At 47.5% G+C, this 70,908-nt stretch overlaps 4 protein-coding genes across 4 annotated transcripts; 2 read left to right on the top strand and 2 right to left on the bottom strand.

The window, feature by feature from the left end:
- The first annotated feature begins 15,668 nt into the window (after window positions 1-15,668).
- LOC124649943 (protein BREAST CANCER SUSCEPTIBILITY 1 homolog) lies at window positions 15,669-20,873 on the top strand. Its single transcript, XM_047189511.1, has 14 exons — window positions 15,669-15,738; window positions 15,889-15,942; window positions 16,051-16,121; window positions 16,821-16,934; window positions 17,183-17,655; window positions 17,745-17,843; window positions 17,968-18,954; window positions 19,040-19,140; window positions 19,239-19,425; window positions 19,568-19,668; window positions 19,764-19,872; window positions 19,966-20,131; window positions 20,220-20,338; window positions 20,541-20,873. The coding sequence occupies exons 1-14, from the start codon at window positions 15,683-15,685 to the stop codon at window positions 20,871-20,873; spliced, it is 2,970 nt and encodes a 989-aa protein (XP_047045467.1). The 5' UTR covers window positions 15,669-15,682.
- A 4,190-nt stretch (window positions 20,874-25,063) lies between these two features.
- Window positions 25,064-26,576, top strand: LOC124650593 (3-ketoacyl-CoA synthase 5-like). The gene has a single exon (XM_047190110.1). It carries the CDS (start codon window positions 25,064-25,066, stop codon window positions 26,501-26,503), a length of 1,440 nt encoding a protein of 479 aa, XP_047046066.1. The 3' UTR covers window positions 26,504-26,576.
- Window positions 26,577-28,050: 1,474 nt separating this feature from the next.
- On the bottom strand, window positions 28,051-31,491 carry LOC124707345 (F-box protein At5g46170-like). The gene is made up of 2 exons (XM_047239002.1): window positions 30,233-31,491; window positions 28,051-28,614 (listed from the first exon to the last, which is right to left on the bottom strand). The coding sequence occupies exon 1, from the start codon at window positions 31,487-31,489 to the stop codon at window positions 30,275-30,277; it is 1,215 nt and encodes a 404-aa protein (XP_047094958.1). The 5' UTR covers window positions 31,490-31,491; the 3' UTR covers window positions 28,051-28,614; window positions 30,233-30,274.
- A 3,588-nt stretch (window positions 31,492-35,079) lies between these two features.
- On the bottom strand, window positions 35,080-41,538 carry LOC124707344 (ubiquitin carboxyl-terminal hydrolase 25). The gene is made up of 9 exons (XM_047239001.1): window positions 41,349-41,538; window positions 40,736-41,228; window positions 40,115-40,190; window positions 39,904-39,996; window positions 38,041-38,127; window positions 37,153-37,922; window positions 36,503-36,631; window positions 35,582-35,726; window positions 35,080-35,409 (listed from the first exon to the last, which is right to left on the bottom strand). Exons 1-8 carry the CDS (start codon window positions 41,521-41,523, stop codon window positions 35,618-35,620), a joined length of 1,932 nt encoding a protein of 643 aa, XP_047094957.1. The 5' UTR covers window positions 41,524-41,538; the 3' UTR covers window positions 35,080-35,409; window positions 35,582-35,617.
- Between the last annotated feature and the right edge of the window lie 29,370 nt (window positions 41,539-70,908).

Raw genomic sequence — 70,908 nt, 5'->3', positions numbered from 1 at the left:
AGGAAGCATAAACGGCTGGCTGGATTTTGAGGAAGCTTTTGTGAGCAATTTCAGCGAGTACCTATCGGAGGCCGAACAGGCCGCAGCAACTTGCTCCGTATGCAGCGGCGCCGAACGAAACAGGACCGGGATTATCCGGCCCGGTGGAATACCATAAGGAACTCTTGCGAAGGAATAATCGAGGCGCGAGGCCATTGCTTGGTTCAGCGATGGGTGCAAAAGAGGTTCGCCGTTGTGGCAAAGGCTGCAGCGGAACATGCCGACAACGTTGGCGAGAGATGATACGTGTGGCGGATAACTATGCGTTGGGAGACCCAACGCAGCCGCACCGCAACCTGAACCGGAACAGCTACGCCAAGAGCAACACCGGGACAACCGGAACAACAAGAGGAGAGAAGATTTTCCGGATCGAAGGTACGGTCCGCAGCAAGTTGCTTGCTGTGCAGGAGGACTCTGATGCCAGTGGCAGCCAGAGGCAGAGAACCGGATCGCAGCCATGGGCGGGTCCAAAGAAACAATGGGTGGAAAAGAAACCCCGGGTCCGAAAAGAAACTGGCAAGAACCCGCAAAATACACCATGGAAGCGGCCATGGACCAACCTTGCGAGTGGCACACACCGAATCCGGCGCACCCGTCCAACCATCCGACGAAGGATTGTACCTGGACCAAGTACTTGATGGAAAAAGGGACAGTAAAAGATGCCCAGGGGCGAGGAGGCAATGCAATGATGCCACCTCCGGACATGCCGCGGCAGCAGCAGATGCCGCCACCACCGCCGCTTACCGGGCCAAACGCTCTACCGGTGCAGCCAAACCGGCAGCAGTACCAGCAAGTTAACCGGGTGGAACAAGATGGTAACCAGCTACCTCCACCGCCACCTTTAGGCCGGAATGTTTACGAAGACCCACATGTATGCTGTGTTGTTTTTGTCACTGAGCCGACAGACAGGCAAAGCCTACATCGCCGCTCCATGGAAGTAAATGCCGTGATGCCGGCAGTGCCCAGGTACATGCGATGGTCAAACCAGGAAATTACTTGGTCGATCAAGGATCACCCCAAGATTATGCCGAATCCGGTGGATATGCTCTTGTTGTGGACCCAATCATGAAAGGGCCACAAACTCGAGTGAAGTTCAGCAAAGTGCTTGATAGACAATGGCGATAGCATCAACATCATGTACAAGCATACCATGCATACGGCTGGGCATAACGAAAACATGCTTCGGCCAACGCGCACAACCTTCCATGGAATCGTTCCGGTTTGTCCTGCGCACCGGTGGGAAAGGTCCGGGTGGACGTGGCATTTGGAGGACGTGACAATTGCCGGGTGGAAAATCTGGAGTTTGAGGTGGTGGATCTAGACAGTCCCTACCATGCATTGCTGGGAAGACCGGCATTAGCAGCTTTCATGGCCTCAACCCATACGGCTTACCTCAAGATGAAGATGCCGGGACCTCGTGGACCACTAACTGTGGTGGGAAACTACAAAGTCTCGCCGGAAACAGACATCTGCCGGATCGAACCTAGCGGAATCGCTGGTGATCGCGGAGGAAAAGAAAAGGATGCAAACAGGCGGTTGCGCTGGCTCGGTCCTCACGGCTGAGCTTAGCGGCAATGAGTGCAAGTCCGAGCGCTCCGGCATTCAAGCCAACAAATGAAACGAAGGACATTGTGCTGGATCCGGCCTACCTGCACCGCACCGTTCGTATCGGTGCCGGCCTTGATCAAGCATAGGAAAGCGCGCTCGTCGGCTTCCTCCGTGAGAATCGGAATATCTTTGCCTGGTCAATCGAAGACTTGGTAGGTGTTCCGAGGGAGCTGGCTGAGCACTCCTTAAACGTTCGCAAAGATGCCAAGCCGGTGCGACAACCTTTGCGCCGGTTCGCTGAAGATAGAAGAAAGATCATAGGAGAAGAGGTAACCAAACCGCTTGTTGCCAAATTCATTGTGGAGGTCACGCACACGTAATGGCTGGCCAATCCGGTAATGGTTGAAAAGAAAAAAGATGAGAACACTGGAGGCAAAAGCTCCGAAGGTGTGGCGCATGTGCATCGACTACACTAACCTCAACAAAGCTTGCCCAAGAGACCCTTTTCCTTTGCCACGAATCGATCAAGGGATTGATTCAACTGCCGGGTGTGAGTTGTTGTCCTTCCCGGATGCCTATTCCGGCTTCCACCGATTCCCTTGAAAAAGGAAGATCAAATAAAAGCTGCGTTCATTACCCCGCACGGGGCTTATTGTTATATCACTATGCCTTTTGGTTTGCGCAACGCTGGTGCAACGTACCAACGCTGTATGCAAAAATGCCTGTTTGATCAGATCGGAAAGAATGTGCAGGTGTATGTGGACGACATCGTGATAAAAACTAAGGTAAAAGATACCCTAATCGATGACCTCCGGCAAACATTTGATAACCTAAGGAGGTTCCGGATGAAACTCAATCCGGCAAAATGTACTTTCGGCGTCCCTGCCGGCAAGCTCGCTGGGTTTCCTTGTCTCGAGCCGAGGCATTGAAGTCAATCCGGTAAAGATCCGGGCAATCGAAAGAATGACGATACCACAGGATTTGAAGGATATACAAAAGTTTACCGAAGCTTAGCATCGCCGAGCCGGTTCATAAGCAGGTTGGGAGAAAAGGCCTTGCCGTTGTATGCCTTAATGAGAAAATCCGATAAGTTCATCCGGACCCCTCAGGCAGATGCAGCGTTTAAAGAGCTGAAAACAATGTTAGCTACCGCGCCAATATTGGCTTCGCCGTTGGAAAGAGAACCCATGTTGTTGTACATAGCAGCAACCAATCGGGTCGTAAGTGTTGTTGTGGTAGTAGAAAGAGAAGAGGAAGGAAAAACCGTCCAGAGGCCGGTATACTACCTGAGCGAGGTGCTCTCCCTCTCAAAACAAAACTACCCGCACTTCCAGAAAATGACCTATGGCGTGTTTATGGCCGCCACCAAGCTCAAGCACTACTTCGAGGAACATCCTATGAAGGTGGTGAGTGAAGCACCCATCTCAGACATCATGTGCAACAAAGACGCTAGCGGCCGGATTGCGAAATGGGCAATTCGAGATATCACCATACGTACCGAGTGTACGAAAGAAGAGATGCCATAAAATCACAAGCTCGGCTGATTTCCTTGTGGATTGGGCGGAGATGCAATACAAACCGCCGGATCGAGAAGATAGAGTACTTGGAAAATGCACTTTGATGGATCCAAGCTCAAGGAGGGTCGCAGGTGCCGGTGTGGTGCTTACTTCACCAAAAGGAGATCACCTCCGGTATGTTTTGCAAGTACATTTCGGGGCATCGAACAATGTCGCTGAATATGAAGCTTTGATCCATGGGCTTAAGGTCGCAAAAGAAATCGGTGCACACCGGATCATTTGCTATGGAGATTCAGATCTTGTGGTACAGCGGTGTTCGGAGATTGGGATGCAAAAGATGCCAACATGGCCTCGTACCGGTTTCACGTGCAAAAGATTGCCGGATTCTTCGAAGGTTGTGAGTTTCACCATGTACCGCGTGCAGAAAATGAAGCTGCGGATGCTTTGTCCAAGATAGGCTCATCCCGACAAGAAATTCCTCCCGGGATAGCTCTCGCGCACCTGAGAGTACCATCAATCAAGCCAAGTCCTGAGTCGGAATCAATTTTTGTTCCGGAGTCACACATTGTGCCAATGGATATCGATGGAGCGAACCCGGGGGTTGCTCCGGCGAACCCGGGGACTATTCCGGCAAGCTCGGGGACTACCGTGCCGGAAGAGATGATGCAGGTGGATAACATGGAGATAGATGCACCTATGTTTTTGGTTCAAGAGATACCATCTTGGGTTAAACCTATTAAGGAATTCCTGACCAACGGCACCTTGCCGGCTGACGAAAATGAATCAAGGAGGATACAGAGAAGGTCCAAAGCTTACACATTCATCAATGGTGAGGTGTACAAGAGAAGCGTTACCGGTGTCCTTCAAAGATGTGTGGAACCGGAGGAAGGGAAGGAAATGCTTGAGGAAATTCACCAAGGAGAATGTGGGCACCATGCCTCGTCAAGGGCGCTGGTGGCAAAAGTGTTCCGGCATGGGTTTTATTGGCCCACTGCTTTGGCGAACGCTGAGGATTTGGTAAGGAAATGCAACGGGTGCCAGAGGTACGCCAAGCAAAATCATACCCCAGCGTCCGGTTTAAAGACAATACCGCTGACATGGCCATTTGTCTGTTTGGTGCCTGGACATGGTTGGCCCATTCAAGACTGCAAGGAGCAGACATGACTCACATCTTGGTCATGGTGGATAAGTTCACCAAATGGCTAGAAGTAAAACCTATCGCAAAGTGTGATGGGCATACAGCTGTGAAATTCTTGAAGGATATCATCTTGCGGTATGGATACCCGCACAGCATCATCACTGACAATGGAACCAACTTTGCTCAAGGGGAGTTCAAAAGATTCTGCGAGGATAAGAATATCCGGTTGGATTTGTGCTCAGTGGCACACCCGCAAGGCAATGGCCAGGTGGAAAGAATGAATGCCTTGGTATTATCCGGTATCAAACCAAGACTCATTGACGCAGTGGAGAGAGCACCGGGGTGTTGGCTTGATGAGATACCATCAGTGCTGTGGAGCATAAGGACAACCCCAAACCGGTCTACCGGGTACACTCCCTTCTTCATGGTTTATGGGGCAGAAGCGGTGATACCAACCGACATCATCCATGATTCACCAAGGGTACAGCTCTATACTGAGCAAGAGGTCAAAGAGGCCAGAGAAAATGATGTGGACTTGCTAGAAGAAGCAAGAGAGCTAGCGTTGGCAAGAACAGCCATTTATCGACAGAAACCTAAGACACTATCATGACCGGAAAGTCAATCCAAGAGTTTTCCGGGAAGGAGATCTTGTGCTTCGCCTAGTGCAGCGCATCGAAGGCCGGCATAAACTTTTGCCACCTTGGGAAGGTCCCTTCATTGTAAGCAAGGTGCTTCACAATGATGCATACTACTTGATTGATGCACAGGAGTGGAAAAAAGGAAAGGCGGACAAGTCCGGAGAGGAGAGCAAGCGTCCATGGAACGTAGCTCTGTTGCGTCCTTTCTACTCTTGAAGTGGTGGTGTAAGAAGTTCCTTTTTGTACCTTATATGCTATGAATAAAAGATGCCGGAACCATGAATGAATCTCGGGGACTACCCCAACTTAAGTTGCATGTAACTTGTCTATTTTTTCGGTTTACCGGTTGCTTATTGAATGTTTTTTCTTTCCGGTTTAGTAGTGTGCTAAATCCTACCGGAGTCTTCGACTCTGCTGTTGTCCGCAAACCGGCTTCATGGCAAGCAAGATAAACCGGTAGGAGATAAGCACATGAAGCTGCGAAAAGGGAGAGCGAGGAAAGAACAATCCGGAAAGTTTAACTAACCCCGGTTAAACCGGTTTTTGCAAAATTTCAAAGTTATTTCTAAGTTCAAGAAGATGCTTGTTTGGTGAAAGAACCTTGTGCTCATACGCCAAAGAACGCCCGGAGAAGGCAAGGCGAGCCAAGGCAAAAGAACCAAGTATGCATCAAATTGGATGCGGGAGCAATTGAGAAATCTTTGCGGTGCAGGGATAAAAACAAAACCAAAAGCAAATTATGCTAAGGCAAGCTCATAAATACTTAGCTACCGGTATAACTTACCGGCAGGAAATGTTGTAGCACAACCACAGGCAAACTTAAGTTTTACATCATAAGCCCCGGCATTCCGGGCAGAATTTAACGAGATATTGTCTCAAAGCAACGGGACCAACGAGATATAATGAGCAAACACTTCAAAGGAAATCATCATGCAGCGAGGGCTTCCGGAGGAGCATCGCCGGCACCAGCATCGCCCAGGAGCTCTTCTTCGGCTTCATCCTCCTCCTCGTCGAGATAATCCTTGACGCCGGGAGGGGGAGGGATGAAGGTGCGCATGTCGGCATACTCCGCAATGCGGTACGCGCAATCCTGCCGCTTAGCGGAAAGGATCGGGTCCAGATCGGTTTCTGCGTCTTCACGCACGCCGGTGAGGGCGTCCAGATCGAGCTCCGGGTACCAGGAGCAGGCGACGCGGAGGGCGGAGTCAGCTCCAGCGCGGGCAGCGGAGCACTTGCCACTCACGGATCCTCCGGCCAGCACCCTTCGAGCGATCGGCGATGAGGGAGAAGGTGTCCGGCACCTCCTCGCCGAGGCCATAAAGTCCTGTATAGCTGGGTAGCTACATCAGGGATGTCCGAGAGGTTGCGGTCTATGCAGCGCATATGGGACACCCGCGCGTTAAGCGCGACCAGATGGTCCTTGGGCGTCCATGGCACGGCAAGATCCGCTTGGCCTTTGTCCGTGCGCTGCGCGTCAACCTTCTTGACGGCGTACCTCTGCGAGTCCGGAAAGAGGCCTGTGTGAAGAAAGAAAAAGGTTAAGGAAAGAGTCCGGAAGAAAAAGAGACCGGAAGGAAAATAGTCCGGAAGAAAAAGATAAAAGAACTTACGATAGGCGAGGGCGTCGGTCTGCAGGATCAACTGGTCGCATTCCTTATGCTCCTCCTCCAGCCGCGCGGCCTTCTCCTCGGCAGCCTTCCGGCCCTTGGCCGCCTCCTCCGGCTCGGCCAGCGGCACCACGTTGGCGTTGCGGCATCCTCCGGGGCCTCCTCCATCTTGGCCGCTGCGTCGGCTGCGGCGGCTTCGAAGGCCTTGGCATGATCAAGCCCCAGTTGGATGAGCTGGGTCTTGAGCTCCCGGTGGCTGGTCTGGAGGGCGTCCAACTCCTCTTTGTGCTGCCGGATGAGCTGGTCCTTCTCCCCTGTAACCGGAAAAGTGTTAGCAAGGTTACACTAATAAAAATGAAAAGAAACCAAGTTCAAAGGAGAAAGGAAAAAATAGTACGTTGGGCGGTAGCCAGCTGCTCCTTGAGAGCATCGATGGAAGCTTCCGGAACCACTGTTAAGCAGAAATTGCAAATGTTAGGAGGGAAAGGTTTCCGGAAAGAAAGATGCCGGCAAAACGAAAATTTACCTTGGCACTTGTCGTGCGCCTCGGCGAGCTCCCGATGCTCCCATAGAAGCTCCTCGAAGAGGGCCTTCCGAGCGTCAGCCGTGACCTGTTCAAGAAAAGAAGTTTTAAGTAAAGTTTTGCGCTAAGAACAAAGTTCTTAACCCGAAACTCGGGGACTGGCAGTGCCGGTTTTGCGTTAAGTTTTAAGTAAAGTTTTGCGCTAAGAACAAAGTTCTTAACCCGAAACTCGGGATCGGCAGTGCCGGTTTTGCGTTAAGTTTTAAGTAAAGTTTTGCGCTAAGAACAAAGTTCTTAACCCGAAACTCGGAGAGTGGCGATGCTCGGTTTTGCGTTAAGTTTTAAGTAAAGTTTTGCGCTAAGAACAAAGTTCTTAACCCGAAACTCGGGACTGGCAGCGTTGGGTTTCGCGCTAAGTTTTAAGTTGAGTTTTGCGCTAAGAACAAAGTTCTTAACCCGAAACTCGGGATGGCTGATGCCGGTTTCGCGCTAAGTTTTAAGTTGAGTTTTGCGCTAAGAACAAAGTTCTTAACCCGAAACTCGGGGACTGGCAGATGCCGGTTTCGCGCTAAGTTTTAAGTTGAGTTTTGCGCTAAGAACAAAGTTCTTAACCCGAAACTCGGGGCAGCGGTGCTGGTTTTGCGTTAAGTTTTAAGTCAAGGTTTGCGCTAAGAACAAAGTTCTTAACCCGAGACTCGGGGATCTGGCGAGTGCCGGTTTCATGCTGAATTTTTAAGTTAAGTTTTGTACTAAGAGCTGCGCTCTCACCACAAAACTCGGGGACTCGGGAGGATAGACAAGAGAGAAACCGGCATGAAACCAAAGAAAAGATAAGACCAAGCCGGGAACAAAGAAACCGGTAAGGGCTGAGAAAAGTTAGAAAAACGTACCATCGAGGTTGTTCGTGGCATCATACCACGCGCCTGTCGAGCTCTTTCACGGCGTTGCGGAGCCGCATGAAGTGCTCCTCGGACGACCGATCCCCGGCCGGATCGGGAGCCGGTAGCCTATCCTTGCCCAAGCCGCGGGTCGCCGGACTTACGTCCGCGGCGTTCCACTTCGGGCGTAGGGCGGAAGGTGCCCCAAGTCTCGGCCTTGACGCTTGAACTCCGTAATGCGGCCAAGGAGGCCGGTGGGCTTCGCGGCGACATCTTTGGCGGCCTTGGCGACGTGCGGCACCAAGGGCTGCGGCCGCCGGAGGAAGTGCTTGGAGGCCGTCGCCTTCCCCTTGATGAGCTTGGAGCTCTTGGGCGGCGCAGCGGCGAGTGGCCCGAGGGCTTTGGCGCGAGGAGCACCGGCGGCGGCATCGGGAGGGAGCGTGGAGACGGAGGAGCGCTGGGTGCATCACCCGTTTTAGAACCTTCCGAGCGCGGAAGATTCCGGCGCGGAGGTTGTTGTTTTTCAAGGACGGGAGGAGCTGGAGGCTCCGCCGCCCCGGCGATTTCTTCACCGGCGCCGATATTGCTGGCGCCGGTGTCTTGGGTTTACGGAGGAAGGAAGAATCCTCCTCCGTGCGGTGATCCGACGGTGAAGGGGCCGCACGCCCGAATTTGTTGTGCCCCCGAAAGGGAGGCGGAGATGTTGCTCGGCACCAGGTGATGCCGGGCTTGAGCGAGGAGGAGGGGTTGAGGTCCTTGCGGATCCCTCAGAGCCCGATGGCCTTGGGCCAAGCTTGAGCGCAGGGCTGAGAAAAAGAAAGAAAAGACAGTTGGAAAATGCAAACGGAAAAAGAACTTGGCGAAAAAGAGGCAAGCCGGAAAACGAGTAACTTACCCGGAAGAGGTTGGCATCGCCTTGCGCCCGTAGCGACGCATGCCCACCTGCTTCTCCCCCAGAGGCTCGGTCCGGAAGCGCTTGGAGGGAGGGGCCTGGCTGCCGCCGGCATCAGATGTGCGCTGCTTCTTCTTTGGCCCTGGGCCATGAGTTTGTCCACAAACTCGGAGCCCGCCTCAGCACGCAGGGGCGGCACGTGCTCGTGGATCTATGGATAAGGTCCGGCTAAAAAGCGGTTCGCGAGAAAAGCAATAGCGGACGAGATAAAAGAAGCCGGAAGAGAAAATACCTCAAGCGTGACCAGGTCGTCGGCGGACCCGGTTGGTTTCGGCGGAGACCGGCCAAGGCGCGCTGCCGGGTCTTGCCCATCTTCAAGTCTTTCCGGAAGACGTAAGGATCCGGGTCGAAGGAGTCGAGGGCGCGAGGCCGGCAAGGTCCGCGTCGCTCCGCCTCGATGAGGGGAAGCGGTCCTTGGCTCCGAAACGAGAAAAAGCAAGATTAGCAAGAGCGTAAAGCTACCGGTCGAGAGACAACCCCTGTCGCGTAATCCCTTACTTCTTGGGTCGGAGGATTATCGGTGCGAGAGGGGAAGGAGGCCCCATTCCCAATCGGAGGGCATAGCAGTTTGGCAAATCCGCTAGCCTTGCGAACAACATCCCTTTTGCTAAGAGGACGGCCTGTGATCTTGGTAGGATCGCCTGGGCCGTACATCTCGCTCATCCTATGAGCGCGGCGCTGTAGAGGAAGCACACGGCGCGAAATGAAAGTGCGGATGATGTCATCCGAGCAGATCTTGGTCTCCTTCCTCAAAGAGGCCAAGAAGCGTACCACCCGGCTGGTTTCGGCATGATCGGACTTCGGGTTGTAGCTCCGGTTGGTCCTGCTGGGGGCCCGGCTCGTAGGGAGGAAGATCGATGAGATCGGCGCGGCCGGTATTCTTCACGTAGAAGAAAGTCCCTTGCCACAGCCGGCAAGATTCGAGGCCGGAAAACTTAAAAAGGGGCTCCCTTGACGGGAGCCGACAATGCAAGACCCGCACTGAACGGGGGCTTGGGTTTAGGAATATCTTTGCCCCGAACGGAGTTAATCCGAAGAGCAAAGAAGCGAGCAAACGTCTCACGAATGGGACGAATGCCGATATAGGCCTCCATGAAGGTGGCGTAGCAAGAGAGGTAGAAAATGGCGTTGCCGGGAAGGTGAGTGAGGTTGGAGTTTGTAAAAATCTAAAAAGGAGCGGAAGAAGGGAGAGGCGGGAAGGCCGAAGCCACGCTCAAAGTGAGCTAGAAAGACAACATATTCGTCATCTTCGGGATCCGGTTCGATTTCGTCATCCGGAATCCGGCAAGAAACTCCTTCCGGAATCCGTCGAGACCGGTATAACCGAGTCAATTTCGAATTGGGTGACACCGGAACCCATCCGAGCTCCGCGGGTAATTGGGGAAGGCTCCTCACCGGAAGATTGGCTGGAGCTGTCTGGAGGTTGCGCTACCGGAAGCTTGGCTAAAGCTACCGGATTCTAGGGGCCACCGGACTCTTGGTGGCTACCGGATTCCTCGCTGGTTGCCGGAATTGGTTTCCATCGGGTCGGAGGCCGTGGATTCGCCGGGGAGAGGGTCTACGGCGCTTGAGAGAAAGGGAAGAAGAAGATGCGAGAGGTGGACTCCTCGCCGGACATTGCGAAGAAGCGAAAAAACACGAATCCCGAGACTTGGACCCCGCGTGAAGATCTACGAGTAAGAAGAAAATCAAGGAAAAAGAGGAAATAAGAACACCAAACGCCCAAGATCTGGAAGGCAACCAGAGGACAAGTGAAGCAAGATTGGTACCTACCTTAAGCGGCGGAGTCGGCCGAAGGAGTCGTTCTTCGGCGGCGGAGTGGGCCTGCGGCCGCCGGAGAGCTCCGCCGGCGGCGAGGCGGAGAAGCTCGCAAAGAAACACGAATGCGGCGGGCACGACAAGGTTGCTGCAGAAGATCTCCGCACGACGAAATCCAACGGGGGAGCGGCGTGAGCTCGCCGGGCGCCTAAGCTTGAACGGGCGACGGTGAACGGAAAACGGCGGTGGCGCAAAGGCTTGGGGCTCTGTGCGCAAGGGAGGAGAATGCGAAGAAGATGAAGAGGAACGGGCGGTTGCGTTTATATAAGAGAAAGAAAGTGGGCCAGGGAACCGCTGGGCCGCGGCGGTTCGCCTCGCGGCCCACGACGGTTCGTGCCTTGGGCCGCCACGTGGCAAGGGAGTACACGCGAAGAAGCGCGGAGCCACACGGAGGCGCACACGGGACTGCGAACAGGTAGTGGGATCAGTTGCGGTGCATTAAATGAGCGCGCGAGAGTCGAAGGGAAGTGACCCACGACACCGGCGCGTCGATCCACGGTGCGCATGTCTCGTCGAGCGCGAGGCCCAAGATATTCTCGACTTCGCCGAGGAAGCAATAAAGACACATGATACCGGACAATAGAGATGCCGGAACAAGCTTTGCAAAGAAAAGAAAAAGAACAAGGGTAAAGGTGCCGGAACTAGGCTCGGGACATGAGTACTTAAACCGGTATCCGAGGAAAATGAGAACCTGGCATGGCCTGTGGGATAGAATCCTCCAGGCTATACCAGCTTCGGGGACTAATGTTGGGGGATGACCCCCGTATGCCAAAGGCATGCCAAACCGGATGGCTTGTGCCATCAGGATACCGGTTTAATGTTTATACCGGAGCCTGAGGTTAAGAGTTTAGCTAAGTGGAGCTACGCCGGAATCCCCAAGAGGGGTATACCGGAATCCGGTAAAGAAGATACCGGAAAGGAGAGCCTGTCGGCAGGACTGGTCAAAGATTCTCTCCAGAGCTAGAAGACAAGATGAGCTAAGCAAAGTGACTTTTGACGAAGGGTCGACGATAAAGAGAAGGGTGACGGTCAAAGAAGCCGGAGGACGTCGGCGCCCCGATTAAAGAGGACTCCGGTGTCATCTATGATTAAAGTAGCTTTGTAAAGTAGTTTGTCTAGTCAAAGATGCCATTAGGGTTTCTTCCAGTGTAAGCCACCCTCTCCCCTATATAAGGAGAGGGGGCAGCCCTTCTTCACGAGCGGGCAACAGGTAGCACGTAGCAAGACCATAGAGAGAGATCTGTGTACTGAGAAACTTGTAACCATGTTGAGATCAATGAAGCTAGCGATCTAGTAAAGAGTTCTTCCTCTTGTCTCTCTTCTTGCATACCGGCCTTTGGTTGTGTTCTTGAGGAAAGCATCCGGAAGTTCTTCCCATCTAATCGCAAACCCTCCCCCGAATCCTCATACGTCCATTCGGCCCCAACTTAAGCCATCCTATGGCATCTGCTCGTTCACCACGACGACATCCAGTGATTCTTGTGCCGTAATACCCGTGTTAACCATAAGATCCGGAGTGGGACGGAATAGTCAAAAGTGTTTCCACCTCTCGTTCATCAACGGATGCTCATTACTGGGTGCACTTGATCTCGAGAGACAAGATGCAGGGGGAACCCGTAGAAGTCCCCACGGTAATGAGGTCTATGATGGGTTGCAACTGCCGGCGTAGGAATGTATGGTAGATCCCTGCATTGTTGTCGTGGTCGGGGCCCATCCTTAATTGGTATAAGTGAACCGGCGTGGACCCAGGGTCGGAGTTTGCAACAAAGGGTGGATGTTCGAGGTAGCGGAGGAACATGATTGGCTAGACCTTATACCGGGCCTGACACCAAAGGAAGTGTGGACGGGTTGCGCGCCCGGTTGGCACCAAGGTTAAGATCTCTTATGGGTAAAACAACACACCTCTGCAGAGTGTAAAGAACCGTGACCTGTCACTCCCTGTTCCGGGATATGGAACTGCGAACGCTGCCGGAAAGGAACTCCATGAAGTTCTAGTAAACCGGTGAAGGCTGACGGACATAGTTCTTCTGAATAAAAGCAACCTTTTGAAGAAATGGTTATGAAAACCTGCATTGGTATTAGACTTTCTGGTCTAATGCCGTAGCTAGTGCATTAAACACATCTTTTCTATAATGAACTTGTTGAGTACGCTCGTACTCATCCCACTCTTAAATCCCCTGCTTAGATATGGAGGCATCGAAGGAGGATCTACAGTGCAACTCGAAGGTCGAGGAGTCAACAACTACTTCAAGAGACAAGACCCTGTCAGAAGAGTCAAATACACATCCAACAAGGAGAAAACCTAAATTAGCCATAGAAGGAAACTATCTTCCTAAACGTAGCTCCTATTTAGTTAGAATCTATTCTTAGCCTCTATAGCTAGTTAAATACTCTACAAATGGAGTTCGTGATAAGACTAGACTACGAGTCGTTCTTCTGGAGTTTATTTGCAGCTTTTCCTCATTGTAAAGTAGGAGGCTATGATGATCTTATGTAATAGAGTCAATATTGTAATTCTATAGACATGCCTTGGACCCGCATATGTTTCTGTTGTACCACTCTGAGCGATATAATACTAGTGGAACGGTGTTTTATTGGTGTTATATCAGACTTGCATACTACACCATGCAATGGTATGCCGGGTCACCACACATATGGTTACATGGTGTTGCGTCACTTTCAAGTTTGGGCCAGGCCCATGTAATTTTCGCAGGAATTAAGTAAGCCCTCGTTTAGAGTCCGTATTAAAGGGGGAAAAGCCTTCTAGGGTTTGGTTCGGTCACCATATGCATGGCTGGTCGAAACCCCACATTTTCCTACTTTAAATACCCCAATAGCCATCACGTTTAGACTGAGATTTTGATTAGACTAAAAGTTAGCCATTGCTGCAACTCTTCGTGTACTTCTTTTGAGGCCAACGCTCAGAACAAGACCGACTATTCGGCATCTCACCTTATTCAATGAAGTTTTCATCTATATCCGCAATATTCTGATTGCATTATTAGTTCTTACTTGTTCTCGATTTCAGGTAGGAATTAAGACCCTCGCTGGTCAGGTTGATCGTGCATCCGCAAGATCATTAACTCCCGGAGATTGTCCTAGAGATTGCATTGGCGCACGAGCTTTGCACGTGTAGTCGGATCGTCAAGCACGAACTCCACCAACAAATCGACGATATCATTCTCTCATCGAAAGATCGGACACCTTTGCCCTATCAAGTGGTATCAGATTTCAGGTTGCTCGGTGAGATTTACAGTTTTCCTAGTTTAGATTGCATCTGCCATCATACCATAAACCGACGAAAAAGCCAAAAATATATTAGATTTAGATCATCTGTCCCATAGCCCCTGCCACGCCTTGCATTGTCTTTTCAGTTTTGCATAGTTGAATTTGTGTATGCATCTTCGTGTCGAGTTGCTGGTCTTAGCGTCTAGTTCTTTAGAGTTTCGAGTTCTGGTCATAGTAGTTACGCCGCCGCCGCATACTCGCATCGCTCGCAAATCATCACCACCATATATATACTTCTGCCACTGCTATATACACATACCATATATATTTCTGCCACTGTCATATACACCACCATATATATTTACATCACTGCCATATACACCCACCAGATCGTTTCCGCCACCATCATATACATCTGCCATATACCATGTTTCCTACCGCGACACAGATTCGTGTTGTTTCTCTGCCGCGACAAAGTTCGAGTAGAATTAGGTTTTCTTGTTTTTTCTTATTAGTTGTTGCCTTCTAATATTGTTCGTGTTGTAGAAAAAATTTCCGTGAGATAAGTTTCGGCCGTCAGTAAGGAATTGTGAAGGAGAGAAAAAAAAGTCTGGAAACGCCTCCAAATTTTTTTTTTGCCTACACCAGTTTTTTTTAGAATGTATCGAAGCTTTCTAGTACTCCCTCTCTTCTTGTATATAAGGCCACTATCTCAATTCCCAAATACAAAGAAAATAAAATAAAATAATAAATAGCATGACTAATTATGTTGGAGACTTTTCGTGTTTAGAGCTAATTAAACTTGTTGCATGTGGTGTTCTATATCTCTATGGCTACATGCGGCTTTCATACTACTAAGACCATTGTACGAGGGAGAAATCTAATCGGTTCTTCTCGAGAAAAAAATAGTTATCTTGAAAATTGTATTTTTAATAATGGCCTTGTATTTAAGAGAAGGGAGGTAGTATCATATATCAGATCTGAAATGCTTTGTCAAAAGAAGGTTATCTCTGTAATTTTGTCTCAAATCCGCCCCAATTAATCCTCCTTTCCCGTGTGCACTATGATGAAACTCTTAAACCGTAGTGACTTAGTTTAGCTAAGAACATCTCCACTCGTCCTTTCCATGGGCCAAATAGCCAAAATGGAGACGCCAGAGAGAGAGAACGTAGCCAACCGCGTTCTCTACAAATATTTTTTGCGATGATATAAAATTTTCTTTATCCAGCACCCCGGGGCAGCTCCAACCTACAGGGGGCAACTAGCGGCTAACACCACGTCCAACGAAAACAAGCCACACATCCTACGCGACCACAAAAAAGATAAAATAGAGGCTATAACTGGTTCCATACTCTTCCCTATAATTAAAAAATCACCGTGGTCGCGTAGAATGTGTGGCTTGTTTTTCAGTGGATGTGGTGTTAGCCGATTTTTTCCCACGTAAGAGCAAACGCCGTGTGAGGGTTTCGAGTTTGAGAGCGGAGAAGCTCTAAGATTTATTTTTTCCAAAGTAAGCGGTAGAGAGAAAACAAATCCAGTTAGGCAAGGCCACATGAGGCACACGTGGCACCAAGGCGAGTCTGTCGGCGGCGCGAAGCCGCTGGTTCGGCTCCTTCCGGGCGAAGATACGCACGAAACCAAATTGAAAAGAAACCTTGGAGGGAAAACTCCCGCCAACATAAATAAATCTCCTCCGAAATCCCCTCCTCACATTCGTGATTCGTCCTCACAAATCCGGACCCCTCCATCCCTGCACAAACTCCACAGTCCAGACCCGAGGAGACCGAGCGATCGGAATGGCGGACATGGGCAGCCTCGAGAAGATGGGACGGGAGCTCAAGTGTCCGATCTGGTACGCCGCCCGCCCCCTTTCTTCCCTCGTTTCACCGGCGCTCTATACCTGGATCTGTCCCCATCAGTTCTTCGATCCATCCATTTTCTTGTCCATCTTGACTGATTTTTCCCTTGTGAATTAACTGGTATATCTGTTTTGTATTGGCAGTCTGAGCCTGCTCAAATCCGCGGTATCCGTCAGCTGCAATCACATTTTCTGCAAGTGAGTCCCTTCTCCCTGCCCTCATCCGTCTCGATCTCGCTGTAAAGTTATACGATAGATGGTTCTGTTCGATCTTGATTCATATGTCCCCTCCCCTCCTCGCTGCAGCGATTGCCTCATGGAGTCGATGAAATCCTCCTCCAGCTGCCCCGTGTGCAAGGTCCCGTTCCGCCGAAGAGGTCAGTGGTATAGTTGTCGCCTCACCCTGTTTCAGTTGTTATATTAGTTATTATGTGTTGCGTGGAAATTGCTGGACCGCAAATGAGTGGGATTGTTTTGCTGCGCTTGCAAAAAATGCTTTACCTTCTGACTGAGAATTGTCTAATGTTAACACGGAATCACGGATGCTTAACCTTCTGATTGAGAATTGTGTATGTACGGAGTCACGGATGAAATGCCTACTTAATTAAAAAAGATCAATATTTATGTAACTATACAATTTTAAATTTCAACTAAAACCACAACAAGAATTTTGGAATGGAGGGAGTACTATTTTTCCTGAACTTGTCTGATTTTAGGGCCTTTTTGGTTCATGACTAACATTGCCACAACTAACCTTATCGAAAGCTTGGTTGCCATAGAAAGTAATGAACTGGCTGTTTACTGTAACTCTAGAAGTTCTGAATTAATGGACCTACCTATATCCGATACGGGATTGTTTTGCCATGCTCTGAGAATTATGTAATGTAAAAACGGATGGAATGCTTACTTTGCCGAAGTTCAATATTTCTATAGCTATATAAAAACCAAAAGTATACTCTTTTTCCACCACGATATTGATGCACTGGTGTTTACTGTAACTCTGGAAGTTCTGATGTAATCGCCTTATTTTTATCTGGCACAGAAGCATTATAACAAAGCTTTGGTTTTGCTTGTAGAAATAAGGCCATCACCACACATGGACAATTTGGTCGGCATTTTGAAAAGCATGGAGGCTGCAACAGGAACTAATGTGGTCTCAACACAGGTGACTTCTGCGGTGGAAGTTGCAGGTAATTTTGTGACACAGCATCAGTTCTTTTGTTTGGTAGCATATGTCAAAGTGGTCAACAGCGACACAGGTGATTAGTTATGTATGTGTTTTGCACCTGTTGGGTCGCACCACACATGTTGTATTAATTTCAGCATGCTGTCTGCTGTATAGCTGGAGATCTGTCTCTAAAACTGAAATCAACTTTTGGAAAAAATGGACAATTGTTCTACAATCTCAAAGCTTACAGTCTTATTCTTGATTTTGAAGATGGATTGAAACCTGCTGACAGCAGGAAAGGGCCCAAAAGGTCTAAAAAATCAGCGGTGCAAAAGAAGAAGATAACATCCAAGAAGGAAGCAAACACAACGAAACCTGCTGTGGCTTCTGCATCTCGTCCTACTAAAAAGTCCTCTTTCTCTACAAACAAGAGAATACATGTGACGCCGTTCCCTGAATCTGAGACACCAGTGAGGCCTCGGAAGATCATGAAGCCTGAAGAGCCAACGAATAATTTGAATCAAGATGCTCAAGGCAAAGATAAAGCATTGGCTTCTGATAAATCTGAAGGCATTTCATTGTCACCGTTTTTTTGGCTGAGGGAAAGAGAGGATGAAGTAATTGGCACTGTTGAAACGTTAAGTGAACCTCTATCGCTGGCCACACCCTTGCGCCACAATGCACCTTGTTATAGTGATATTAAAGATTCTGAAGATGAAACACCTCTTAATACGACTCCAAATGTATGTTTTCTGAACATAATTTTATTTTTAAATTTCATGCTGACCAGCCTTAAAGAACTTTTCCTTACCATAAGCTACTTGTGTTGCAGAGCAAAGTTGGGGTTCCACAAATTTTTGATAGCGAAATCTTCGAATGGACCCAGAGACCTTGCTCTCCGGAGCTGTGTTCTACTCCATCGAAAAAGCAGGTATTTTTGCTACATGAGGCCAGAGACTATTACCTTTAATCAATTCTTTCTTTCTTGATAATCTTATGATTTGCACCTATTTTATTTTGAGCATGTATTTTATTCAACAATTTTGACTTTATAGGGTAAATGTAAGGATATACTAGATCACATATCAGAAACACATGATGAGGAAGATATACAGCTTAGTTGTTCATTTGAAAGGTTAGATCACGCAAGTAATGCAGCTCAGCTTGTCCATGCTAAGGAAATTAAGCAGAAGAGAAAGAAGACACAAGGTAGGAACAGCAAGAAGACAAAGTTGCCCGATCATCTGAAGGTCAGCATAAAAGAAGCTGATCCCAATCAACAAGATTCAAATAGTACTAAACATCTTGCTGCAAAGTCATGTGAGAAAAACAGTACCACAGAGAATAATACTTCAAGTAGAAGAAGCAAGGCTTTTAACAACATCAATCTATTTCCTTGCTCTAATTATAACTCTTCAGAGACATTTCTCCCTCAAGATGGTCTGGAGACTGAAGCACATGATGAACAACTTTCAGAAAGATACCAGAGAAAGGGAAAAAATAGTCAGCAGAAGAAAAGTGCAAGGAAGCTGGGAACAACAGGGATGAGTACAGTTGAGACTACAGAAACTAACTATGAGCCAAGTAGTAAGCGAGTTAGAAAAATGCCCAATGGTGCCAATGCTGAAAAGATAAGAGTTATTAATGGTTCTAGAAACGAAACTGAAGCACCAGTACTCCATGGTTTCATGAGAAGTTGCACCCAACACAAACTTTTAGATGGTAAAAGTAAAAAGAGCAAGTCCATTGGAGAAATGAACAGTCAGATCGGAACTAGCATGAAATCAAACATTGGTGGAAGTACATCAAGCATTTTACGTGGTAGATGCCAAAGTAATGAGGCAATACATGTAGCTCCTTCAGTAATGGATGTATCTGCTAAGAACAATTGTGCAGAAGGCATTCAACAAATAGATTGTTCAGTGATTACTAACTTTGGAAAGCTCCAAGCCTGCCCTGTGCGCAATACTTTCCTGAAGAAATGTAACGGTGCTGTCTCTAAGGTTTGCTGTGCTTTCTGCCAGTCTGTTGATATCACTGAGGTATGTTCAGATAATTTTCAAATGCCTTTTCTTGGAGTTCCAAATCCTTGGTCAACTGATGGCGAATGTCTCTATTTTCTTGAAGGTGTCTGGTGAGATGGTTCACTACCATAATGGAAAACAAGTTCCCACAGAGCTTAGTGGAGGGGCTAATGTCATACATTCTCACAAGAACTGCACGGAGTGGTTTGTCATCCTTTCTAGCACATGATTATATTGTAGCAAAATATTTTTATTCTCGGTATATTTAGCTAATTTATATTATACCTTTTTAATCTCCACAGGGCTCCAGATGTTTACTTTGAAGATGACTCCGTGTTTAACCTTATGGCTGAGTTAACTAGAAGTAAAAGGATCAAATGTGCTTGCTGTGGAGTTAAAGGTGCAGCGCTTGGATGCTTTGACAAGAGTTGTCGGAAAAGCTTCCACTTCACATGTGCTAAATTGATCCCAGAATGTAGATGGGATAATGTAAGTATATTATGTTTCTTTAGGAAACAGGTATATTGTGTCCTGAAACTAGTAATTTCAAGTTTACCAGAATAATTCCTTGACATTTTTCAAAGTTCGAAATTGGCACCTTATAGCTCCAATTTATTACTTTCACTGTCAGGAAAACTTTGTGATGCTATGCCCTTTGCATCAGTCCTCCAAGTTGCCTAATGAAATTTCTGAGCCACAAAAGCAATCCAAAAGGATAATAGCACCAAAATGGTATGTCTGGAACATGCTTATGAAACATAGTCAAGTAATGGTGTAAGACTGTCAAATATATTATTATACTTACTGAGGCACAATTGTTTTTGCAGTCCATCTCAGGTAAAATCTAGTCAAGATTGCAAAAATAACTGGAAATGGCCATCTGGTTCAACACAGAAGTGGGTTCTCTGCTGTTCAGCTCTTTCTGCTGCCGAGAAGGTACTTTATGATGTTTATCTTATTTCCCTGATCAGATACATGATATTATCTCCGTATGAGTTTTAACTGAAACAAAATGGTCAAATTACTCAGGGAGTTGTATCTGAATTCGCAAAATTAGCCGGCCTGCCTATTTCCACAAGCTGGAGTCCTAGTGTTACCCATGTTATTGCATCAACTGACCTCTCTGGTGCTTGCAAGCGCACACTAAAATTTCTGATGGCAATCTTGAACGGCAAATGGATCGTCTCCATCGATTGTAAGTGGATAGCAGACTCATGACTGCCCTATCTGAGCAGAATTGGTATTGATGACCTTTGTTGCTGACTGGTGAGTTTATAATGTAGGGGTTAAGGCCTGCATGGATCACATGGAACCTGTTGATGAGACGAAATTTGAAGTCGCTACTGATGTTCATGGGGTTACAGGAGGTCCCAGATTAGGAAGACACAGAGTAATCAAGAAGGTAATTTCTTTCACTGTTATATATACTGTACTGTTATATGTGTAGTGGAAGTAATTTGTTGTATATATACCTGAAACTGCCAATTCAGCATGACCGTAGCTTCAAGGACCAGAATAAAGTTGTTTGTCTGCTTGAGCTATTGAGCATGATTGCTCATGGGTATATGCTACAGCATTCAGTTAACTGTTCATTTATTATACAGCAACCAAAGCTGTTCGATGGCATGCGGTTTTACCTCCATGGAGACTACACAAAGTCCTACAGAGGCTTCCTGCAAGACCTCGTCATTGCAGCCGGTGGCACTGTTCTGCATCGGAAGCCTGTCTCAAGAGACCAGCAGAAGTTGCTTGATGACAGCTCCCCTGTCATTGTTGTGTACAGCCTCGAGAATCAGGAGAAGGTGAAGTTTGATGCTGACCAGCACCGCAGGCAGGCCGATGATGCCCAGGCGCTGGCCTGCGCCTCCGGTGGCAAAGCTGCGACAAGTGCTTGGATAATCGACTCCGTGGCAGCTTGCAACCTGCAGCCTCTGTGAGCTCGAAGAAGGCTTTCTGTCTACATGTGTAATGTAATTATATATAAGAGCTAGACTTCTCTTTATGAATTATCTATCCAGAAATCGTTCCCTTGTAATACAGATTTTCTATTTGGCATCCACAAACTCCAACTTAAATAGAACATACTCAATCCGAAAATGTTCCTTGGGTAATTGTTCCAACTTCCAAGCGAGGACCATGTCTGAGCCACTTTTTCCTTGAAGATAGGTATTGTACTAGAAGGATCTGTGTGCTTCGCTCTGCCCAAAGATTGCTGGTTTTTAAGCAAATATGATGGCATGCTATGCTGTTATCTAGTTTCAACTAGTAAAAGGGGTTTAACAGTGATGATCAAAGAATAATACTGGGCGTAACGATATCTTGAAGCACAACCGAGTTTAAGATCGGCAATGTCAAGAAAGTGACATTTAAACCGAGTTAATACCTTCAAAAGAGAAAATGTTGGGGAAACTAGTGCTGGATTTCCCTATTTGGACATTAGCACACATTTTGAACTAAAAAAACGCAATGGAAATATTGTTTAATTTTAGCACCACTATACTGAGGGATTGTTGCTCGTGTTGAAAGAAAACATATGCAACAACATTATGGAAGAACACCACACTTCTCAGCTACATTGTCTCTGTGAGATGTAAGTTGTCTCTGTGAGATGTAAGTTTAAGCCTAGTCTGAAACAATGTCTAACTTAGGGAGAGAGATTCCCGGAACTGCAGTAGAAGATCAACATACATCGACACAAATGCTTTTAGGTGAAAAAACCTTAACTTCAGGAAAAAAAATCATGGGTTGAAGCCACCAAAATCTTCTTCCACGATTATTAGATTTAGAAGTTATTTTCTAGTGACTAGAGGCTTTCATACACCATCTTGGAGGGCAAGAACAAAATTTGGGCACAAAATTAGGAATTGGAACAATCTCACTTAAGAGCAACTCTAGTGGATCCCTTACTTCTCGGCCCTTAAACTCGCGAGTAAGGGGCATGGTACACACAATCTCCGAGCGCATGCACGACGGCGCCAATCAGATCCCGTATAGCGGAGCTGTAAAAAAAGGAATATTCCTTTTTTACAGTTCCGTTATACGGGATCTGATCGGAGCCGCCGTGCACTAAATCATCTGTAAACATCGGAGATTTTCGACAGTTTCGACAACAAAAGAGACTATTTCACAAATCACAAAGAAAATGATCCAAAATATGCGCAAAACATGTTTTTTACGCACTCATCAACCATCACGATATAGAAGGAAGCTCAAGCAAGTCCGACGTCGCCGGTAGCACCTCCATCGACGCCGGCAGTCGTCGTAGCCAAAGAACTATCTCCTCCGCTTTGAAATGATCTCAAGCCTCCTCATATGCCACCATTCTGTAGTGAACTCATCCATGGTGGAATGATCCATCATCATCGTCCTATTCGCCTCGGCAATGAGATCATTCAACGCCTTCTTCTCCTCAAGTCCTAGCTTTCTCTCTTCCAAATCATGAATTGCTTACCACCTTTACTGCTTCATCGCATTCTTCTTGTCACTCATGATAGCCTTGGCTTCCAAAGTCTTTAGCATCATGCTTTCCTTTGACTTCATGAACTCTTCGATCTAAAGTTTGCCGCATCAGCTTCAAGCTTGATCCTCCCTTTTGCCTTCTTGTTCCCTTCCGGCTTTTCCTTGTTCCTACCTCCTTCTTCATCACTTTCATCACCAAAAGAAGCAAGGCTCCCTTGTTTGATGGTGCCTCTTGGTCCCTCAGTTTCCACTTCTCCATATGCTGCTTCCAACAATCTTGTAGGGTAAATGATCTCCCCTTGGAGGCCGTAATATTCATCTTGGAATTGTTTAGAATTTCCATGAACGACGGCGGCATCATACCTCCTGCGCGCCGAACATGTTGAAGGCGGCGTCGCCGTGCTCATGCGGCCTGACGATCCCGTTAGCTGGCAGAGTCAGGGCCATCGGAAAAGTGGTCGGCTTCCTCTTCGCGCTCCCGCATCTTCTTCGAACCCTCCCCGGCTTCTTCACGCCTTCCCGTGGCTTCTTCGCGCCCTCCGGGGCAGCATCAACATGGTCGGATGGGGCAGTCGGGGCCGCACCAAAGGCGATGAGGTGCTTGCCCACGCGCTTCCTGTTGGTGGTGGATGGGGTGACCACGGGTGGAGTAGTAGGAGGCGGATGCTGAGGCCACGAGACCTAGCCAGCGGCCGCTGGGTGCTCCGAGAGGTACATGGGGGCAAATCTGGCATGGGGCATCGGTGAGGAGGTGGTGGGGACGCAACTCGTCGTTGGCGAGGTCGCATGAGTGGGAAGGAAGGGAGATGAATGTTCCGTCCCGCCAAAATGCGATGTGTAGTGCAGGCCGCACTCGGTTCGGCCGCGCAAACCGTGTATTCGCAGTTTGGGAGGGGATTTTTTCGAGGCATGTACTTTTTTTTGGTTCGCATCGAATCATCGATATACGGGATCTGATCGGCGCATGGAACCGAACGAAAACCATAAAAGGCGGTTATTTTATAGTTTCGGTGAATTTACGGGATCTGATAGAGTTGCTCTAACAAATGGGTTTTTTGTGCTACAATCTTTATGTGATTTTGCTACAATATTACAAAATTGTTGCTACAATGTCCCTGACGAAAGTCTCAAGCAAAGATGGCGATGCTACCACCGGTCCGTCCCGCCTCCGATGGCCTTGTAGGCCTTGGAGGTGCAACAGACACCGATATCTCCTCAGTAGGAGGGTTCACGTTTCTTTTTTTAGTTTTTTCTTTGTCTTCTTTGGGATGGTGAGGCAGCGACGACATCCCGTAGAAAAGGCGTATGGATCTTTGTGTCCGGCGAATCTCCTGGGATCCGGTTAGTTTTCATGCTCGTTGGTGTGATTGTAGATCTAGCTCTCCTGATCTATGATTCTCATCATTGGTGATGGTTGCTGCTCTGTTACACTAGTCTTTTGTAGTCTTAGTGATGACTTCATATTTGTCTACTACACCGATATGACAAGCATTGCCCGGCTCCGGTGGAGGGGAGATGCTGGCGGTGCACATTCGACTTGCTCTATGCTTGTAGTGGTCACTAGGTTGTCCATAGACCTATTTCTATTTTTATTATTTTGGGCTCCTTATACTGCTCTCAATGATATTCATAGAGCTATTTCCACCTTCTACCCCTAGTATGCATTTGTGACACTAAGGGTTCCTTTGATTTAAAGGATAGGAAAAACATAGGAATAAGAAAGGTATAGGATTGGAATGGCATGTCTAATTGAATCCTATAGGAAGATGAAGTTTGTTTGATTGTAGCAAAGGAATTTTTCCATGAGGTATGAGCTAATGCTTTTTCCTATAGGAATTACACTACAAGATTCCTATAGGATTTTTTCCTATAGGATATGTTCCTATGAATCAAACAACATGTATAGGAAATTTTCCCATAGGAACCAAATCCTACACAATTCCTATGCAAATCCTTTGAATCAAAGGAACCCTAATTATCCATAGAGTAAAAGTTTGTCTATCTTTTAGAAGCTTCTGCCGCTAGTTTCTTATGCGAGTCCAATTAGCAAGGTGTGAGGTTATGACCAAGATTCAAAAATATTGGGACAACAACGAGTATGGAACATATGGACAAAAGGAGTTTGGAGATGATTGTAGATGATGCACTCCGGTGTTGGGCATTTTGCCGCGCCAGGTTGACCTAACACGTCGATCATATATCTAACAAAAACAAGCAAAATGCAAAATGAAATAAAACCGTTTTCAAATTCGCCATGGGATATTTTGGTAGAACCTCTACTAAATGGTGTAATATGTGTCACAAATACACAATACAGATAAAAAATGGAATTCACTCTTATTAATAGATAATAAGTGGAATTTTTCAAAAGAAACTCTTGCAAGATGGAATATTTGGAAATAATGGAGCATGTGGTTCATTTATTTCTAAGCAGACCATGACAAGTGCAGTAGTACAGTTATTTCGGATCAGAATATTTTCTCCATGACGATTTAAAGACGGTGCCGGCTGACAGCGCAAAATAGCACGACCCAAAACAGTTGCATTGGAAGGGTCGAGTGCTTTTAAAATGTCCTTAGTTCCATCGGTCACCTCAAGTCCTCATCAACACACATGAACCAAGCAACCAACGTCTCCTAAAGTCGACGAGTGCAAGCACCTCAGCAACATGGTCAGCAAGCGGCTCTACCAGGTGGTCGTGAACAACTTCCTCATCGTCGTGGTGGTACCTGTCACAGCCGTCGTTCTTCTCCGCAAAGCCGCACAGCTCGGCCCCGACGAGGTCCTCTCCCGGCTCCATGGCCTGCGGCAGGCCCACGTCTTCCTAGCCGTCTTCGCGCCGTTCGCCATGGCCACCCTCTACCTCCTTTGCCGCCCTCGCAGCGTGTACCTGGTGGACTACGCTTGCTGCCGGCCGAACTCCAACTGCCGCGTATCCATAGGCTCCTTCACCGAGAGCGCTCGCCTGTCGCCGTACATCGACGAGGGCACCTTCCGTTTCATCACGCGCATGCTGCGGCGGTCGGGGCTGGGCGACCAGACCTACCTCCACCCTTCGCTGCACCATATCCCGCCGCGCTGCTGCCTGAGCGAGAGCCGCGACGAGGCGGAGCAGGTGGTCTTCGCGACCGTCGACGACCTGCTCGCCAAGACGGGCATAAGCCCCGGAGCGATCGACATCCTGGTGACCAACTGCAGCGGCTTCACCCCGACGCCGAGCTTCACGGACATGATGGTGAACAGGTACAAGCTCCGAAGCGACATCCGGCACGTGAACATGTCCGGGATGGGGTGCAGCGCCGGGGTGGTGTCCGTGGAGGTGGCGAGGAACCTCCTGCAGGCGGCGCCGCGGGGCGCGCACGCGCTGGTGGTGTCCACGGAGATCACCTCCTTCATCTACTACACGGGACCGGACCGGACGATGCTGCTGCCAGGCGCGCTGTTCCGGATGGGCGCGGCGGCGGTGCTGCTGTCGACGTCCAGGTCCAACAGGTCCCGGTTCCGGCTCACGCACATTGTGCGGACGCTCACCGCCGCACAGGACAGGGCCTACCTGTGCGCGTCGCTGAAGGAGGACGAGCACGGGGAGACGGGGATATACCTGTCCAAGGACCTGGTGCCCGTCGCCGGAGAGACGCTCAAGGCCAACATCGCCGCGCTGGGGTCCGTCGTCCTCCCGCCGTCCGAGAAGCTGCTCTTCGTGCTCTCCTTCATCGCCCGGAAGGCGCTGGGCAGGAGGATCAAACTGTACATGCCGGACTTCCGCACGGCCTTCGAGCACTTCTGCGTGCACTCCGGCGGCCGGGCGGTGATCGACGCGGTGCAAGCCAGCTTGCGGCTGTCGGACGAGAACGTGGAGCCGTCGCGGATGACGCTTCACCGGTTCGGGAACACGTCGAGCAGCTCGCTGTGGTACGAGCTGGCGTATATCGAGGCCAAGGGGCGGGCGCGCAAGGGTGACCGGGTGTGGATGGTCGGCTTCGGGTCCGGGTTCAAGTGCAACAGCGCCGTGTGGGAGTGCATCAGGTCGCCCAGCGACACCAGTATTCTTGGCGCCCCGTGGGCCGATTCCATCCATCAGTATCCTGTCAAGATAAGTAAAGAGTAGGCTAAAGGGTGTGATTGGAGTCCAGGCAATCATATCCTTTGTTTGTTGATGCTACCATACTTCAAGAATGTGTTTTTTTGCTGTACTCATGGCATTGTATGACAAAATTTTACAAATATCCTTTGTTTGTTGATGCTACCATGCTTCAAGAAATTCTAAAGCTGAACGAGGATGTTTGCCGAAGAGTAATCTTGTTACTCTGGCTTTGGTGGCAACAGAGGAATAGGGCAAATAGAGGAGAAGTAATTAGAGGTTATTATGATATACTATGCTCTTCTATTAACTTTCATTTGTCGAACTGTATGAAGGAAAAACAAAAGCCCAAGGAACTGAGTTTTTTTTTTTTTTTTTTTTTTTTTTGAGAGGCCCAAGGAACTGAGTTGTGTGAAGGCTCAAAGATGGTCTCCTTCCCCGGACGAGCTTCTGAAGATCAACACAGATGGCTCTTTCAGAGAGACATCTCATACAGGAGGATGGGGCTTCATGATCCACAACGCAGATGGTAATCTTATTGTTGCTGGAGCAGGCAACCTAGAGCGTGTTTCAGATGCTCTATATGCTGAAGCGCAAGCTATGCTATATCCAACAATCATCGCCTTTTTTTCGACAAAGAACAACAATCATCGCCTCACAGATGGGATCCCAAATTGTGATGTTTGAAACTGACTCTGCCCTGCTGAAGGAGGCCGTTACTACTGAAGATTATAATCTGTCTCCTCTAGCTGCCATGTTTAGAGAGATAAAATCCCATCTGTGTTGGTTTCAACGATATAAATGTACTCCGTAGTATATTTTCCAAGGGCGTGTAATGGTGCTGCACACTCTTTAGCTGCGCATGATATAATTATGGAAGTTGGCCACTATGAGACTTGGCTTGACCAATTCCCAGAGTTTGTAAAAGACACTGTTATCGTAATGGAATGTTGTGGTGTTCCTTTCAAAAAAGGAAATTGCTACTTAGCACCATGTATTACTTAGTTTGAGCTCATAGGTTTATTGAGATGAATACAATGCGTAACTTCTCTGTTTGGCCCAGTGAAAAATAGAAAGAACATAAAGCTCCTAAGCATCATGGATTCTATTAATAGTGCGCCATCATAGCGGTTGAAGGTACTTGTAGTATATGCATGCACTTATGGATATTTGTAGTATATGAATGTCTAGCTTAGTCATAACTAAATAGAGAATTCTACGGTACTATGATGTTCGTAGTATATGAATGCGCGCCCCCTGTTCTTAGGGGTTCAAGAGCTACTCAATCCAAGCAATCAAAGACCATATATCTGCTATATGACCTCACTTGCTTGCATGTTCAGACCATATATGCTATATATGACCTCTTTTGCCTGCACGTTCAGACCGACAGGCATCGGTAAATTATCCGCTGCTATTACACAACACATGTCCATTTCACTATTGCCAGTGAAAAGCATATAAACCGCACGAGCAGCAGTGAGACAATCAGTCTCCAGCAACTCTTTCATCAACCACACTATGCTCATCTGCTGGTACAGGTAGGCATACACAGCATACGATGCTCATGGTCATAACAAGGAACAGAACAAATATCCAGGTAAAGATTATTTGATCTGACTTCGAAAAACAAACACGCAGCAATCAGCATGTCCACATAAAAATGCTTCAGCGCTTGGGTTCACATCATCATACTACTACTACACTAGCTCTCGCTTCAAAGTATATACGCAGGTTCTGCAAATTCATACACAATCGAACCTGCAGATTCATGTGCAGAGTGTAACTTCTCTCCAAAAAGAGCTACAATCCAACACAAAAATTAACAGTGCTAACAGCAGCTTGACACAGATGTGTAGGAAATCTATCCAACACTGCCACGTCTGATAAAGATAAGGGCTTACTAGGAGGGACTGACCACCAGCAGGCTCAGCGACGACTTGTCTAGCGGCTCCAACATCTACAACGGATGCACAGCTTTCCTTCGTGTTCATACTTTAATACTACTTGCAGCCCCTCTGAGCCTCTGAGCAAGGTAGGCGCAGGCTGGAGTAAAATAGTCAGCCAGAGAACTTCTACTCCATTGGCTCAAGTTACACTAGGCTTCAAGTTGCATCTCGTGAGAATACAACTACATCCTGAAACAGAGACATGAATGGATAAGATTTCAGGAAAATGCTAAGAACACTGTTTTTAGAAAAGGAACGAAGAGCTTCCACAGTTAAAAAGCTCATAAGATATCTAAAAGATTTTTTTCAACTCCTGCTTTTCACATAGCCTTCTAACTGTATCAGAAGCATATTAGTTAATTAGTGCAGATTGCGTTAGAACTTAGTACACAGCATGTGGGGCACACCGGCAGATGCCACTGATGGTAAGTTGGTAACCAATGCAATAAATAGGACTGTCTCTTATCCAAAAAATCACACTTGCCTTTGACTAGCCTATTATAAAGACTTTTTAATCGTTCTCCATTCTTTCCTATATCCCTCAATTGCATGATACCAAAATAGTAATGTTACAGATGACCCTTAAAGAGTGGGAAGTACAGCTCTTATCAGAATGAGCAAAAGTTACAGCCCAAACGTACAGGTTGGGGCGCAAAATCGTTCTTCCCTCAAACCACTCTTGCCTTACACTAGCCTGCCAAGAGCCTTCCTGATATCTCTTCAGTCCCCCTCTCCATTTCCTATACCCTAATCGCACAACTCAGAAGTAATAATGGAAAAGATGATCCTTAGCGAAGGGCACAGTACAGCTCTTATCAGAATGGTATAACAGCTGAAAAGGACTGTCTGGGGCAGATATTGTTGTGTGTAAATATGCCAGTGCAAGATATTGGGCATAGCAAAGAAGGTTAGACAGCTAAACCCGTTTGCTTCTTGCTACAAGGAGGGAACAATGCACCTGAACATTCCTGTTTTTGGATTTCAACTTGGTCACAGGTCACTCGGATTTTAAAGAGTCTTAACTAAAAAGAACAATTGACGCCTCATAAGTACCACAGGCAAACCAACTAAAATTATTGAATTCATGTATAACTGATCAATGATCAGTGTCAACATAATTTTCCAATGCCACAAACAAAAACAGAAATCGTGATTTGCCAAATTTGGTGTTACTCCAATTTGTTATCCATTGTATTGTTTCAGTTATGTTCACATTAAGGTTTGATTATCAATATTTGAATATCACCAAAAAAACAAAGTTAACACTGAACAGCTCACTGCTGGATCAGGAATCGAGCGCCTGTGTAAAGTCCAATACTCTGTCCGGACAATTTGTGCAATGACGTATTACCAAAGTTCATATGTTCATGAATGATAGGACTTCAAATTGAAATCAACTTTATGGTTGTACGGCCAGTCAAGCAATGTACTTCACGTAAAAACTGAATTTGGTATAAAATACTACTATATACACAAACAATGGCAAAATCCAAGAAAAGAGTTAGCAGTCAGCCAATCCAGTGATTATAGTTTAGAAATAGTTTGCTTCTTATGAGTTACGACAAATAACCAAAATCCAGACATGAGCTAAACCTATATCAGACTACAACCCAATCTCCCGAATTTTAAATATTTTGTTCAGTACAAATCTAAAATGCATCCTAAAAGCGTTGAGGCTGGTGATGGTAGTGGCAGAACTCACAGATTGTGTGGAACTGTGGATAGGGTTGAACAAGTCCTAGAAGCAAAGGCAGCTGCAGAAAACTAACCAGACAAACATAGGAGTGAATGGTGATGTGAAATTTACCTCTCACAGATGAAGCATCTGGAATGGCGCTCGATCCATAATTTAGAAGGAGTTCATCTCAAGGGTATACATCCTCCGCTTGAGGAGCATCCTGACGGCTGTCCGATACGGCTCCTCGAAGGCATCTGAAACCCAGGGTCCGCATGCCGCCGACCCAGCAGCCCCAGTCCCAACCGCGTCCCTCATCGCCTCCTCGCTCGGCTTGATGGCCACCAGCGTTGCTCCATTCAAGACCGTGCCCCCAGGCAGCTCAATGTGTGGCGCGTACCACAGCCGCATGCTAAGCGCGGGCATGAGCGTCCGGTGCGAGTCACCGGACGCAGACACCGGCCTGACCCGCAGCTCCTGCAGCTGGCACTTGTCCATGGTGAGCACGCCCTGGCCATCGGCGTCCGTCAGGTCCAGGCTCTCGAGCATGGCGTGGTCGGAGATGATGGGCTGCAGCAGGTAATGCCGGGCCGACGCCGCGATCAGCGAGCTGATGGTCCACAGCACCCGCAGCTTGAGCCCCCCGTTCGTGTAGAAGGACTCCGGTATGCTCCCTAGATCGTCAGACTCGGTAGCAGGAGGTGTGGTCGCGCTGTCCTTGGTGGTAGAGGATGGCGAGGCGGAGGCGGCGCCGAGGATGACGCAGCTGCCGAGCGTGGAGCCGAAGTCGGCCTTCCACTTGAGCAGCACGCCGTCGTCCATGCCGAGCTCGCCCGCGGGGAGCTCGATGTGGAGCGTGCGGAGCTCCTTGAAGGAGCGGAGCACCTCGGAGGGCGAGTGGTGCGAGACGTCGCCGCCGGGAGTGGGCGAGGAGGAGGAGGAGGAGGAGCGGCGGAAGGAGGAGAGGGACGCGGAGGAGGGCGGGAAGTCGGCGGCGGAGTTGGCGTGGGAGAGGATCTGGCCGAGCGCCTGGATGGGCTTGACGATGCCGCCGATGACCATGCGCGCGATCTGGGAGAAGACGTTGCGCGCGCGGGCGGAGGCGGTGGGGGAGGAGGGCGCGGCGGAGGAGAGGGGGCCGGAGGAGGCGGGGTCGTCGGGGATGACGCAGTCGACGCGGACGAGCACGGAGTCGACGAGCGGGACGAGGGCGTGGAAGCGGCGCGAGACGAGCGCGCAGCGGCCGAGCGCCTTGACGTCGCCGATGCGGTTGAAGATGACGAGGAGGAGCGGGTCGGGGAGGTCGTCGAAGCGGTCCTCCCCCGGGTGGTGGTCGTCGCCGGGGTCGCAGCGCCAGCGGCGGGACTCGACGGCGTCGTATTCGGCCATCGGCCGGCGGCGTGGGAGAGCGGATCTGGAGGGTGAGGAGGGGAGGGACGTGGGTGGGAGGCCACGAGGGGCTCTAGAGAGAGAAGAGAGAGAGGGGACAGGCAGGAGGTGGACGGCGTGCACTCTCTTGTTGTTGCTTTTTTTGCTCGGGACAAAATGCAGTGGAGCCCCTGATCCTCCCCGAAATCATGGCGAAATACAATTATTAAAATCGATTTTGTCAGTTTTGGGAGAGAGCTTTATCTTGCTTTCGTCGGTGCCAATGATATGCAGGAACACTGGCATCATAAAACTTTTTTCATAATCAATACCACAATATATTTCATATTAGCAAATAGTACACGGTAGAGATGAATGAGGTCTTCATTGATTATAAAATAAAATCTAGAATAAACAAGTAAATCTTCTAGGTTTTCAAACTCTTTCTACTTCCACGATATAATTTTGTACTTTTCTAAAACCATCTATAAAAAATTCTATAGTTGTCACAAACATGTAAATACGAAGGTGGATTCTCGCATCTTTTTAAATCGCAATGCCAAGGCTAGCGCACGATATAGTCAGTAAAGTAATTTGTTAGACATGTAATATGTATACCAATATGTATACATATATATCCTTATACTTCATTGTGGAGGATTTTTCGATGCCTATATTAACACACCAATGTGCCCAAGGAGAGGGTAACGTTCTCGCTAAGATTGACATGGTATCAGAGTTGCTTCTTCTATGTGAGTAGTGGCAAATCTCAGAAACCCTAGATTGTCGATAAAGATCGGTTGATTCACACAGACAATATCTGTATGCCAGCCAAGATCAACGTGATCTAGAAAAAAAAACTCGTGTTTGCTGCTGCTCAAGATCGGCAGCTTCCCAACCCTTCTGTCCCTACAATCTCGGTCTTGAACACACTTCTACTGTGTGGTCGATTATTGAGGGGTTGTACACGTCCTAGACCATGGCTCGTGTGACTATGTTACGAGGCGCTCTCTCCAACGCGAAAAAGTTGGACATGTCTTCAGCCATGTTCATCTCTAAGATGAACGCCTTCACAACGAGGCGGAAGGTGACGATCAAGAAGTGAAGAAGTGCATCTTAAACGGCCTCGACGACGACTACACCCCTCTTGTCACCTCCATCAACACTCTCACATAGCACCACGTTGACTAATATGTGTTCCCAACTCATTATGATCAAGGTCAGCACATGTTATCCGAGAATGACCAACATCAACAAGAGTAACAATACCAATATTGCAGAGAGAAGCAACCAAATAGTCTGATCGACATCGCCGGTGAGTCAACAAGGTGAATCGTCATCGTCGATTGCGTAACAACCAGGGCAAATATTGTGAGGACAATCCCTCCTCGCGACAACCATGAGAAGAAGTTTGAAATCGATCCAACGAAATAAATCTAAAGGAGCATGCCCACCGAAATCTAATCTTTCAACACCATCATCGATATCGAGAAGGATATCTCCTTGTCAAACGAAGACACGGATATCACTTGTTGTAGACAATGTCACCTCCATTAACATGGGCCAAAAGAAGATGGCTACCAAAACCGTAAACCAATCTTTTGAGAACACTAATTTTATTAAAAACTTCACTCATAGATTGGACTCCCCGCCCATCCTGACACCAACAAGACCAACCGGAGGAGGGGGAACTAACTTATGGTGTGAGCGGAGGCTATTGACAACAAATAGAAGTGGGCATCATAAACTAATAAATAAAGCTAAAATTAAACATTACATACAAAACTACACAATTTGGCGTTTATAAAGGAGGTTGTGTGCACCATTTTGATGCACATGCCCAGGTTTTAACTTCTTTTTCAGAAAGAAAAAACATAATTTGGCGCTTATAGGATTCTTCCGCGGAAGAGGACAGAGAAAGAATAAAAACTGTCACTAGCCCCATCTCAAGACAAATTCGTTCTTCCGTGGTTCGCATTCCCGTGGACAACATCAACGATTCCATGCGGAATTCCGGTAACTAGCATTATTCTTTTGTCATGTTTTTCAGGCAGGCCATGAGTAAGTAAAGTAGACCCCGGAGATTGGCTGATCGGAGCGGTGCGCTGCACGCACAGTGGCTGAGCGCCCCATGGCCTTTTCTTGGATTCTCCCCTTCCACCTTTTGTTTAGGACCGGATTCGCTCTGGCATCCCTAGGGAGGAGGAGCGGAAAATGTCTGGGTTTTCTCGTCTTTCTCGGCGTGATTCTGTTGAAAGGGCCGGCCTCTGGTGGTGGTGGTCACCGCCCAAGTTGCGCAATGCAGATGCCATCATCTTGGCATGGGGAAAAAATGGCTGACGGGATGGCAACCACGCGCGCAGGGGCACGAAGCTATAGTTGGTGAACAGGATCCTGCCGTGCGGAGTCTCTGGGTACTGCGCCATCTCTACCGGGCAAAGTCCATGGTTCTGGACTTATTACGGTCATTTCCATGTCAAGTGTCACCTGCAGCCATCTTGTGATGATCATTAACTGGCCGTCACGTCATGTGCATCGATGCCCTCTTTAGCCTTTCACCTGATGCACATGTTGCCCATGGCATTCACTTCTAGACACTCACACGTACAGTCGTACTCGTACACCCATCCATCTTCTCTGCACGCTTTGCTGGTTGGTGGCTCTCGTGCGTGCGTGCACCGAAGATTGTAGACGAAGAAGAAAGAAAGGTCTTTGCCGCGTGGTGCGGTGGCTCTCGTGACAACAACCGCCACAGCGGCGGCAGCGTTACGTACCGTGACAGCGATGGTGCCCAACGGTGGCTTGCTTGCCGGTGGGACGCGTCCCTGGCACTGCAAATGCCAAGGCTGTATAGGTTAGGTTGGGGGTTGCCCTTCCCCCAGCTCGCACGCCCATCTCATCTCTTCCTCCTTCGATAATGTTCGAGGTGGTTCCAACTTCGTCGTCGACGTCGACGGATGGTTTCGTCCGACCTGTAGCGACGCCGCACGTCCAACTTCCCAAGTTCAGAGGCTTCCACTTGACACGCGAGGAGTACTCTTTTCTTTTCCAGTGTTTGGTGCATTGGTTGTGTCTGACATGGACACATCTGGCTTTTCTAAATGGCTAAGCAGTTGACATGGATCAGGTCACACACCACTTGAGGAAAACCCAAATACCCGACGCAACTTGCTTTCATGATGAACGAACAATTAATGCAAACATGCGAGTGCTCTCATTGAACAATAATAATGGAGGGATTAGTGGGAAGTATACCAAATGGAAGGCACAGGAGTGCGCTGTCATCGGCCAATGTCAAGTGGCGATGCTGGTGCTCAATCCAAATTGACAGCAAGATTTGGATATGATATGATGCCTATTCTGCAAGCAAATTCCAGGTTCGTCCTTGTAATCATCCGAAAACACGCTTCACACACAAAAAAGAACTTTTAGTTTGACAGGGTTTGCATTGTTCCGTCTCTGGCCAAACCTGCGACGCAACACAGTACAAGAAGCAGTTATAGCAAGCAAAGTTTCTAATCAACCAACTTTGAGAAGATAATATGTTGCCGAGATAAAAAAAAATTGCATCCAAAAATGTACCGGTCGTTCTGCAAAATGTGAACCCCCAATAGCTGAAAATGTCCGATTATAATTTATGCCATCACCGCACTTTTATTTGTCAAAGAGGTCAAAACTCAATAAATTCATGATCTAATCTACCAGCTATTATATTGTACAAAAGGAGGAAATAATCTGCTACATAGTAGAAACAGAAGGGGGTAGAACGAGCCTGTGGGGTTACAAGCCTATAGCATACAGAACGGAAGCAAAAAAAAGAAGGCAGGTTGTACATGTCAGTTGGCCACTCTACTTCTCAATCTCATCTCGGAAAACAAAATTTGCTTCAAAAGTAAGCCGCACAAGGAGCTCGTAGTAGACCAACAGAATTCCACTGGCACCTACATTGGCAAGCACAATGCCTGTTAGAAACAATGACAGTATGGTATATACGTCAGCCAGACAATAGGGTCATCAACATAAACACAAACATATGTTTTCCACACAAGTTATGAAATTTTGTAAGATTATCTTTGCAACAGTTGGAAGAAAAAATAGGTAATAATTAATTACCTTTAAAAGAACTTCCACAAAAAGCTTAAGCATCCATCAAAATTTCTCCTCAAAGTATGATCTCAGGGATTGAATCAGATCTTCCCTTAGTAACTCCGGAATTTTTGACCTAAATACTCTTCCAGAATCACTTATTAACTGTTTTCTGCATTACACAATAATAAACAATATCAGACATATTGAATGATCACACACAACACAAGGGAAAATGCATTCTCATATTTGGCATGTGCTATGTCCTGGTGATTCTGAATAATAGCATAGCCAGGAAAACATAAGATTTCCTAAGGACAGAAGCCTTTACTCGATGAGTTGGCTGCCAGATGCTATTGGAAGACTTGGAGTAATCAGATTCTAGGGAAGGGAAGCTTAGAATTCGGTAGCAGGATTTCGATGTGGCACAAAGGATTGTAACTCATGATTGCAGACTTAATGCCAGCTCACAACGGCTTCACTCACATGATGCAACCTTCTCCTACTGACAGGTCACAGGCTTCAAGAACAAGGACTGTTCTATAAGCATTTTAGCAAGAAAAAAATAAGCTCATTGCGAAAATAACTTAATAAAAAGTAAACTAACGGCAGCTGTAGAAAATTAAGAAGCAAACATCATGCAAAATGCATACCTATTTGTTGCATACGGCAAAAGTAAGGACTAGCGAATAGAATAATACAAAACATTGCAGAGTGACAACAGTCATACTGCAACCACACAGCACTAAAACGAAACAAGCAAAGTATCTGGCTTAGTAGAATATAAGAAATCCATATAATGCCACACCAACTGCATCCAGAACATTAGTGAAACATTTCCATATCTATCTCATGAGCAGAAGAACTATTCCCATGTATCCTATAAATTAAACAGCACAAGAAAACGAAAGCTGAAACGGAAAATTCAGAGCAAAGAAAGCACTTCACCTGATTGCATCACTATCTACAGGTGTGTCTGTCTTTTGTATACACTGCCTCTTTGCAGAACGCATGAAATTACAGACATCATCCGCCCAAACAGAGGACCGAAGCTCAGAAGATGCTGATTCAGCAAGCCTGGATATTTTAATTCACAAAAATGCAGTAAGCATCATGCAATTACTACAGCTGCGGGGATAAAACACCAGAACGCTGAATATACTAATAGAGAAAAAAAAATGTAATGGAGAAGCACACAGTGCAGATATGCTAGCTAAGCAACTGGCATACGGGTCACAGAATTAGATTCTGTTGGATATGTTTAAGGACACTCAAAAGGTGTGAAAGCATTCATGCATTATTTCTTAATTACTGAGGGGTAGTCACAAAGTACTAATCCACGTTACCCTGAAATATGAATCTAGTCCATCCATCCGATGTTAGCCCCTTTCAGTTGATACTTTTGGTTTCAAAATAGACACCATTTTTAGTTCAACATACACCAATTGTACATTTCAAATGCAATATTAACTGGTTATATAAAGTGGGATCAGTTCATATATTCATAAACAAATAAAAACAAGCAATGAAAGTTGTGCAGTGTCTGAAAGCTACATGAGGAAAAGAAAGCAACTGAATGAACTGTCAATTTGACTTACATTTCCTTAAACTTCCCTTCATCAAGATGATGCTTTACGCATGTACTATCCTTGACTGAAGTGGCCACCTCTTTGACTGCAGCAGATACTCCTTGCTGTAAAACTGAGCTTTTAGAATTTTCCGGAGTACAAATATCCTTGTCCAGTGTTGAGGACACAACGCTAAATGGCTTTTCAGCACATGTGGCCACAACACCACTGGTCTCTTGGAGGTCAGTGAAATGAACTGGATGCCCATTTCCATCTGCATCTTGCAACATTTTTTGTGAACCGATGTCCATCTTATCACAAGTAATGTCATTACCATGTGTTTTACTGGGTTCTGCAGATTTTTCAGTCTCGCAACCATTTGATTGCACTGGTGTAATAGCCCCATTAACTTCTGCCTTATTTTTCAAAGCGAGGTGTTGTTTGCCATTTGATGCAACCTTTTCTGCTCCTGAATTCTTCAAGTGGATAGGCTTGATATGTAGACCTGGTGCAATCTTGCCATTGGTCAGGGGTACCGGCGCAATACCTTTAGTAGAGCATGTCCCGTTCGACTTCACTAATGGTAGCTTCAGGGCCTCACTACATGTAGCACTTGATAAGCCATTTCCATTGGCGTTGGAAGATTTAACTGCACTAGAAGAGTAACCATTTGTACTATGTTTTTGAGTTTTGGAACTCAGCATATAGAATAGGATATAGACCTTCTCAGACAAAACTTCCTGAGAGCTTGAGAGGGAGACATGAGAATCATTACAACAATACCAGCGACCAAAAGTATCCTGCATGTCATGCAAGTTCACAGATCATTTAGTAAAATGCTTTTTGGCAGAATTATATAGCAAGATGTTAGGGCAACAGAACTGAATAAGTTTATATAATGAATGAATAGCCTATTACCTTAACATATGCATAGTAGTGACCAGAATCTGGGGAGAACCCTGAATGGACAATACTGCCAAAAAGATTATATACCGGCTGTGAATCCTGCAAATCAATACAAAGAATAAATAAAATCAAATAAAGCGATGGATTCAGGATATGAATATTGCTAACAAATATAAAGCGAAACAGTACACTAGAAAATCCAAATTATTATTTGGATGTGTGAGGGTAATCCTAAACTTGAGACTGTACAAAGTGAGAGACAGCAAGTTCCAAGTAAAGAGAAATCGTGATAAGGGATGTCACAGACTGAATCAGGCTAGCTTTTGCAATTTTGTGCTAATCTTGTTGACGCTCAAAGATGACCACAGGACCTACTGAAAACATAATTTCTTGGAACTAAAAACATTATTAAAAATGCTATTCACACCCAATCAGGTCTGGCTACTGGCACCTATTTTGGTGCATTTGTAGTTTCATGCCGTCAAACCTGTTACAATTGTTTCCATGACCTTAACGTAAGCTATCACTACAAGACCTACTATGGAAGGCATTCTGGTGAGATATTTAAAACTATGTATGGTGCATGCTAAGCACTAGTGAAGTCATAATTTATTAGGCACTAGATATAGCATTGCTAATCACAAAGCTTCATGGAAAAATATAACTATTTCATTAGATGACTTTACCCTTAATCCATTAAGAGTTTAAAAGTACTGACATAACTAATGGTTTTAAGCTGACAGCAACCCCCTCTGACATTCACCTAGAAGCAATTTTCGAAGTTAGTGTATTTATCACCTAAGATTGGACAGGATGGGCCACAAATAAGTAGTGCCTCAAAGACTTTACAGGATACTTCAAACTTTATTTACTTGGGCACAGTTTTCCGGCTGGCCACGTATAACTAGATAAAAACTCTTCTACACCGTAGTTTTCCTTTCCGAGCCATGAAATTTAACTCGTATCCAAATCCAATTGTTCTTCATAAATCCAACTAATTGTCTACACCAGCAAAACCATAAAAAGTCAGGAAACGATATCTTATGACCGCAAGGAAATAAACAGAAAAATAGCTACTGCATACTAAGAAAAAATTAAGGTACCACTTAGACATAGTTTATAAGATCACCATGCTGAGAGACACTGTATGCTTTAGTTAAGATACATACAGCTTACAACCTTAAAAGAGAATTACTTATTAATTGGTATATTCCTTTTTTTTGTCTGGCACAGAAGCAGCAGCCTGGTTTCACCGGAGAAGAGAAGAAGCTCATAATTAAAACACAAGACAAGAGCTGGGTAGTATAAAAAAGATGCAAAAAGTTACTGCCCTAAGATTTACTTGGCTCTATACATATTGGAAAAAGGCACCAGAACCAAAATTTGCAAATTTCTATGTGTAGTGATATACCTCTACCCTTCTACACACGCAGGATTATATACTAATGGAAGCAAGGTCAGGATTATTTACTAATAGAAGCAAGGTGTCCAGATCTAGGCAACTGTGGCTTCAACAATTAGATTTGCTCAGACAAAAAAAAACTTCAGAGCTAAGCAAACACATCTGTTAAGAGAAGCTTGATTCTAAAGTATATTATTTCATCCTTCTCCTATTCTCCGTATTGGGAATTCAAAATCATCCACGTTATTTAGTGTTTATGATTTTGTATTTTTGTGTGGTGAACAACAGAGTCGATTTAACACATAATTGCAAAAGGTGTCCCTGAACTAACTAGAGATTGATGGCATGCTAGCAAAACTATATCAATCAATAAACTAATGTGCAATTATGATCAACCAATTACATGTGACATAAATTGCTACCATGACTAGTTTTACATTAGCAATATTGGCAATCAAAAGTTTAAATTATACCTGAGTTTTGTTATACATGAAGTTGGAAAGAACGAGGCCTTCCTTGAACTCTATATTCCTATTGATCTTCCCACCATTTATTCCCTCGAACCTCTAATAGCAGCCCACCAAAAATGAAAAAAGAGAACAGATCATGATCATGATCACTAACTCTTAAACAAGTGAAATAAAAAGTAAGTTCTTCGCCAAAGAAAGAATGAAGATTGAGAACCTTTAGTTGTATGACAAGCACCTTAGGTGCTTTGACTATGAACATTTGCTTCCGCGCTGAGGTGAGCTTCTTGCATCTGCAATACAAAAATTCAAATCGAAGAATTTAAGTGCATGGTTGAAACAAAGGAAAAAACATAATAGAACACAGGAAATTTGTAATTGTTTCCTCTACATATTTTCTTAGCAAACTAAAACCAATGTACGCTTAACATATCACACTTTTCTCCTCTCTCCAATTGAAAAGAACAAACTCTCCTTCCTCCCTCTGTCTTCTCAAATTAGCTCCCGCCCCCAAGTGCATGGCGACTTCTTTTTTCGAGTAGCCAACAGGAGGAGTAACTTTCAATTAGAAAAAAGTAGGGTTTGTACAGAAAATTTTCAAGGGGCTTTTAAGCGGGTAAGAGCCCAAACCTTAAAAAAAAAAACATATGATGGGGACCTAGTGATGCTTAACCAAAACTAGTGAATAGTGAAATTCCTGCGTGGCATGGATCTTTACTATTTCATTTGAAAATCTAGTGCCCTATTTAAGAGATTTTCCGCATTCCAAGTAAATAGTAAAACCTAGTGCATTCAGGAACATATGCATTTCAGCAATTGATAAGCCGGCATATCATACCTTTCGCAACTGTACTTGTTTGCACCCTCCAATATCTCAGGCCGGAAGAAGCAGGCAAGGGCATCACCAACAGAGCTGGTCCCGAGCAGGTCGAGGCTGATGTCCATGATCTCGTCGGTCTTGTTTGATTCCCCCTTGCACACGAGGCACTTCACCTGGCTGAGCAGCGCCCCGCCAAATGTCTCCCTCATCAACATACAGGCCCCCAGACCCCGGCCCTCCTCCGGGCCACAGTCTCCGTTGGCACTTGCCGCAGGGAGGCGCTTGCGTATGCGGAGGCAAGCCATGTGGCAAGCATCGATGACGTAGCGCAGGAACTCGTGCGCGTCCTCCTGGCGCCCCCGCCGGAAGTGCTCGGCGAAGAGCGGCAGGCAGCGGATGATCTTCCCCGGCGAGTCCACCGCCCCTGCCTCCGCCCGGAGCAGCCGCGCAACCTGCCACTCGAGCACGCAGAATGGGCACTCCTTGTCCTTGTTCGGGAACACCTTTTTGCCTGCAATCAAAGCAATCAAACAAACGGACCGAGGCAGAACATTAGCGTACGACGAACTACACGAATATAATATAAGTATAAGGGTAAGGGAAAGCGAGGGCTAGGGCTAGGGTTTCGTACATAGATTGGAGTGGCGGGAGGAGAGGCAGAAGTTGGCGAGGGGCGGGGTGGAGGCGAGGCACTGGACCACGCTGTTGAGGTAGCAGGTGTTGCCGAGGTTCTTCAGCCCCGGGGGCGGGCCCGAGCGCGGGCGCCGCGGCGGCGGCGGGGCCGGCGGCTCCGCGGTCGGGGCCATCACCGGCTCCGAGGGGCGGGGGCGGCGCCTCCGCAGCGAAGCTCGACGTCCTGCTCCTCCTCCTCTCCACGTAGCACCGCTGCCGCCGCCGCCCACACCTCATCCGATCGCATCGCCCGCCAGCAGCGCGCGCCGGGGAGGATTGGCCACCGTGGTGGTGCTGGCGCGTCCTGTGGCGAGCTCTGGGGGTCGGCGCGGCCGGCGGGCGGCGGCTGGAGCGGGAGCAAGGGCGGCGCCGCTCGAATCGAGGGGCGGGAGGAGGACGACGACGAGGTGGTAGACGGGGCGGATTTTTTTCCCCCACGGCTGGAAGCAAACGAGTGACGTTTGGTGATGAGCTCGCGCGGCCGAGTTTGGCGAGCGGTAGACCACTTCGGTCAAGGCTCCGTTTCGTCCTCGCCTCGGTTTCCCGATGCCGTCTCGTAGTTTGATCTTTTTTGAATTGTTTTCTGATGATGACTACTGTTTGCTGCCACAACTTTTGTGTGTTTTTGAAAGTAAAGAACATGAAGAACAGTTTTGTTATTTCCCGGTTGTTTCTAGGTTGACACCAAAAACCATCCGCCTCGTTATTTAGTTCATGAAAATGTGAATTGTGAAAAGAGGCGAAAACCATCATCAAACCACTACGACAATTGAAAAAAATAAATATTTTGAAGCCAAATGAGAAATAATCATTCCAAACAAAAAAGAAACATATGTTTTTATTTATGGTTTTGGTCACCACAAAATCGATCTAGCTGTCAAAATTGACAGGAAAAAATTGTTTTGAAGCCAAATGAGAAATAATCACTTCCAAACAAAAAAAGAAACATATGCATTTTTATGGTTTTGGTTACCACAAAATCGATCTAGCTATGATAGCTAAAGTTTTTATTTTACATCGTGTAATCAGAAAACACGTAATGTTGAAATGTGATCAAGATATACTACTTACTCCGTACATTATTAGGGCAAAGGACTCATTGATGGGTACTTTGATTTTCTACACTGGCAGCATCTCAACGCTTGCAAACACTATATTACATCTACAATATTAGAGATAGCGCCTACAAATACACTAACTAACTATCATATAATTTCTCAAAAAAAAAAAAACTAACTATCATATACATATATGTTGCAAACTATTGTTGTGTCATTTATGCGGAGTTTCATGTGACTTTATGATAAATATGCATAAAAATGTATAGGAACAACATGATAAAGACTAAAAATCCATTTTCAACCAACATAGTAATGTTTAATACATGTATTATAAAATCTGAACAAGAGGTTAATCTTTAATTCCAAAACATCGAATAGCAAAGACTAATTATTGTGAATAACTTCTAAATATCGCCGACATTAATTTGTAGACAGCGATGTGGCAAATGAGTCCTTTCTTAAAGGAAAGTGATTGTTAAAAAAGTATGATCTTGCTTTCCGGAGAGATACGAGTAGAATCAGTGATTTTTTCGATAAAGAACCCAACCTCTATAACAAGATAATGATTAGAGCAAATCTAAATATTAAGGATGCACACAACCAAACAAAAGTAGAAAAAAAGGAAAGATCCACCGAGGCAAACAAAAACTTGAAACAACAAAATCACCACTGGTGGTAACAACGCGTTAAACATGTCATCGTTCTGTCTAACCAACATCTCAAATCCCATGTTTTCACCCGAGAGAAGGTCCAATCTCCGGACAAATCCTTTGACAAGGAAATGCTAAGGGAGCCACCTTTGCCAGGAACAACCACCAATGTCAGACCTAGGGTTTTCACGCTGGAGAATAAGGCGCGGTGATCAAAAAGCACCACCAAGAAGAAATAAGTATGGCCATTGCCTCCACCACTATCGAGAAATGCTACTGTCGAGGGTGCTCCTCGCCAATGCCCTCCGATAGGGGGTTAGGGTTGATGGAATCCTGCAAGCTGACACGAGACATCGGTTCACAGACAAGCGGGGAGAGCGATTTACCCAGGTTCGGGGCCCTCGATGAGGTAAAACCCTTACGTCCTGCCTGTCTGTTCTTGATTATGAAGATATTGGGTTACAATGGGGTGTCGAATAGTTCGGCTGAGATCTCGTCGAGATGGCTAAGTGCTATGGTGACATAGCTCTAAGCTTTTGGTGGCTAAGATTGCTAATATTGATGTGTCCCTCGGCAGCCCCTCTCCTGGCCTTTATATAGGAGGCCAGGTCTTCAAGAGGTCTAACCGAGTACGACTAGGTTTACAGTAGCTTTAAATCTAATCTTTCCTTGTTCGGTCGTTTCTTTGTCTTGCTCGTCAAGGAATCTTCTGGTGCGCCGTCCAAGTGCCTTCATGGGCCTCCAACTACACAATACAGGATAGGGCAATGTCGGCTACCCGAAGGGTAATGCCCACGTCAGTAGCCCCCGAGTGTCTAGCCGAACATAGTTCGGGTAGAGATTGAAGCATGTCTTCTTATGATGTCCTTCTCCTCGATTGTCCTTGTTCATCTTGAATCAGCACCATCTTCTTCTGTCGGGTGCGCGTCAGCGCTCCCGATGGGAGTAGCCCCCGAGTCTAGGTACGGATGCTTGCAATCCGTGCGTAGACTCAAGTTGTACCACTCGAATGTTTCGTTGTGCCGAAGTTTTTCTGCAAGTCTTCGTAGGTCATCCGATACATTTTCTTCATGCAAGGGATAATGAGTAACGTGCCCAACTTTTGCTGGTTAACTGCCGATGGCAAAACAACGTTACCCTACACAGAATCAAGTCCCCGGGCATGATCCTGGAGTGCAAAAAAGTTCTGTCGAGTGCGCGTCCAGCGCTCCCGATGGGAGTAGCCCCCGAGTCTGAGCACGGGTGCTTGCAACTGGGTGCAGACTCGAGCTGAGCATTCCATCGTTATCTCCAAACATCTCTTCACAGGAATATCTTCGAGTCCTTATTTTATCGGGTGCGCGTCAGCGCTCCCGATGGGAGTAGCCCCCGAGTCTGGACACGAGCACTTGTGATCGGGTGCAGACTCAAGTTCAAACATCCGATGATTCTTTATTTTCCTTCGACTGCCCTTGACAGCGTCCATGATGTCATTGATGACGTGCTACTGCTGTGGCCCGATTGACAAGACTTGACCTGACGGGCCCACCCTAGCTCTGCGCGGGCAGTTTTTTGTAATTGACCAGTGCATGCGCGGCGACCGAGGCGTCTCCTCGATTTTCGCGCAACGTGGGAATAATGGGCCGCCGGTTTCGTTCCTTCTTTGAGCGCCACGTGTACAGCCAGATCTGCTCCACCTCCCACGACGTATGTGGAGTTATGGCCACGATTTCACACAAATTCTTATGGCATAAATAGAGGGCCTCCTCGTTTTTACTTTTTACGCCTCTTACTGCTCATCTTCTCGCTCAAGCCTTCCTGCCTCCTCTGCTCCTCCTTCAGAAGCTCCGTACGCCATGGGCAAGAAGAAGAGCGTCGGTACCTCATACGCGGTTAAGGTCAGCCGCGACTGGAGCGCCTCCGCCATTTCCAGTCGTTACGTGAACAAGCTGCGAGCCCTCGGCTTCATCTCCGCATCTGAAGATGACATTCGTCTTCCAGGTGTTGTTTCTCGCCCAAAGCCTCCGAAGGGATTCACTGTCATGTTTGCTGCTTTCCTGTTCCGGGGTCTTTCTCTTCCTGCCCACGAGTTTCTCCGCTCCCTTCTATTTTTCTACGGGATCCAGCTCTGGCAGCTGACCCCAAACTCCATTCTCCACCTTTCCATCTTTGTCACCGTCTGCGAGGCCTTCCTTGGCATTGATCCCCACTGGGGACTTTGGAGGAAGATTTTCTATGTGAAGCGTCACAACGACAGCAATGCCCCCCTCCCCCCCCCCCGTCGTCGGTGGCGTTGGCTTTGTTGTCAGGAAGGAAGTCGATTACTTCGACTATCCAATGAAGGAATCCGTCCAGGGCTGGCGCAACAAGTGGTTTTATCTGCGAGACCCTGTGGTGCACGGGCGGCGCTCGAATCTCCCTCCTTTCGAAGATGTCTTGATAGCTAAGCCGAAGAAGTCCTGGCGAAATGTCCTTTCTCCCGAGGAGAGGGTGACAGCCGACAAGCTATTTGACCAAGTCGTCGCTTTGAAGAATACGGGGGGCTTGACGATGTGTGGCACTGAAGTAGTCTCAATGTTCCTGCAACGTCGAGTACAGCCACTAATGTCTCGCCCCCACCAATTGTGGCTTTATACTGGCAAAGGCGACAAGTCTAGGGTCAGCTCTGCCGACCTTTCGGCTGAGGACCTCCGGGACGAAGTCCGCCGTTTGACATGCCTCAGTATGAAGGACAACATTGTCTTGACATCAGCTCGTCCCCCTTATGATTTTCACCATCTTCCGACTGAGGTAATTCTTCACCGTTTTTTGTTTGTTGTTGTTGCTTCTTCCTTTATTGCGCTTTACAAGCTTTCTTCTCCCGACAGGCCCCCACCGTTGCTCAATGTTATCCTCCTTCGCCCGAAAGTGGCGTGGAGCCAGAGGATGACGATGACGACTCCGAGGAGACCGAGGACGTCCAACACGCCCTTGAGGACAGCGACGTCCAAGAGGAAGACGCTGCCGAGGATGATGCCTTCATTAGGAGCAGGCGACGCAAGCAGGTAAACGACGATTTTATTACAACGGCTGAATCAAGTCCTAGCAGACAGGATGATGATGCCGTTGGGACTGCTTCGCCTCCTCCTATCCAGGAAAGTTCGACAGGTTTTTTCGCTGCTGAAGATGACCTGGACCTGTAAGCATTTTTAGCACTTCTCTGACGTATTCCTTACCGCCTCGTATGCTAATTGCGCATTCTTCTTATGTAGTTCTGATGATGATGTTCCTCTTGCGAAGAGGGCTAAATTATCTGTTGGAAAAACGGCATCAGCTAAGGAGCCGAATCCTTCTCCCGCCAAGTCGACGCCTCCCACAAGGACGGTCGTGGAGAAAATTCCAGTGTCGAAGGTTATTCCTCCTGGCGATGCTCCTACTTCGTCGGCTGGTCGTGACCACGTAAGTATTTAATCTATCTTGTTTTGCTGAGTTTCTTTTGTCAACTGAGTCCTCTTGATTTCCCTTGCTGCAGCCAATTTACGCCACAGTCGATGATGTGGTAGATTTCGCCGAGCAGTTTACCCGACTAGAGGCTGAAAACACCCAGCTTCGAAAGACTGTCAAATCTTCAGCTGATCAGGTGCTAGAGGCCAACAGGCTTGCCACCGACGCCAAGAATGAAAATGCCTTGCTGAAGGAAGAATTGAAGAAGCTGAAGCGGCAGATGAAGGATGAACAAGACGCCAGGCGTGCGGCAGCGGTTGCGACCGACAAGAAGGAATGCGTCCTCCGCGAATCCATCAAGGATTTATTGGGTAAAATTCATGACACATAGCTTCTTTCTTTCTTGGTATTTCCTTACTGGCTACTGATCTGTCTTTCTTTCAGAGGCCGCCAATATAACTATCACTCGACGCCATCAGCTTCGGGAGGACTCTACAGCCGATGCCCTGTCGCTTGCCGCTGAATCTAATGTCCAAGTTCTTGGACTTCTGCAAAAGACTAAATGAGCGTTGTCGAGGCTATACTCGATGATCTTCCCGAAGCAGAAGCAGGACAGGACTCTTGGCGAGATGGCAGATGCTTTTCCTGTTGATTCTTCCGAACCTGTGGAGGTATTGAAACGCCGTTCCCGCTTGTATGGGGCGGTCCTTACTTTCCAGCTGCTAATGGGGTCAGACTTGGAGAGGTTGTCTAAGGCATTGCCTGTGGATGATGACAATCATTTAGTCGACCTTGAACCCTTCAAACGATCGGCCGTGACATGTGCCAATCAACTCCTGAAGTTGGTAGATGAAGCACAAGCCAAGCCTATTCCTGAAGCTGCCCCTGGCTCATCATCAGCAATCCCTTAAACTCTTGCTTGATTTATTGTAAATAAGACCAATCGCAATTTGACTTAGTCCTGTTTTATTTCGGCTCTGTTGCCAATTCGAACAATCTTTTGAATGTAACATATATACCAAGTGCTCCCGATGGGAGTTTTATGTTAATGTTGTTCTGAACTGAGGACTGTACTGCAGATTCCTTCATCTTCTTCCCGTGCCGAGCTTTTTCCAAATCCTTCGAGTAATGACGAATCGGACCTTGTTCGCCGCTTACGTGACCAAGTGTCTTGTTTAAATAAAGACATTACTTCTCTTCGCGCAATGGCAGCCTTGGTGAAGAAAAAGGGTGAAATAGCGACTGCTATCGAGCAATACGCTCTCGATGGTCTTCATGTTGCTACCGAAAGTTTGGGCTGTAACTATTAACCCATCTTCGGATTCATGACGTAGCCTGGATATTCTTTTAACTGATACTCATTCCTTTTCAGTCGTATCTTCAGATAAATCTGAGGAGGACAAGAAGATCCATGAAAAGGTCGAGGCGATGACTGACGTTGCTCACCCGAAACACGATTTATGGCTGCATCGTCCGAAGGCTGTTATCATGGCGAAGTTTGAGCACCGGGTGGAGAAGGCGCATTACTACTTTGATAAGTTCCACGCTCATCTCACGATGGTTTGGAAGACTTTGTTTCCTCTGGACCAAGCACCCGAAACTTTATCTGCCGTGTTCACCCGATTCAAGTCTCCTGAAAGGATTCGACAGTTGGTGCGGAAAGAACTTCTGGCTGGTGCTGAACTTGCTTTAGCTTCGGTATTGGCATGCCATCCATCTTTAGACTTGAGAGCCGTAGCAAACACTGAGAGGAGTTTAGGCCAATATTACGATATTGCTAGAGGTCCTGCATATACCATTATTTCTTGGATGGAGTCATGCCTCGAGAGGGATCTGAGGACCCAAGGGAACCAGGGAGCCCAGTCATGAATGTAATAACCTTGTATCTGCATAAGATTGTTTTGTACAAATTTACTGCGTGCGTTGCACGCTATGTTAGTTTGATTGATATTTTATTGTCGAGGGCGGTGATGTCTACTCACGCTTCTTTTCCTGTAGACAGTGTTGGGCCTCCAAGAGCAGAGGTTTGTAGAACAGCAGCAAGTTTCCCTTAAGTGGATCACCCAAGGTTTATCGAACTCAGGGAGGAAGAGGTCAAAGATATCCCTCTCAAGCAACCCTGCAATCACGATATAAGAAGTCTCTTGTGTCCCCAACACACCCAATACACTTGTCAGATGTATAGGTGCACTAGTTCGGCGAAGAGATAGTGAAATACAAGTGGTATGAATGAATATGAGCAATAGTAACGGCGCCGTGAAAATAGCTTGCTGGCGTGCGCTTGATGGTAGTAATATTGCAGGAAGTAAAGATGCGATAAAACAAGTAAATAAGCGATGATTGCGTATTTGGAAACAAGGCCTAGGGATCATACTTTCACTAGTGGACACTCTCAACATTGCAATCATAATGGAATATAAATAAGCACTTCACTATGCTATTCCGAATTACTCTCTGGCAAGATAACGAACTCTAATTCATCATGTAGGCAAACCTTAAAGATGTATTCCCAAGTACTAATAAACACCCCACGCTGTCACTTTGAGCATTCATAGGAGGTACTAACACACCACAATTTCATAGAGACATCTGACTCAAATCATAACTCAGTGAATAAGTATTCTGTGAAATATAGCCTAAGAGACCCACACGGTGCACACACTCGTCACCTTTACACACGTGGGACAAGGAGTCTCCGGAGATCACATAAGTAAAATCCACTTGAATAGCATAACGACATCTAGATTACAAAGCTCATCATATGGATCTCAATCATGTAAGGCAGCTCATGAGATCATTGTATTGAAGTACATGAGAGAGAGATTAACCACATAGCTACCGGTACAGCCCTTAGCCTCGAGGGAGAACTACTCCCTCCTCATGGGAGATAGCAGCGTTGATGAAGATGGCGGTGGTGTCGATGGAGATGCCTTCCGGAGGCACATCCCCGTCCCGGCGGCGTGCCGGAATAGAGACTCCTGTCCCCCGAATCTTGGCTTCGCGATGGCGGCGGCTCTGGAAGGTTTCTCGTATCGTGGCTTTTTCGTATCGAAGATTTAGGTCAGGGACCTTTAAATAGGCGAAGAGGCGGAGTCGGAGGGGGTACGGAGCCGCCACACAATAGGGTGGCGCGCCCCCCTCCTGGGCCACGCCAGCCCCATGTGTGGGCCCATGTGGCTCTCCTCTGGTGGCTCTCGGGTGTTCTGGAAGCTTCGTGGAATTCTAAGATGCTGGGCGTTGATTTCGTCCAATTCCGAGCATATTTCCTTACTAGGATTTCGAAACCAAAAACAGCGAGAAAACGAGAACCGACACTTCGGCATCTCGTCAATAGGTTAGTTCCGAAAAACGCATCAAAACGATATAAAGTGTGAACAAAACATGTAGGTATTGTCATAAAACTAGCATGGAACATAAGAAATTATAGATACGTTTGAGACGTATCAAGCATCCCAAGCTTAGTTCCTACTCGCCCTCGAGTAGGTAAACGATAACGATGATAATTTCTTAAGTGACATGCTACCAACATAATCTTGATCAACATTATTGTAAAGCATATGAGATGAATGCAACGATTCGAAGCAATAGTAAAGACAATGACTAAACAACTCGAATCATATAGCAAAGACTTTTCATGAATAGTACTTTCAAGACAAGCATCAATAAGACTTGCATAAGAGTTACTCATAAAGCAATAAATTCTTAGTAAAGGCATTGAAGCAACACAAAGGAAGATATAAGTTTCAGCGGTTGCTTTCAACTTCAACATATATATCTCATGGATAATTGTCAACATAAAGTAATACCCCCTCCGGTTCATATTAATTGACTCTAATATGGATGTATCTAGAACTAAAATGTGTCTAGATACATTGACGTGGGCATTACCCTTCGGGTAACCAGTATTGCCCTATCTGGTATTGACAAATTGGAGGCCCATGAAGATACCCGAAGGCGAGATGGGCCACTAGGTCGGTGCACTAGAAGATTCCTTGACGGGCAAGTCAAGGAAGCAAACAAACAAGGAAAGATTGGATCTAAACTACTGTAAACCTAGTCGTACTCGGTTAGGACCCTTGAGACCTGGCCTCCTATATAAAGGCCAGGAGAGGGGCTGCCGAGGGACACGAACAATCTTAGCAATCTTAGCCAGGAAAAACTTAAAGCTAGGTAACCCTAGCAATAGCAATCTCGACTAGATCTCAGCCGAAGTATTCGGCACCCCATTGTAATCCATTGTCATCATAATCAAAGAACAGACAGGCAGGACGTAAGGGTTTTACCTCATCGAGGGCCCCGAACCTGGGTAAATCGCTCTCCCCGCTTGTCTGTGAACCGATGTCTCGTGTCAGCCTACAGGATTCCGTCAACCCTAAGCCCCTATCGGAGGGCATTGGCGAGGAGTCTCGACAATTGGCGCCGTCTGTGGGGACCCTGTCGGCACAAGGCAGAGCATCGGCAGATCCGATCATGACACCGGCGGCTTCGCTGGCAGCTTCATCAACAGCTTCATCGACACCATCGTCACCGACCCTGGGAAGCCCGATTCGATTCGGCTCCTACGAGTTTACTCCACACAGCGATTCCTCCCGCTCGAACTTTTCGGATCTACAAGGAAACATGGAGATGACCTTCGGTAGCGTCCACTACAACGTCAACGCAGAGGAATCCTTCGATTGCTGGAATCCCCCACTTCCGGATCGGCGGGTTCAAGCGCGTCATCATCACTCGACTCGTCGGCTGGACCGACGGGATCGACGTGCTCACCCGTGTCCTCGACTCCCCGCTCGGTGTCCTCCATGTCGGTAGGGTCGGATGATTCCTCATCCTCGAAACTAACTTCGTACTACCGCCCGAACCGTGACACCGGGCACGGGCCGGGATCAAGCGACACGCCATTCATCCGCAACGCCCGGCATTCATCGGGAGAGGACGAGATCGACGGCATCATCCAGGGAACCATCCGAAGGGCGGCACACCATCAGGTTTATGTCGCCAATAACACGGGAAACGCAAGGCGCGAGGAGACGAGGACCATACCCCTCGTTCCAGTAGAAGGGCAAGTTTTGAAAACAGCGCCAGCAACCGCGACAGCGATTACACTATCGCGGATGAGGAGTGGGCGGTAGCAAGGGCAGCAGTACTCAACAACACGCCGCTCTCCGCAGGAACTTCGGCTTGGAACCCTCAATGCTTATCGCTCCATACTAGAGAAAACCGGGAGCACTCGTCGAAAGAGCAAGCCACCCTTGAGAGACGCCTATCCGCGGCGGATCGATCCAGCGAACGGCGAAGGGGCTCGCAAGGGAGTGCCTCCCGAAACACTCACGGAACAGGCAAGAACCGGTCAAGACTATCCGGGCTTTCGAAGATGACGCCGCAGAAATAACGTCGAATCCGACCAAATCCTTTATGACTATGGATACCGCCGGCATGCCACGGCCGAAGACCGTCGCGGGAGCAACGGCCAACCTCGCCGCATACCTCATCAACCAGCGCCCGAAGGATCCATGGCTCAAGCTCATCGAGGTGCCCTGGAGAGTCTCGCAATATTAGGGAACAACCTAGCCCCGCCAAAAGAAAGGACCACCATCCAAGGCAGTGGGTCGAAACATCATGCGAGAGATGCTCGAGACGAAATCACCCAGAGCAGGATCGACAAAGCAAGGCGGCGACGCGCCGCTAGGAAGGACGACGACAGCGATTCTTCGGATGAAGACCAAGAGCACGACGGCGAGCTCAGGGGAGCTGACTGTCTAAGTTACAAGATCCGCGAAACGATGCCGCCCAAAAAGTTCAAGCCTACCCCTACCGATGCCGCCAAGTACGATGGGCAGCAAGAACCAAGATCTTGGATAGACGACTACCTCGCGTACTATGATCCTGCACAAAGGAAACCAGATAGCAGACAATGCAATGCTTACAACTTTACTTGAAGGATTCAAGCACGGGCCCGGCTAGGGGGCTGCCGAAAGGCTCCGTTAAATCATGGGACGACCTAGTAGATGCCTTCGTTGCCAACTTCCAAGCAACGTACAAGAGGCCCGTCGGGATCGAAGAACTGCGGAATTGCCGCCAGAAGCAGAGGGAATCGATGCGTTCGTACATCGGGAGATTCACAAAACTCCTAAATGCCGCCGAAGACGTATCTGTCGACAGAGCAATTGACGCTTTCAGCGACGGCGTTCAGCGGGAAAGCTACATAGAGGAACTTGGGCGCAAAAAGCCTAAAACCATAACCAAGTTAATGGAAATCGCCAATGACTCGGGCCGATGGCGAAGACAACGTTCGAAAGCCACGACAGTGCAGCGATGACGAAGAGGATGACCAGCCGAAACATGATTCGGGCGGTCGAAGGGATCGCAACAAGAGAAGGAAGAACCGTGGTTACGATGACAACAACTTGGTGGCCGCAGGCTACTCTGATCGGCAGGGTGATCGGTATGATGACAGGCGAGACGATCGACAGGGACGGTATCGGAGCAACTCCGGGAACCGTGGCAACTATAAACCACGACAACAGAGAACACCCGAACTACCCTACGCCGAGCGAGATCAACGCCCCATGCTACCCGCAATCATATACCGACTCCAAGGATGGTAAAATAAAGTCTAGCCACCTGCTCGGGGACCTGTCGGCAGCTCATCGATATGCATAAACTCATCCAAGCAGGCAGAGCCAGACAACAGCTACCACCACCACCACCACCACCCCCACCGCAACATCGGGTCCAGCAAGCTCAACCTCATCAACCCAACGAGGCATTTCCACCACCACGCGGCAGATGAGCATGATCCATAGGACAGGTGTCTCGAAAAGAGAGATGAACAAGCTCACCCGAGAGATCAACTTGGCGTGAAAGCATCATGGCAAACATCCCCGAGTACGTCGAATGGTCCTCTCGAACATTACGTTCGGCCGAGCGAGATCACCCGATAACCATACCAAAACCAGGTCACGCGGCCTTGGTAGTCGAAGCACAAATTGGGGGGTTCAAGATGAGCAAAGTTTTCATGGATGGTGGAAGCGGTCTAAACCTCGATATTTGTCGACACAATTAGAAGTATGGGGATCACCATGAACATGTTGGAAGAAACAGACACCTGCTTTCATGGGATCCTTCCAACCGCACCGGGCTACTCTCTCGGCAAAGTCTACCTGAATGTCATCTTCGGCAGGGCCGACAATTTCAGGAAGGAGAAGATCGAGTTTGAAGTGGTGAACTGGGAGTCATAGTATCACGCTATACTCGGGAGACCAGCGTATGCCAAGTTCATGGCTGTGCCGCATTATGCATACCTCAAGCTGAAAATGCCTGGGAACAACGGGACAAACATCACAGTCTATGGAAGTTTCTCACGCTCGGACAATTGTGATCGCGACTTTCAGAGGATTGCTGCAAAGTTCGGGTCACAGCGAGAAATCGTCGACCCTCCGCCCAAGCTGTCTATACGAGAAATTAAGAAAGAAAAAGATGGCAGGAACGCCAAGAAGAATTCGGCCGCTCTCACCCTTAAAGCTTCGACAGCAGAAGCTTCGGCAGCAGAAGCTTCTGCAGCAGGAGCCTCGGCAGCAAAGGGATCGGCAGCTGATGGCACAGAAGGCTTAGGAGATAGCAAGACGATGACGATCACCGCCCAAACCCCTGACGAAATCAGCAACGCTGCAGCAACCACTGACGCAGTGAAGAAGCCAGAGGAGGAGAAGAACCCCTTCCGTATCTAAGCAGTCTACTAGCCTTTACTTTTCTTTTCTCCTTTACTTTAAACAGGGCTTCCCCTTTTCCGCCCTCTAGCATCGTGCTTACCTTATTAATAAGAACTTAAGCTTTATTTCCTTGTTAAAGCATTGCAGTAACGACAAACTTCTAAGCCCCATCACTATGTAAACATAGTACAAGGCAGAAGATCGCGCTCCAAAAAAAGCCTCTACGAGTGCTAAAGGACGTTCACCTTTTCTTCCGCTATAGATGCTTCTACGAGTGCCGTAAATAGCAAAAATTTGGAAATACGTATAAACAACAACCCACGTTCGATATTTTACTTATGGAAATATCAAAGGAACAATGGGCTCATCGGCAGAATCATTACACCCGAAAAATTCGGGAATGACTGTCGAAATTTATAAACGGTTGAAAGCAAAGTTGCGCATACAACAGGTTTAGCAAAACCTGCAACACGAGCTGATCACTCATAATGATTTGCTAACCAACTAGTACTCATACATCCAACGGGCAATTAAGCTTCGCCCTTTAAATATTTGCCAACGGCATGGTAAAAGTACACATTCATGTACCAACCAGATAAGAAGTTTTTGGCCCAAAAATCCGAGCACTCGGATGAATTAGCCAATACAATTTACAAAAGTAACTTTACACATTTATATCACCCTTGCGGAGTTTCCTCTTCCTCAGGTACCTTTGACATCTCCTCAAGCCTGTCGACAATTACATGAGCAGGAGCTAAAACCTTCGGGTACAGCTCCTCGAAGTCACCAGTTGCGTTGGCAATAGACAACAAGCAAGCTGAAGGATAACAAGCAAGCACAAGGGCAAGCGTGCACTTGGCCCCTGCAAAGACTTGAGATCTTACTAGCTCCCGAACCTTCTTGGCACTTCCAAATTCAGACATCAAAGTCAAAAGGGTAGGGAACCGCATTCGGAGGAAACATTGTTTTCCAAACTACCCTCATGGCCTTGTAGCACTTGTCGAAGAACCGGTGGACTCGTTGAACTCGATCCCGAAATTTGACGACAGTCCGAGGCCTTCGAGTGTTCCCGCCGGAAAATTTCTTCGGATAAGGAAAGGCTGAGTCAAAGCATGCACCCGCTCGTGTATCCGCTTGTTCTCTTCCGCAGGGTTCAACGCTATGACTGCCAAAAGAATTAGTAAAATACTCGGACAAGAAGTTGCTAGCAAGCGAGCAAAGGGATCAAGAAACTTACAGTTTAAACTTTCGGTAGCCTTATGCAGCTCGCCAAGAATATACCGCTCCACGTCGGCTGCAATCTCGCTCTTTTTATTGATGATGGCAGCTAAGGCATAAGTGCTGCGTAAATCCTTCTCCATCTGCGTCATCCGGTCTTTCATGCGCTGGATCCGATCGCTCGAGAAGCGCACCCGACGAGTCGTCCGCAAACGAGGGTACCGGGAAGACTCGCGAAAGTACTGATTATAAAGAAGTGATGGATATGGTACAGCCGAACGTCCAAAATAACTCCCATCGGGAAAAGTGCAAGAAAATGATATCATAGCAAAAGTGTGCTAACAACAATGCTAGCACGGAGTTTATTACAAAGCATGAGTTTTTGCGGCAGAGCAATGTTTTGCATCAGCTCAAGGCACAAGTTTGTTACAAGAATCAAGGAAGCTGAGTTTGAGTCGATGAACTAGGACCAGTCGACGATTTCCTTGATGAAACCAGTTCAAGGAGCTGACGGGCACAAGTAAGAGCAGACACCTTAAAGGTGCTCAAATCAACAGGCTGCCCGTCTTGCCCTTTTGGAAGCCCCTTAGTCATTTCCTCGATGTCACCCTTAAAGCCGTAACCCATCATAAGTTGGAAGGCAAGGACATCACCAAAAGTGCGCGATGTACGCTTGAATACCTCGATGACCTCTTTGGTGTCAACCGCGAAGGTATCGATCAGCTGCCCCAGGGTCTTCTCTTGCTTGATCTTGGGGAAGATCATCGAGTGCATCCGCGCCAGAGCACCCTTCCCCTTCACAAGAAGCTCTTGTGTAAGCTGGTGAGAAGCGAGAATCGTTGACACAGCGTTTGCTGGGGAGTTATTTGGAACTCTTTCCAGGGCATCGACAGGAATGTTCGCTACCTCTGCAGTAGAAAGGAAGGAAAAAATTCAGTCACTGACAAAAAGTTTAAATCCATAAGAACGTCACTCGACAAAAGTATGTTAGAGATTACCAAGCAAGGCCAAAGAAGATTGACGAAGGACTTCATCCTTCTCGGCTGCTCGAGCCTCAGCCACCGGCTCGGATGCTTCCTCCTCCTTCGACTTCCCTTTCGGTCCGGCCGGCTCTTCCTTCGAGATTCAATCTCTTGGCGAGCCACGACAGCTATCTTGATCGCGCCATCCAGTTTTGAGGAGGAAGATTCGACTTCCTCTTGCAGCCGAACTTTGTCAGCCTCTAGAGAAGTGAATCGGGAGGCGAAAACCTCCAGAGAAGAGATAACGCCACGCAGGTCCTTAAGAGAGAAAGAAAAACAATTAAACAAGGCACGCTCCAAGAAATTTGTATTAAGATCAGAAGAGGACTTACAGAAAAAGGAGCCGCAGTAGCAGCAGTCGATGCTTGAGCCATGGGGGCAGCTTTAGGAGCCGAAGCTTCGGAAGCCACCACGACCGGCGAACGGCATCAGACTTGGCCTTTTTAGGAGGAGGCTCGATAAAGCCCTCATCACTGCAAAAGTAAACAAGTCGACTGTGATTATAACAGGAGTATGAAAGGTAAAAAAGGCACAGTATAACTTTCAAAAAGGAACTACTTACATGTCGAAGAGATCATCTTCATCGGCAAAGCCGCCGGTTGATCTCTTCGCAGGAAAAGCTCTGGCCCCATCCGCGATCGCATCAACGAAAGTATCACGATCGTTGTCGACGTTACGCACCGATCCATCCGCGATACAAGTGTTATCGGTCGAGGAGGGAAGATCAGCGTGGGCAACTTCAAGATTCATCGGACCATTATATTCATCCTCTAAACCTGTTTGATCGGTGGTGTGAAAATCTACGGGGATTGAGGAGCCTCTCCCCTCGAAGTATCATCCGGTGAATCACGTGTATTTTCGGAAGCCATAGGGATCCGGCAAAGAAAAATGACAAGTAAGAACAAAGGTAATCACGTCGGCTAAGCAAGGAGCTATAACGGAGATGTGAAGAAAGGAAAATACCCCGATGGTGGATGATCAACGTCAAGGGGAGTATAAGAAGAGATCGGCGGAATCGAATCTTCCTGGTTGAAGGAAGTAAGACGACGAACTTCATCAAGCAACTCTTTTCCGATAGATCGGCAGACATTAATCCTGGTCTCATCCTTTGGACCCGAGTATAACCACATCGGGTGAACTCGGCCATGATCGGCTGGATTCGGCGCTTCAGGAAAACTGCTGCCACCTCCGTACCAATCATAGTTTGGCCGTCAGCCTGTTTGATTCGAAGGAATTTGGCAAACAATTCTTCGGCTGAGGCCCTTTCGTCGGCTGAGAGGATATTCTTCCAAGAGTCCTTGGGCTTGGCTTCAGTAACATCGGCATAGCAGGGAAGTCGACATTCGGGTGACGAGGAATCTTTAACGTAAAACCATTTCAACCTCCATCCTTGGACGGACTCTCTCATTGGGAAATTAAAGTAATTAACTTCTAAGCGGGCAACAAAACCTACTCCTCCGGTGACAAAGTACCCATTACTACTGCTGTATCTTTTCACATAGAAGATCTTCTTCCACAGCCCGAAATGAGGTTCAATATCCAAAAACGCCTCGCAAAGGGTGATGAACACAGCAATATGGAGTATTGAGTTGGGGGTAAGTTGCCATAATTGGATTTCATACGTCCGCAAGAGATGGAGGAGGAATCCATGAGTAGGGAGCGAAAGGCCTCGATGAAGAAAAGATAAGAACATCACGGAAAATCCAAGCAGGAGGATCGAGCCGAGAGATCGCACTGGAAGGATCACATCTCCCGCGTCGGAGGATATCAATCCTAAGCTTCGGGACCTCTTTTCGTCACGCTTGGTGACGGTTGAAGCTACCCAGTCCCCAGGTTTGACCATCGAGCCCGACGGGCCGGCGGCGCCGGAGCTGGGGGAGGGGCGCTCGGAGCGCTCCCCTTCGGAAGAGGAGAGGAGGACTTGGCAGCGGCACCTCCGCTGGTGGAGCTAGCAGCGGCGGCGGTATTCTTCTTCTTCACCATCACGAGATCTGAGGGAGATTGAAACTGTGGCGGCGGCACAACAATGGCGAAAGAAGGAAGAAGAGGGAGAATGAGGAGATGCTGCGGGAACCGTGGAGAAGATTGAGAATTTTTTGCCCTTTGGAGATTTTAAGGAGAAGTTAAAGTAAGCACGTGGCGCTTGAGGAAGGGAAAGAACTGACGGCCCACTACGCCCACGATTGTGCGGAAATCGAGGAGCCACCTCGGTCGTTATGCGTATAGTGGTCAAGCCCTAAAACACTGATTGAGCAGGGCTAGGGCTAGCTCGTCATGATGGACCCGTCAAATCAGCCTCGCAGCAGCTTACACGACGAGCAATGACGTCATAATTTGGAAGCATTCGAAGGAAACATAAAAAGTCATCGGATGAAGGATTTGAGTCCACGCAAGGATTGCGAGCATCCGAACCCGGACTCGGGGCTACTCCCATCGGGAGCGCTGACGCGCACCCGATAAAAAGAAGATTCGACAGAATAAGCAGTCGAAGGAGTAAAAGTTTGAAAGTTTTTTGTACACTTCGTTAATTACTCCCATCGGGAGGACGTGGTGCACACCCGTTGAAAGTTTTTTGCACTCCAGGATCATGCCCGGGGACTTGATTCTGTGTAGAGTAACGTTGTTTTGCCATCGGCAGTTAACCAACAAAAGTTGGGCACGTTGCTCATTATCCTTTGCGTGAAGAAAATATATCGGATGACCTATGAAGACTTGCGAAAAACTCGGCAGAGGAAAGTATTCGAGTAGTACAACTTGAGTCTACGAACGGATTGCAAGCATCCGTACCTAGACTCGGGGGCTACTCCCATCGGGAGCGCTGACGCGCACCCGATAAAAAGAAGATGAAGCATAATCAAGATGAACAAGAGCAATGAAGGAGAAAGAATGTCAGGAAAAAACATGCATTAGTCTCTACCCGAATTATCTTCGGCTAGACACTCGGGGGCTACTGACGTGGGCATTACCCTTCGGGTAACCGATATTGCCCTATCCGGTATTGACAAATTGGAGGCCCATGAAGATACCCGAAGGCGAGATGGGCCACTAGGTCGGTGCACTAGAAGATTCCTTGACGGGCAAGACAAGGAAGCGAACAAACAAGGAAAGATTGGATCTAAACTATCGTAAACCTAGTCGTACTCGGTTAGGACCCTTGAGACCCGGCCTCCTATATAAAGGCCGGGAGAGGGGTCGCCGAGGGACACGAACAATCTTAGCAATCTTAGCCAGGAAAAACTTAAAGCTAGGTGACCCTAGCAATAGCAATCTCGACTAGATCTCAGCCGAAGTATTCAGCACCCCATTGTAATCCATTATCATCATAATCAAAGAACAGACAGGCAGGACGTAAGGGTTTTACCTCATCGAGGGCCCCGAACCTGGGTAAATCGCTCTCCCCGCTTGTCTATGAACCGATGTCTCGTGTCAGCCTACAGGATTCCGTCAACCCTAAGCCCCTATCGGAGGGCATTGGCGAGGAGTACCCTCGACATACATCCATATTGAAGTCAATTAATATGAATCGGAGGGAGTATAACAAGTGCAATAGGTAAACATGTAAGAATCAATGCACACAGTTGACACAAGTGTTTGCTTCTAAGATAGAAAGAAGTGGGTAAACTGACTCAACATAAAGTAAAAGAAAGGCCCTTCGTAGAGGGAAGCAGGGATTAAATCATGTGCTAGAGCCTTTTAAGTTTTGAAATCATATATAGAGCATAAAAGTAAAGTTTTGAGAGGTGTTTGTTGTTGTCAACGAATGGTAGCGGGTACTCTAACTACCTCATCAACCAGACTTTCAAGAGCGGCTCCCATGAAGGACGTTATCTCTACCAGCAAGGTAGATTATCCCTCTTCTCGTTTGTTTACACATGTATTTTAGTTTCATTATTTATAGATGACACTCCTCCCAACCTGCTTACACAAGCCATGGCTAACCGAATCCTCGCGTGCCTTCCATCATTCACATACCATGGAGGAGTGTCTATTTGCAAAATTAAGTTGCTTACTGATAGATCAGGGCAAAGCATGTGAAGAGAATTATTAATGCAAGTTAATTAGTTGGGGCTGGGAACCCCATTGCCAGCTCTTTTTGCAAAATTATTGGATAAGCGGATGAAGCCACTAGTCCATTGTGAAAGTCTGTCAGAAGTAAATGACAAGATCGAAAGATAAACACCACATACTTCCTCATGAGCTATAAAACATTGACACAAATAAGAGATAATAGCTTTTGAATTGTTTAAAGGTAGCACATGAAGTATTTGCTTGGAATGGCAGAGGAATACCATGTAGTAGGTAGGTATGGTGGACACAAATGGATAGATTTTGGCTCAAGGATTTGGATGCACGAGAAGAATTCCTCTCAATACAAGGCTAGGCTAGAAAGGTTGTTTGAAGCAAACTCAAGTATAAACGGTGCAGCAAGACTCACATATGAACATATTGTAAGCATTATAAGACTTTACATCGTCTTCCTTGTTGTTCAAACACCTTAACCAGAAAATATCTAGACTCTAGAGACCAGTCATGCAAACCAAATTTTAACAAGCTCTATGTAGTTCCTCATTAATAGGTGCAAAGTACATGATGCAAGAGCTTAAACATGATCTATATGAGCACAACAATTGCCAAGTATCAAATTATTCAAGACATTATACCAATTACCACATGAAGCATTTTCTGTTTCCAACCAAATAGCAATTAACGAAGCAGTTTCAACCTTCGCCATGAACATTAAGAGTAAAGCTAAGAACACATGTGTTCATACGCAACAACGGAGCGTGTCTCTCTCCCACACAAGCATGGATTTATTCAAACATAAACAAAAACAAATAGACGCTCCAAGTAAAGTACATAAGATGTGACCGAATAAAAATATAGTTTCAAGAGAAGAAACCTGATAAATTGTTGATGAAGAAGGGGATGCCTTGGGCATCCCCAAGCTTAGACGCTTGAGTCTTCTTGAAATATGCAGGGATGAACCACGGGGGCATCCCCAAGCTTAGCCTTTTCACTCTTCTTGATCATAGTATATCATCCTCCTCTCTTGACCCTTGAAAACTTCCTCCACACCAAACTTAAAACAAACTCATTAGAGGGTTAGTGCATAATCAAAAATTCACATGTTCAGAGGTGACACAATCATTCTTAACACTTCTGGACATTGCACAAAGCTAATGGAAGTTAATGGAACAAAGAAATCCATCCAACACAGCAAAAGAGGTAATGCGAAATAAAAGGCAGAATCTGTCAAAACAGAACAGTCCGTAAAGACGATTTTTTTAGAGGCACTGGACTTGCTCAGATGAAAATGCTCAAATTGAATGGAAGTTGCGTACATATCTGAGGAACACGCACGTAAATTGGCACATTTTTCTGAGTTATCTACAGAGAACCCTGCCCAAATTCGTGACAGCAAGAAATCTGTTTCTGCGCAATAATCCAAATCTAGTATGAACCTTGCTATCAAAGACTTTACTTGGCACAACAATGCAGTAAAATAAAGATAAAGAGAGGTTGCTACAGTAGTAACAACTTACAAAACTCAAATATAAAACAAAATTACTGTAGTAAAATAAACACATGGGTTATCTCCCAAGAAGTGCTTTGTTTATAGCCATTAAGATGGGCTCAGTAATTTCAATGATGCACTCGCAAAAAATAAGAGTTGAAGCAAAAGAGAGCATCAAGAAGCAAATTCAAAACAAATTTAAGCCTAACCCACTTCCTATGAAAAGGAATCTTGTAAATAAACAAGTCATGTAGGCATAATGCAACAAGCATAGGAAAACTAGACAAGCGCAACTTCAAGATTTTCAGCATATTATAGAGAGGTGTTTTAGTAACATGAAAACTTCTAAAACCATATTTTCCTCTCTCATAATGATTTTCAGTAGCATCATGAACAAACTCAACAATATAACTATCAAATGAAACATTCTTATCATGAGTCTCATGCATAAAATTATTACTCTCCACATAAGCATAATCAATTTTATTAGTTGTAGTGGGAGCAAATTCAACAAAGTAGTTATCATTATTATTCTCATCAAGTGTAGGAGGCATAGTATAATCATAATAAAATTTACTCTCCATAGTAGGTGGCACCAAAAGACCACTATCATTATAATCATCATAAATAGGAGGCAAAGTATCATCAAAGAAAATTTTCTCCTCAATGCTTGGGGGACTAAAAATATCATGCTCATCAAAACCAGCTTCCCCAAGCTTAGAATTTTCCATATCATTAGCAACAATGGTGTTCAAAGCGTTCATACTAATATTACTACTAGCATGCAAATAAGGTTCCATAGGTTTTTTAATTTTCGCATTAAACCATTCATGTCTTGACTCAGGAAATAGTTTAAAAAGCTCACAGATGTTTTCCATTATGCCTTACTAGTGTTTAATAAAAAAACAAAAAGATGCAATTGCAGGATCTAAAGGAAATAGCTTCGAGCACTTACAACGGCAACAGAAAATAACTTAGTTACCTGAGATCGGAGTGTGAATGCCTTTTACCTTTCCTCCCCGGCAACGGCGCCAGAAAATAGCTTGATGTCTACTCACGCTTCTTTTCCTGTAGACAGTGTTGGGCCTCCAAAAGCAGAGGTTTGTAGAACAGCAACAAGTTTCCCTTAAGTGGATCACCCAAGGTTTATCGAACTCAGGGAGGAAGAAGTCAAAGATATCCCTCTCAAGCAACCCTGCAATCACGATACAAGAAGTCTCTTGTGTCCCCAACACACCCAATACACTTGTCAGATGTATAGGTGCACTAGTTCGGCGAAGAGAAAGTGAAATACAAGTGGTATGAATGAATATGAGCAATAGTAACGGCGCTGTAAAAATAGCTTGTCGGCGTGCGGTTGATGGTAGTAATATTGCAGGAAGTAAAGATGCAAGTAAAACAAGAAATAAGCGATGATTGCAGTATTTGGAAACAAGGCCTAGGGATCATACTTTCACTAGTGGACACTCTCAACATTGCAATCATAATGGAATATAAATAAGCACTTCACTATGCTATTCCGAATTACTCTCTGGCAAGATAACGAACTCTAATTCATCATGTAGGCAAACCTTAAAGATGTATTCCCAAGTACTAATAAACACCCCACGCTGTCACTTTGAGCATTCATAGGAGGTACTAACACACCACAATTTCATAGAGACATCCGACTCAAATCATAACTCAGTGAATAAGTATTATGTGAAATATAGCCTAAGAGACCCACACGGTGCACACACTGTCACCTTTACACACGTGGGACAAGGAGTCTCCGGAGATCACATAAGTAAAATCCACTTGAATAGCATAACGACATCTAGATTACAAAGCTCATCATATGGATCTCAATCATGTAAGGCAGCTCATGAGATCATTGTATTGAAGTACATGAGAGAGAGATTAACCACATAGCTACCGGTACAGCCCTTAGCCTCGAGGGAGAACTACTCCCTCCTCATGGGAGACAGCAGCGTTGATGAAGATGGCGGTGGTGTCGATGGAGATGCCTTCCGGGGGCACTTCCCCGTCCCGGCGGCGTGCCGGAACAGAGACTCCTGTCCCCCGAATCTTGGCTTCGCGATGGCGGCGGCTCTGGAAGGTTTCTCGTATCGTGGCTTTTTCGTATCGAAGATTTAGGCCAGGGACCTTTAAATAGGCGAAGAGGCGGAGTCGGAGGGGGTACGAAGCCGCCACACAATAGGGTGGCGCGCCCCCCTCCTGGGCCGCGCCAGCCCCATGTGTGGGCCCCATGTGGCTCTCCTCTGGTGGCTCTCGGGTGTTCTGGAAGCTTCGTGGAATTCTAAGATGCTGGGCGTTGATTTCATCCAATTCCGAGAATATTTCCATACTAGGATTTCTGAAACCAAAAACAGCAGAAAACAGGAACTGGCACTTCGGCATCTCGTCAATAGGTTAGTTCCGGAAAACGCATCAAAACGATATAAAGTGCGAACAAAACATGTATGTATTGTCATAAAACTAGCATGGAACATAAGAAATTATAGATACGTTTGAGACGTATCAGGCGGCTGAGTGATCAGTTCAACCTGCTCTCTCGACGACTTCGTTGAATTTTTGCAATGTTATTGCGAAGTCGATATGTAAATTTTGTAATAGCGAGACCCATCGACTTAGTCGAGGGAATTAGACGCTTGGCTTCGTCACGCGGTACACCGGTTTGAGCCTTATTTTGTGATAATGTAACCATCGACTGCAGCACTCGCGTATTTTCTCGAGGCTTGGATTGGTTTTTTGTGTGTCATTAATCTTAGCTCCCGTTGAGAGTATTTAATTAATGACACTGTGTAAGCGCATTTTTTAGGCCAGCGCTCCCGATGGGAGTAAGAGCCAATGGTAGGGCCCCAAACGGTATGTTCGGGTGATAAGGCCTGGAGCAAGAAAAAAGGTAGAAAACCTGATTAGAACTTTATTCATAGTGCAAAAGCAACCTTAAGGGCTGTCGAGTAATTTAAAACAATCGCATCCTATGTATAGAACCGTCGCAACTGTGCGATGTTCCATGGATTCCCAACGTCTTTTCCTGAAGCTGGGTTTTTGAGCCGATATGCTCCTCCTGGTATCACTTCAGTAACGATGTATGGTCCTTCCCATGGGGATTCAAGTTTCAAGGGTCTTTCTTGCTTCAGCCGAAGTACCATATCTCCGACATTAAAGCTTCGACTGCGTATTCGTCGGCTGTGATAATTTCTCAACGCCTGCTGGTATACCGTCGTTCTTGCCAAGGCAATATCTCGTGCCTCGTCGAGGAGGTCCACAGCATCCTGCAACGCGATATTAGAAGAGGATTCTGTGTACGCTGTCACCCGAGGAGCTTCAAACCGAACGTCGGCTGGTAGAACTGCTTCGGCTCCATGCACCAAGAAGAATGGGGTATACTGAGTCGACCTGTTAGGTGTAGTACGCAAACTCCAGAGTACGGACGTTAACTCCTCGACCCAAGCTCCAGCTGCACCTGTAAGGCGTTTCTTGAGGCCATCCCCTATGAGACCGTTGATCCTTTCCACCTGGCCGTTGGTCTGTGGGTGGGCCACTGATGCAAACTTCAATTTGATTCCTCCATCATCACAAAATTTTCTAAATTCCTTAGAATCAAAGTTAGATCCGTTGTCTGTGACGATACTATGGGGCATACCGAACCGACAAGTTATTCCTCTGAAAAACTGAACTGCTGTTTCGACTTTCTGGTTTCGAACGGGTACTGCCTCGATCCACTTGGAGAACTTGTCGACTGCGACCAGTAGATACGTGTGCCCTCCAGGCGACGACCTCGGCAGTGGTCTAACTTGGTCGAGTCCCCATTGAGCAAAGGGCCATGCCAGAGGTATTGTCATTAGGTCTGTCGCAGGGGCGTGCGGTTTTGGAGAAAAGCGCTGACAGGGGTCACATCTCATAACTAGATCTCGAGCATCCGACGCCGCCGTTGGCCAGTAAAATCCTGCCCCGAAGGCTTTTGCTACAAGGGCCCTGCTTCCTGCATGGTGTCCGCAAGTTCCCTCGTGTATCTCGCGCAACAGTGCTTTTCCATCATTAATGGGGATACACCTTTGGAAGATACCCGAGATGCTACGCTTGTAAAGCTCGCCATTTACCACAGTGAAGGCTTTTGACCTTCTGACGATTCGCCTTGCTTCCACGGAATCCTCTAGCAACTCCTGCTTCGTCAGGTATGCTAGGAATGGTTTGGTCCATAATGGCTCGAGGAGGAGGACTTGCTCCACTGATGGAGGTGAAGGTTCTTCAACAGTTTGTTGCTGGCTTGCCTCTGATTCTTCAGTCAACAGTTTCAAGGGTGCCGAAGCTTTTTCTTTTATCGATCGTTGAGTAATGACTTCGTAGAACACTCCGTCTGGGATGGGGGAGCACATGGACCCGATATTCGCCAAAGTGTCGGCCTCCTCGTTGCTGGCTCTGCCGATATGTTTGAGCTCACATCCTTCAAATTTGGCTTCCATATTTTGATACTGCTGTCGATAGGCGATCATGTTATCACTGACCGCGTCACATAAGTTCATCGACTGCTGTACCACCACGTTTGAGTCTCCATAAATTTCTAGGCGAGTTGCCCCGCACGCCTTCGCCATCTTCATTCCGTGCAGCAGCGCTTCGTATTCTGCTTCATTGTTCGTCGGCAGAGAGAAATTCATACGTAGTATGTACTTCATCTTATCTCCCTGTGGTGATATCAATATCACTCCTGCTCTTGCGCCCGTGTTCCGTTTCGACCCGTCGAAATACATTGTCCATGATCCCGACATGTCGGGTGCTGCTGGTGTCTGTGACTGGATCCAATCTGCCACAAAATCCGGGAGGACTTGGGATTTTATCGCCGTTCGATTGACGTAGGTTATGTCGTGTGGCGCTATTTCGATGGCCCATTGGGACACTTGACCCGTGGCTTCTGGATTAGTCATTATATTCTTCAATGGCGCTTCGCTTACGATGACAATCGGATGCTCCGTGAAATAATGTCGCAGCTTGCGAGCCGACTTCCATCATCGCGTACGCCAGCCTTCCGATGATGAGGGTATCTACGCTTGCGGGTGTGAGTACTTCACTGAGGTAATAAACGGGCCTCTGAACACCGTGGACTTTTCCTGCTTCTTCTCGCTCAACAACCAAAACGCTGCTGAAGACTTGCGCTATTGCGGCTATGTACATAAGCAACGTCTCTTTCTCGCGCGGAGTTACGAGGACTGGGGACGTCGACAAGATTTTCTTCAGGCTGTCGAAGGACTCCTGCGCCTCCTTTGTCCACTCGAACTTTTCTGACTTTTTCATCAAGTTGTAGAAGGGCAAAGCTTTCTCTCCTAGCTTGGCGATGAATCTACTGAGCGCTGCTAATCGTCCTGCCAATTGCTGCACTTGGTGTAGATTCTTTGGCGGCTCCATGTCGAGAATAGCTTTGATCTTCAAAGGGTTGGCTTCAATCCCCCTGGCTGAGATGAAGTACCCGAGTACTTGTCCCCTGGCACTCCAAAGAAACATTTTTTGGGATTCAACTTGATTTTATACTTGTCTAAGTTGTCGAAAGTTTCCCGCAAATCATCGACGAGAGTGGCAGCGTGCTTCGTCTTCACCACGATATCGTCGATGTAGACTTCGATGTTCCTTCCGATCTGCTCTCCAAGGCAAGCCTGCATGCAACGTTGATAAGTTGCTCCTGCGTTTTTCAACCCGAAGGTCATGACGTTGTAACAGAAAACACCGTGTGGGGTGATGAACGTGGTTAGCTCCTGGTCTTCTTTCTTCAGCTTTATCTGATTATACCCGGAGTATGCATCAAGGAAGGAGAGGCGATCGCATCCGGCTGTGGAGTCGACTATCTGATCGATACGAGGCAGCGGGAAGTGGTCTTTTGGACAGTGTTTGCTGAGGCCGGTGTAATCGATACACATGCGCAGAGCGGTGGTGTCCTTTTTGGGCACCATGACAGGGTTGGCCACCCACTCAGCTTCCTTGAGCTCCCGAATGAATCCTGCTTTACGGAGTCGATTGATTTCTTCGCCAATTGCTCTCCTCTTTGGTTCGGAAAATCGGCGCATTGACTGCTGCACTGGTTTGGCTGTCGGGTCAACATTAAGGGCGTGCTCAGCGAGTTCCCTGGGGATACCTGGCATGTCGGATGGTTCCCATGCAAATATCTCCCAGCGCTCACGGAGGAACTCGATGAGCGCGCCTTCCTATGCAACAAGAAGGTCAGCCGACGTATTGACCGTTTTCTTCGGGTCAGTGGGGTGCACCTGCAGCTTCTTGGCTTCCTTTGTAGCGTCAAACTCGTCGGATCTTACGTTTCGATTGTCGGCTGGTGGTTGCGTATGATCTGTGATAGTGTCTATTGCGCTGAGTTCTTCCTTGGCTCCGAACTTCGAGGCGATCTTCTGGAACTCCCTATCGCAGTTGTCTGATCGAGCAAAGCTCCCATGAACGGTTATTGGGGTCCCGTTGTTGCCTGGCATCTTCAGTTTTAGGTACGCATAATGAGGTACGGCCATGAATTTGGCAAACGCGGGTCTGCCGAGGATGGCGTGATATTGAGACTCCCAGTCGACTACTTCGAACTCGATCTTCTCTTTCCTGAAATTGTTGGGCGTACCAAAGACTACATCCAATGATGTTTTACCAAGAGAATAAGCGGGTCGAGTCGATATAATGCCGTGGAACCCTGTGTCAGACTCTCTTAGCATATCGACTGTTAAACCCATTGCTCTCATTGTGTTGGCGAATAGTAGGTTCAAGCCACTTCCTCCATCCATGAATACTTTGCTCATATTGTACCTTCCAATCTGTGCTTCAAGAACGAGGGCCGCATGGCCAGGCCTCGGAACAGCTTTCGGGTGATCCGCCCTGCTGAAGGAGATACTCTGATCTGACCAGTCGATAAAATCGGGTGTATCGACCATGGCAACTTCCGCATATTTTACTTCTCGGGAGAACTTTTTGATTTCTCTCTTTGAAAAGCTAGTTTTATGGATCATGCATGGTTCCGGAAACACCTCTGTTGGTACATGCTCGCTTCCTCCTGCCGGTACGTACGGTTCCGGTACATACGGTTCTGGTGGATAACTGTAGGACCCCGCCCTTCTCTCCATTGCGTGAACTCTTGACATAGCTTCGGCTCTGAGATCATCACAGAACTGTCGAATCTCCAGAAAGTGTCGACAGTTCCTCAGCAGATGACTGGATTTCTCTCGACCATCTTTCGGATCAATGTAAGAGTGGAGGTAGCATGGTGCCTCAAGTTGCTCTGTAGCCGATAGGTACGGTGAACGGGTGCGGCCATGGATTGGTTGCATGTCCTACTGTCCTCGTTCGGACCGGCGAGGGTGAGTCGCTGTACGTTCTTCCTCTTCACGGTGCGAGTCCCTTCGTCTTTTCCTTCGTCCCGTTGTGAGGTCGAAACTTCCTCGGCTGCCTCCTTGCATGTCTCTGGGCGGGATTTCCAAGGTTGCTGCCGCAGCGTCACCTGTCGTGACTGAGGTCCTCGAGCCAGATGTTCTTGTCCTAGGGAGGCGAAGAAAGCCTCCGGAGTCGATGATGAAGTGGACACCTCTGAAAGTTGCGGTCATGCCGTCGCACGATTCTGCAGGGATCGAGTGCGGCGGCTTGAGATGTGGTACGAACTCAAAGGATCCGCAGCGGATCGGGTCTTCTGGATCTGGTGGCGTTGGTGACTCGAGTACGAACGCCGCAGATGTGACTGGTATCGCCGATGACCTGCCTTGTGCCGACAGGGTTCCCACAGACGGCGCCAATTGTCGAGGGTGCTCCTCGGCAATGCCCTCCGATAGGGGGTTAGGGTTGATGGAATCCTGCAAGCTCACACGAGACATCGGTTCACAGACAAGCGGGGAGAGCGATTTACCCAGGTTCGGGGCCCTCGATGAGGTAAAAACCTTACGTCCTGCCTGTCTGTTCTTGATTATGAAGATATTGGGTTACAATGGGGTGCCGAATAGTTCGGCTGAGATCTCGTCGAGATGGCTAAGTGTTATGGTGACCTAGCTCTAAGAGCATCTCCAGTCGCGTCCCCCAAACCGTCCCCCAAAGCGATTTGGGGCGCGCCGGACAAAAAAAGCGTTCCAGCCGCGTCCCCCAAAGCCCTTTTTTGTCCGGCGCGCCCCGATACGGTGTCCGGCGCCCCGAGCCCGTCCCCGTCCCACGGGGGACGCACCGGGGACGCCGGACACAACGAAAGCGAGGCCAACCGACGCGGGCCCGACCCGTCGGCGGCACAGGGGAAAATTCGTCTCACACTCCCGCCAAATCCCGCCGCTCCCGCCAAATCGCGCCTATACCGCCGCGCACAGGCCTCCCAAAACATATCCTGCCGCCGATTCATTTCTCCTATCCCGCCGATTTCTTTCTCCCTCCCGCCGTGCACCCGCCGCCGCCGCTACCCTCTCCCCATTCCATGGCGCCGCCGACAGCCCCCAAAAAGATGGCGAAGAAAGCGGCCAAGAAGCCGCCGGGCAATGCGACGATAGGGGCGAAAGCGCCGTTCGCGAAGCCGCGGAAGGCGCCGGCTGCGAAGAAGAAGCCCGAAGGCATGACCGAAGATGAATGGCAGCAAGATTGCCTGCGCCGGAAGCTATCGACGGCGGAGCGGAAAGGACGGAGGGCGGCGGAGCTGGAGAAGAAGGCTACGGCGGCGCGCCGGCACCAGCGCATAATCGCCGGGTGTATCGCCGCCACCAACGCGAGCCCATATAGTACGAACGTGCCGGTGTACGTTCCGGGAGTCTTCTCTCCGTCGCAAGCCGCCTTCTACAACGACGGCCCCTCCGCCACTCCCGGGTGCGTGACGCCTAACTTGTCGCCGCACTACCAGGATGCGCTGCCGCACGGCGGCTTCAACCCCAACAACCTCTACTCCCCGGCGTACGAGCAACGCGAGCCAGGACCCGGTCCGGACGGCGGCCCTT

The sequence above is a fragment of the Lolium rigidum genome, chromosome 4, assembly GCF_022539505.1.
Source record: "Lolium rigidum isolate FL_2022 chromosome 4, APGP_CSIRO_Lrig_0.1, whole genome shotgun sequence".
Classification (NCBI taxonomy): domain Eukaryota; kingdom Viridiplantae; phylum Streptophyta; class Magnoliopsida; order Poales; family Poaceae; genus Lolium; species Lolium rigidum.
This window is presented reverse-complemented; position numbering and strand designations above follow the sequence as displayed.

Excerpts from the sequence above, each read along its gene's own strand:
- LOC124649943 (XM_047189511.1), top strand. The coding sequence starts at position 15,683 with ATGGCGGACATGGGCAGCCTCGAGAAGATGGGACGGGAGCTCAAGTGT. Across the intron at positions 16,122-16,820 it reads GGTCCCGTTCCGCCGAAGAG|AAATAAGGCCATCACCACAC; the intron begins GTCAGTGGTATA and ends TTTTGCTTGTAG. Across the intron at positions 19,669-19,763 it reads AGGATAATAGCACCAAAATG|TCCATCTCAGGTAAAATCTA; the intron begins GTATGTCTGGAA and ends TTGTTTTTGCAG.
- LOC124650593 (XM_047190110.1), top strand. The coding sequence starts at position 25,064 with ATGGTCAGCAAGCGGCTCTACCAGGTGGTCGTGAACAACTTCCTCATC.
- LOC124707345 (XM_047239002.1), bottom strand. The coding sequence starts at position 31,489 with ATGGCCGAATACGACGCCGTCGAGTCCCGCCGCTGGCGCTGCGACCCC.
- LOC124707344 (XM_047239001.1), bottom strand. The coding sequence starts at position 41,523 with ATGGCCCCGACCGCGGAGCCGCCGGCCCCGCCGCCGCCGCGGCGCCCG. Across the intron at positions 41,229-41,348 it reads CTCCCGCCACTCCAATCTAT|GCAAAAAGGTGTTCCCGAAC; the intron begins GTACGAAACCCT and ends CTTTGATTGCAG. Across the intron at positions 39,997-40,114 it reads TGCTTGTCATACAACTAAAG|AGGTTCGAGGGAATAAATGG; the intron begins GTTCTCAATCTT and ends GGCTGCTATTAG.